General features: G+C 36.7%; 1 protein-coding gene across 1 annotated transcript; it reads left to right on the forward strand.

Annotated features, from left to right (window-relative positions):
- Positions 1–3,283: 3,283 nt before the first annotated feature.
- LOC131145605 (aminoaldehyde dehydrogenase 2, peroxisomal) lies at positions 3,284–39,743 on the forward strand. The gene is made up of 15 exons (XM_058094778.1): positions 3,284–3,748; positions 4,054–4,196; positions 5,893–5,973; positions 6,051–6,199; positions 7,009–7,101; positions 7,179–7,302; positions 7,387–7,452; positions 7,547–7,613; positions 7,805–7,881; positions 27,889–28,002; positions 38,344–38,421; positions 38,507–38,658; positions 38,777–38,837; positions 38,949–39,055; positions 39,313–39,743. The coding sequence occupies exons 1-15, from the start codon at positions 3,640–3,642 to the stop codon at positions 39,401–39,403; spliced, it is 1,512 nt and encodes a 503-aa protein (XP_057950761.1). The 5' UTR covers positions 3,284–3,639; the 3' UTR covers positions 39,404–39,743.
- The last annotated feature ends 32,346 nt before the right edge of the window (positions 39,744–72,089 follow it).

Raw genomic sequence — 72,089 nt, forward strand, 5'->3', positions numbered from 1 at the left:
AGTAGAAAAATTAAGTAAAATAATTATAATACATTTTTTTTATTATAGTAATTTTTTAATGTGTATTATTTATAATTTTATTGATTTAATCATATTTTTATAATATTATTTGATTTAAAAATGAAAGTGAACATTTTTAATTAAGTTTTAAATTTGTATTAGTTTTGTAAATGTTAACCAAACCGTTTACTTTTTTATGTCTTTAAATTTGGAAATTATTTTGTGTTTGGCACACATGTAACAAACACATTGCTATTGTTTGATAGGTCTTTGAATTCATGGCCTCTTCTTAAGATCTCGTAGATATATGAGTAGCAGTGATAAATCCAATACAAACAAGACTATCCACACAAATAATTATTTCTTTAATAGAATCTCTCTTTTAAAGTGTCTCTCAATTGGCACTATTATCTTTTTTTTTTTTTTTTTAAATTGGCATTATTATTGATTGATTGTTTTAGTTATTTTTATCCTTCTAAATTTAGAAAAAAATTTTGATATATTTAGTACGTATTTATGGGATGTATCATCAAGTCGCGAAATCAACCTAGTAAATTGTAGTTGTCTACTTTTTTTCATTTTGTATTTCTACAACCTTTCAAGTTATCGCTGAGTTGAGCATTTTACAAAAGGTAATTCGGACTCCCACACTCTCTCCCTGAATGAAGTAAAAACAGTAGTGCTCACAGACGACGCAATCGCAATAATGGCGATCCCAATCCCCTCTCGTCAGCTCTTCATCGATGGTGAGTGGAAGCTATCTGTCAAGGGAAAACGCTTGCCCATCATCAACCCCGCCAGCGAGGAGACCATTGGTTTCTCTCTCTCTCTCTCTCTCTCTCTCTCTCTCTCTCTCTCTCTCTCTCTCTCTCTCTCTCTCTCTCTCTCTCTCCTCTCTCTCTCTCTCTCTCTCGTTTTTGGCTCTCGTTTTTGTGTCTGCTATAATTACCATTTGAAATAATTTTGATTGTGTTTAGGATTTCATGTGTTTCCACAGACGACACCATAATATATGGGGTAATTTTATGCACTCATGAGCAAGTATATTAGAAAAAAACAGATTATTAAGAAGTGACACCAACAAAAAGTAATTATATAGTTCTTCAATTAAAAATAACTAAAGAAGTAAAAGTTGTGTGCAGAGTCATATTTCATGTCATCAAGCACATGACCTGCACTTAGAAAGTTGCAATCTCAAGATAAAGAGATGATTTTAAAGCTATTATGGGTCCTAGTAATAATCAATGCAATCCAGTCCATGTAGAGTTCATCGGACAAAGAATCAAAACGATCAAACAAAGGGAAAAATTAAGAAGGGGTTAAAATATTTTTGAATCTCTCATCTCACATTGGATCTACCAGCTGCATGATTTGTGGGGAAGCTATCCGCCAGCTGCATGTCCCCACTGTCACCTTTGTTATCATCAGGACAACAATAATGGAGGTATCTAAAATTTTTGGTCTTAATAATATTTTTGCAAAAACGAAGATGTGTGATCTTTGATGTTGAGAACGTTCAAAGATAAAAATAAAATAAGTATTTCTCCAATAAAGATTAGCAATAAAAAATATTTGGAGAAATTAGGATTTATGCTCAAAAGTTGTTTTTGCAATAAACACAATCAAAATAAATGCCCAAACAAAATACTCTCTTAAAAATGTTGTAAAGAAAGAATCAAAGAGAGTTTGTAGAGTACAAACATTTACCCTAAAAATAATTTTGCAATAAAAATATAAGTGGGAGAAGTTTGATTAAGAAAATGATTTGAAAGGTTTTTGAAAATAATCAAAGTTGCTAATCTTGACTTATGAGGGGGTATATATAGAGTTTTAGAAATTTATGACCGTTGGGGATATATTGGAAATTTTAGAAAAGTTTAATTAAATTTTAATCCCAATTACCACGGTAAAAGCACGGCAACCCGAGAGGTTCGGTCGCCCGACGCCTAAGGTCAGTTGCCTGAACACTCACAATGGCCTAGAGGCAACTTTCTAGTTCGGTCGACCGTGGCCAATGGCTGGTCGCCTAAGCCAGGAGATTTCCCAGGCCTTCGTGGTTTCGGTCACTCGATGAGGGGTTCGGTTTGCCGAGATGGTATGTTCGGTCGACCGAGGGTATTTTGAACTGATAGTTTGGTTGGCCGGGGTAGGTAGAAAAAGTCGACTTTAAGGTTCGATCGATTGTGGAAGATTAGTTCAAATCTGGGTCGGTTGCCTGAACCAAGTCAAAGATTTGACTTCCTGCTTGGTCGGTTGACTAAAGCTTTTATAACGTCAAAGGACAGTCGACTGAGGCTTAGTCAAACATTTGACTTTCAGCCTATGGTGTGTTCGATCGACTGAGCTGATTATAACTAGAGGGGTTCGGTCTACTGGGCTTTTAAATTAAGCCCAAAAATCTAATATCGGTCGACCGAAGTCTTTGTAAGTCATAATTTGATCCTAAAGTAATATTAAAATCTTTGTAAGATTTTATCTTTTTATGAAAAGATTTTGTATGAAGTGTAGGTGATCTAAGGTTAGTCTACGCTCATCTGAACATTCAATTCATATCACGCAGATACATGTATTATTACAGACCAAAGATAAAAATTAAATACAATACAATTCAAAACATGTCTTCTTCTTTTTGCTCTTCTCTTCATAGAATGCGGTTGAGTGTGTGATCTTTACGTTCCTTCTGACTTCCATGTCCATTACCTCATGTGTGTGCTGAATCATGAACCTATTCAAAACACTAGGTACATACATGAGACACTTGTATTTGTCAACATGAAAATAGAGATCGAACTCAAAAAGCCAACACAAAATTAAGTGATCATATGAATTTAAATAAAATATACATAAATTTCAAAAAAATAGTAATAAAGCCAATTACAAAAAAATACTTTTACTATTTTTCAATTGTCATGTTCAATAAAATTTTTATTGTAAAATAAAATTTGAAAGTAGAAAAATAAGTAAAATAATTATAATACATTTTTTTCATTATAGTAATTTTTTAATGTGTATTATTTGTAATTTTATTGATTTAATCATATTTTTATAATATTATTTGATTTAAAAATGAAAGTGAACATTTTTAATTAAATTTTAAATTTGTATTAGTTTTGTAAATGTTAACCTAATAGTTTACTTTTTTATGTCTTTAAATTTGAAAATTATTTTGTGTTTGGCACGTATGTAATAAATACATCAATATTGTTTGATAGGTCTTTGAATACAAGGCATCTTCTTAAGATCTTATAAATAAATGAGTAGCAGTGATAAATCCAATACAAACAAGACCATCCACACAAATAATTATTTCTTTAATAGAATCTCTCTTTTAAAGTGTATCTCAATTGGATCTTTTATTTTTCTAAAATTGGCATTATTATTGGTTGATTGTTTTAGTTATTGTTATACTTCTAAATTTAGAAAATAATTTTGATATATTTAGTACGTATTTATCGGACGTATCAGGTTGTCCTGCAATCAACCTAGTAAATTGTAGCTGTCTACTTTTTTTCATTTTGTATTTCTAGAGCCTTGCAAGTTACCGCTGAGTTGAGCATTTTAGAAAAGGTAACTCGGATTCACACTCTCTCCCTGAAAGAAGGAAAAACAGTAGTGCTCACAGACGACGCAGTCGCAGTAATGGCGATCCCAATCCCCTCTCGTCAGCTCTTCATCGACGGCGAGTGGAAGCTACCCGTCAAGGGAAAACGCTTGCCCATCATCAACCCCGCCACCGAGGAGACCATTGGTTTCTCTCTCTCTCTCTCTCTCTCTCTCTCTCGTTTTTGCTCTTGATTTGCCGCTACTATGCTGTGAGAAAATGATGAAAGGAAGAGAATTCTGCAACTTGGAAATGGTTTTGCTTTGATACTTGGAAATTTGAAATTGTACCTCATTAATTAACTCGAGTGTTTAGTGGTTCCCAAGTAGTGATAGTTTTGGGTTGAATTGTTTTTTAGGGATGTAATCAAGCGTCGCATTAAAGGGAACACTGTTTTGGGTTTTGAATTTTCCCTGTGAATCTGATATGTAGAGATCGGACTTGTTTTCTAGGTGATATTCCGGCAGCCACCAGCGAAGATGTTGAACTTGCGGTGGATGCGGCGCGGAGAGCACTCGCCTGGAAAAAAGGGAAAGATTGGGCTACTGCTCCTGGGGCTGTTCGTGCTAAGTACTTACGGGCTATTGCTGCTAAGGTATCTGATTTGGGTTTTTGTTAAACTAGTTCTTTTGCCTAGTAGATTTGTTTTTGTTTCTGCAAGTTAAATCTTGATGCTCATGTTTAAGTGGGTCGTGATGCCCTTTTAAGTTGACCATGGATTTGTGTGTCCTTGTTCAATATTTAATCAATGTGACCTTCTATTTATCTGGGGTTGAAGATGCATTAGGCCTTGAGGAAAAAGGGTTGGAATTCTTACTTTCAGTTGCCAACTACGTCCCTCATATGACTTCATTTCTTCTTTCTAAATGGTTATACTTTATTTTAGTTTATTGCTGAATAAATCTAGTGATCAGATTGCGCCAGAAAATTTATATCAATTCTTTTGTGGTATGACTCCAAAGTTTCTGAATTTATCTAAAGAGCACTATTTTTAAACACAGGCATGTAGTTCATGGCCCTGTCACCTTATGCATCTTCTGTGTAAGGTCTAATTAGTGCAAGATGACCTCCATATTGAAAACCTTAAGGTTTGTTTTGTAAAGGAAGGTGGTGGGATAGTCGTGCAAGCAGAGAAGCAGGGCTAGGAAGGATGGCATAGCACAAGATTGTAGAAGAAATAGAAATAGAAGAAAAAAGAAGTTATGTAGGTAATCTCTAGGTTCCCAGGAAACACTTTTTGTGGCCCAACTTAAATGTGATATGATAGCTCAGTCAAATTCTGAAATTTATATCGCACTAGTTTTTCGCTACAATGACATACAGAGGCTTCCATTCCACTTTGAGTCAGATTAACCTAGTACTAAGCCCTAAAAAACAAACAATGATGCAAATAATGCTATGCTAACAATGCTACATAATGCAGATCATGCTATGCTAGAGTCAAATGTATAACTCATCACTATTTGCACTGGCTTGAGCAAGAATGCCATGTAACTAACTGCAGTAGTTACTCCAGATGTTAGATTCATTTACTAGAAATGTACCATTATTGAGCTAAAGGTTAATTAAGAATTATTTAATCTTACCCCTATATGGATTATGATTGTTCCAATACTAAAAACTCTACCCCTATGTCTGGAGAGGCCTTGATTTGAATTTGTATTGGATTTGGATAAGATTTGATACAAACTTGTATTGAAAATTTTCCAAATCCACCCAAATTCAAATCCAAGTTCCGAAATCCATGCTACCACATGCAGCATACAAAGAATTCCAAATTTCCTGTTCTAGTTTAGTAGCACAAAATATATCATTTTAGCTATGTTTAGTTATGCATACAACAGGCATAAACTTTTCATACTATTTGAATTGCTCTTCTTTATTGTAAAAATACAGCCATTCACTTTGGACTGTTTAGCTAATAATGAACTTATATTTTTGGGTTCAAAATATTTCTGGATTATATGTCTGGGAGATATTACATTAAATAATATATATATATATATATATGTATTTTTTTCTTCTGTCCATTCACAGTGCTACTAGCTGTCATATATTAACCTCTTTTGCTTGTTTATACTTTATAGAGAAATTTGCAGAAAATATTATGCTGATATTTAGTTAGGTTTGGACTGAACTTTGACATAGTTTCTGTTTGGCTGGTGCTTTATTTTTTCACTTGAATGAAATCAATTTATTCAACTTTATATTTGGCCTTCAGAGGTTGACTGGTCCTGTTTTGTTTTAGGCATCCTGAATACTTGCTTTATTTGTCTGTATGCACTATGCAGATAAAAGAGAACAAGTCTGTACTGGCAACACTTGAATCACTTGATTCTGGGAAGCCCATGGATGAAGCGGCTTGGGATATGGTATGCTTCTGGCTCTGTGGAATAAACTAAGTTAACAATTTCTTAGGTTGCCTCATATTTTTGTTTATGTCATCCAGGATGATGTTGCTTCATGCTTTGAATACTATGCTGACCTTGCTGAAGGCTTAGATGCAAAGCAGAAGGCTCCTGTTTCTCTCCCCATGGAAACATTTAAAAGTTATGTTCTAAAGGAGCCCATTGGGGTTGTTGGGTTAATTACTCCATGGTAATTTTTCCCTTTCTTTTAATATTCTATGCATTTACCCTTCTTTTGATGGTCTATGATTATATTTTTAGATTTAATTGACTTGGTGATTGTGCGATGTATATGTCAACTGCAATTCTTATTATATTTGCTTACTACCCTGCTCCCTCCCTCGTCTTTTTATCTACTTTTTTTTTTTTCTCTATTGCTTCTTTTTTATATCAATGAAAAAATATCCTTCTTTTCTAGGGGCCTCAAGTTCTATTCGCCCTTCCCCTTGTCATTTTATTATTTTAGTGCATTTGACTTGACCTAATCCTTTCTTTTTACAGTTGCTGCTTTTGTTTTCACTGGATGTGGCGAAGTAACCTTTGCTCTGGTTAAATTTTACTACCTCAATCTTTGCTCATGTTGAATTAATCTTTTCTTTCAAAATTTTTTTTAAAAAAAGTTGCACCAATCTTTATTTATTTATTTTATTGAGGAATTCAAATCATCTACCACATTCCTTCATATTAAGCATGCATATGGAATGCATTCTTGTTTTTAGAGTGGCGGATAAGCAACTAATCTTGTGCCAGCATCCTTTCATGTTGACCAAGCGTAGATGGGCAAGAGAATGCGGATTTTACATAGTTAATGATTTATCAAAAAATTGGTTAAAAATTTTTTGGTATTTGATCCTGAATAGCCTAAAAGACTGGGTACTGAGGAATTATTATTGCGGGTATATAGATGATGATGTTTACTTGCTGCATTTGGTGGCCATAATAAGTCAGTCATAATGATGATCTTGACTTCTGATTTACTCTGATTTCCTTTATGTTTAGGAACTACCCGCTCTTAATGGCCACGTGGAAAGTGGCACCTGCCCTGGCTGCTGGCTGCACTGCAATACTGAAGCCGTCTGAATTGGCCTCTGTGTATGCCCTTACTTATTTCTGTGAACATTGGTCATATTGTTTTTTGTTGATTCTTATCACCTTACTTTTAATTTCAGGACCTGTTTGGAGCTGGCTGAAGTGTGTAGAGAGGTGGGTCTTCCACCTGGCGTCCTCAATATTTTGACTGGGTTGGGCCCTGAAGCTGGTGCTCCTTTGGCATCTCATCCTTTTGTAGACAAGGTTCAGCTGTGTACTTCTCTTAATTGGATATCTTTACTTTTCTTTCCACCGTGTTATAATAACAAAGCTATTAGTTTTTGATAGGTTGCTTTTACTGGAAGCAATCCTACAGGAAGTAGGGTCATGGCCGCTGCAGCTAAAACCGTTAAGGTTTGTTAAACATTTACAGCATGATTATTTCATTCTTTGGTAAAATCCTTGTTAGTTTGTCATCCTATGTAAAATCAATGCGCTTACTTGGCAGCCTGTTACAATGGAGCTTGGGGGAAAGAGCCCAATTCTTGTATTTGAGGATGTTGACATTGATAAGGGTTAGTACCTTATGAATCAAATTTCGTGTTAAGATGTCCACACCTTTCAAATAATAGAATTCTCATCAACCTCGTGTTACACAAAATGAAATTTTTAGCATTTGAACCCTGATGCATTGGGAAAATTTGCAGGTTTTATTGTGTTTCTTGATATTGATGTTTGTTTACTCCCACATTTGTCATCCATACAGCTGCTGAATGGGTTGCTTTTGGTTGCTTTTGGACAAATGGTCAAATCTGCAGTGCAACGTCTCGTCTCCTTTTGCACGTGAGTGTGAAAGTGTGATGCTAGTTCTCCTTTTATTTACTATATTAATTTCAATCAAGATAACTGGCTCTAGCTATTTGTCCTTTTGCCCTAGGTGTTTATTTGCTTTTGCTATTATTATTAATTTGTAAAAAGGGTATGCATTAAAAGGGCATCATGGGGATGCCAAACTGTAGTACAAGAAATCAATCATCCTATAAGGTGTCACAAAAATAAAAAATTACATTGATCTCATTCGCAACAAGTCCGCTATGCCCAACTAGTAACCACAGCAAACCACTGCTATTTGCTGTATTGAAGCATTGAGATTGAATTTTTGAAAACCCTTCTGTTCTGCTTTTTCTAAGCACACCAGAAAATTGCAAGAGGAAGGAGAGACAAAACCTTCCTCTTTTCCTTTGTTGCCCGAATCCCTCTCTAGGCCTAGACTATCCCTCCCACAAATCTAGCAGTAACTCAACTTTGTCCAAGAAGAGAGAGAGCCACATTCCAAACATTTCTATTCCAGAGGCAGTGGAGAAGGGTATGATCTATTGATTCAGCCTCAACCATGCAAAGGGCGCATCTATTGGCCATGGAGAACCCCCTTCTTTGAAAGTTATTAAGGTTCAAGATCTCACCATGAGTTGCTACCTAGGTAAAGAAAAGCAACCTTATTTGGGGCAGCTGTCTTCCATAATTGAGATAAGGGGAGTGGATGTTGTTGATTGATTCTTGGGTAAAAGGTTTCTTGTAAAAGGATCTGACAATGTAGGCCCCATTTTTGTCCAAGGACCAAACAGGGAGGTCATGAGATTTTGTAAAGATGACTGTGGAAATTAGTGAGTTGGTGAATTTCCCAATCTCCCATATTTCTATAAAAAGAGATATTCTAGAAAAAACCCATCTGATGATTGTAGACACCCTAATTTTAATCAGGCCTTTTCAAGAAGACCTCATACCAAACCCTCTCCCACGCTGCTTGTGGACCCCACACATCTTTGTAGGTCCCACGCTAGTTGTAGACCCCACATATCTTTGTAGGTCCTACACTACTTGTAGACCTCACACATCTTTGTAGGTCTCAAACTACTTGTGGACTTCACACATTTTTGTAGGTCCTACCATGCTTGTGGACCCCACAATCTCTATTGGGCCCCACATGGTTTGTGGGCCCCACATCTTTAGTACGCTAGTTCAGATTCTTACATTTGATGCACATTATTCCATTTTGTATGCTAGTTCGGATTCTTACCTTCCCTTTGGTATACTAGTTCGAATTCCTACATCCGTTGCACGTTACCCTATTTGGTGCACTAGTTCAGATTCCTACATCTAGTGCATGTTATCTCCTTTAGTATGCTAGCTCGGATTCTTATATCCGGTGCATGTTAGCTTGAGTTCCTATAACCCTTACACGGCTCGTGGACCCCACATGGCTTGTGGGCCACATATATCTCCATTGGGCCCCACATGGTTTGTAAACCTCACATCTCCTAGTACGCTAGCTTGGATTCCTACATCCGATGCACGTTACCTCCTTTGGTACGCTAGCTCGAATTCCTTCATCCATTGCACGTTACCCCATTTGGTATGTTAGCTCGGATTCCTACATTTAGTGCACGTTACCTCCTTTAGTATGCTAGTTCGGATTCCTACATCCGATGCACGTTACCCCATTTGGTATGCTAGTTCGGATTCCTACATCTGTGCACGTTACCCCATTTGATACGCTAGTTCGAATTCCTACATCCGGTGCACGTTACCTCCTTTAGTATGCTAGTTCGGATTCCTACATTCGGTGTACGTTACCTCCTTTAGTACGCTAGTTCGAATTCTTATATTCGGTGCATGCTAACTCGAGTTCCTATAACCCTCACAAGGCTCGCGGACCTCACATGGCTTGTGGGCCCCACATATCTCCATTAAGCCCCACATGGTTTATGGGCTGCACATCTCTTGGTATGCTAGCTTGGATTCCTACATCCGATGCACGTTACCCCATTTGGTACGCTAGCTCAGATTTCTACATTCGTTACATATTACCCCATTTGGTACGCTAGTTTGGATTCTTACATCTGTTGTATGTTACCTCCTTTAGTACACTAGCTCGAATTCCTATATTCGGTGCATGCTAGCTCGAATTTCTACATCTGGTGCACGTTACCTCCTTTAGTACGCTAGCTTGGATTCCTACATCTGGTACACGCTAGTTCGGGTTCCTATAACCCTCACGCGGCTTGTGGGCCCCATATCTTTGGTACGCTAGTTTGAATTCCTACATCCGGTACATGTTACCTCTTTTAGTATGCTAGTTCGGATTCCTACATCCGGTGCACGCTAGCTCAGGTTCCTATAACCCTCACGCGGCTTGTGGGCCTCACATTATTTGTTGACCCCACATATCTCTATTGGGCCCTACTTGGCGTGTGGGCCTCACACATATCCATTGGGCTTCGCACGACTTTTTGGACCCCGTATATATTTTTATTATTATTATTTATCTAATTTATCAAATGCAAGCATGCTTTGTTCCCCCCATCATCACTCATCCCATGTCTTGTTCCCATCTTTATCATTCATCCCATGTTATATTCCTTTCATCATTTTTCACCCTAAGTCTTGTTCCCCTCTTTATCATTTATCCCATGTTATATTCCCTTCATCATTCTTCACCCCATGCTTTGTTCCCCCCATCATCACTCATCCCATGTTTTGTTCCCCTCTTTATTATTCATCTCATGTTATATTCCATTCATCATTTTTCACCCCATGCCTTGTTTCCCTTTTTATCATTCATCCTAAGTTATATTTCCTTCATCATTCTTCACCTCACGCTTTGTTCCCCTCTTTATCATTCATTCCATGCTATATTTCCTACATCATTTTTCACCCCATGCTTTGTTCCCCCCATAATTACTCCCTTATGTCTTGTTTCTCATGCTTGCCCTCAAGTTAAGTTTATAATTAGTCTTCTCATTCTAAGCACAAAAGAGGAGTTTTTCTTGGTGGAAGGAGAAGATTTCGAATATTGAAGTATTCTATTGTAAGTTTGTGAAACTTGTCTCTCTCTTTGTGGGTAAGGAGTGAGGTTATGTTTCATTCTCTTAAGAGATCAAGCGGTCGACCAATCCTGTTTCCTACCGGTGTTGGGTCACCCCATCTGACGAAACCACTTTGTAGTGCCTCGAGTTAGAGTTCAAGAACCACCATTGGGAAGATGCTGTAGATTGATCTTTGTAAACTCACCAACAGGAAAAGAAGACCGGAGGAGAGGAAGATGAGAGGTAAAACTAATAGACTTTCTCTTCCTGGATTACATTTTGAAGTGTAATAAACGAGGTATGAAGTTGTGAATCGAGGACTCAAACCTAAAGTTATGTTCAACCTTGAACCTAAACCCCGCTTATCTCTTTGCGAATTATTCGAACCCTTGAGTTGGTATGAAACTGGCTTACTGTTTTATTTAGTATGTGATTTTTTTTTCTTCTCTTTAAATTCCTAATAATTCGAAAAACCCATAAAAAAATCATAAAATGCCAAAATAAAATCACAAAAGTTTTTAGGAAAAATTCCAAAAATATTTTCAAACTTTGACTTCTATGAGTTTTGTCTTAATTTTATTTGTGCTATTTTGAAGTTCAGAAAAAATATTGAAAAATCATGAAAGTCACATAAATGTTTTCACACTTCAAAAAAAAAAAAAAAAAAAAAAAAAAAAAAAAAAAAAAAAAATCATAAAAACATTTTCAAGATCCAGGAAATCATTTTTACCTTAAATGAGCCCAAAACCTCACAAGGTTTCGAAAATGTCATCTTTCCTTACTTAAAAAAATCCTATAAATTTCAAAATATCTGGGAGTTGTTTTTTGTAAAAACCCATTATTTTGATTTTTCGATCCCGATGATTGTAAAGAAGGGCGTTGAGCTTTTCGAAGCACGATATGCCCTGGTTCTGAAGGAATACCTATATGTTATTTTTTTCGGGTATTTGTTTTACAATTTTCAAAATGGAGTGATTTTAAAGGCTTATTAAATTAATTTTGAGATAATTTTTGACTAATTTGGTACCGTTCATAAGAACAGACGCGTAGGGGGTGCGAATACCTTCCCCTCGCGTATCTGTACTCCCGAGCCATTCTCTGGTAACGCATACTGATTCTGCCCTTAATTGGATAGTAATCAAGTGTTCTAACTACACTAAAAGGTTAGTAAAGATTCCATTACACCATTTTTCACGAAAATTTAAGTTCACTTTTCATATGCTTCATTTTGCGTGGGAACGTCGCGACAGCTTGGCGACTCTACTGGGGATGATTGAGAGTCGACCCAGTGATTAATTGTCGATTATCCCAATTTCAAATATAATGAACCTTTTGAATACCCCCTTTTCTTTTTGTGCAAATTGATAAAACTGATGGTGCATAGGTAAGTAATTACGCATATTAATAATCGTAAGTTTTTGACCTACCTTTTATGTTCGAATAAGAGGCAATTGATGCTTGTGAATATTTGCCATGTTGCGCATATGATTGGTTGGTAAGCATGTGATTAGTTGAACAAATTTCTAACATGTAATGTGTTGTATGTATTCGATTGTGAATAACGAATAGATGAATGTGGGGTATAGGGTGTAGGATAAAATGGACGAACTCACACACCTTCACAACTCTATACTCGGGCTTTCCTTTTTAGAATTAGATAGGGGTGTACTAGCGTTTGTCCTTTCATAACTTAAGCTTGATAGGACCCGCGAAGCACTCCGCTTAGTGCGAGCTTTGTTTGGATCTCTACGAGGGAGGATGAAGTTTCAATTTGGGAACCTTTTGTCTATAGGGATTAGAGTTTAACCACACATGCTTATCCAAAATCCCTTACCTAGGATAGAGTCTCGAAGAACCTTGTATATATCCACCCAGGGTTTGAGATAGGAACTCCATTCTTCTCCAAGAGATCTTATAGCTATACATGTTTTCTTTGAATTGCATGGTAGTATTACTAACATATTGCATACATATAGGCATCCCATCCGCTTTATCAAGGTTCCGAGAAAAATTAGGGTCATTCATGGAGGATGCAATAATTTACCAGGAAACCGAGTCTGTGGTACGATTATATTCTGAAGACCAACAGAGACAATGGGGAGACAGCCTGAACAAAGAGTCAGTAGTGAAGCTATTGGCCAAAGTCTGTATATATACCCGGTCAAGCCCACTGGATGAACTAAAGACTATTTGGAAAGGGTGGACACCACAACACCGTTTGGAGTTCTCGCAATTATATGGCCACATCGGTTTTTTGTTGCACGTATCGGTGGACCTTCAGATGGTGAAGGCGTTAGTTGATTTCTAGAATCTCTCGTACACCTGCTTCACAGTCAATGGAATAGACATGGTTCCTGCAATCGAAGAGTACACGTCACTCCTACATTTGATAAAACAACGATCACCTTATCAGATTTATACGCCCGATTCTCGAGCTTCCCTGACAAGAGAATTGCATAATGTTGCTGGAATCAAGATTCAGCGAGCTGCAAGGGAAGACGAGAAAATCACTTGGAAGTGCCTAAAGGCATTGTTGTTAGAAGAAGAAGGTAAGGAGACTCAGATGCATCTGCTAGACCTGACCATATATGGTCTGGTTATATTCTCCAAAGAATTAGGGACCATCGACCGAACCACCATTTCTTTTGTGGCACAAGTGAAAAATGAAGTTAATCCAGTCCCAGGTATTTTGGCAGAAACTTTACGATCCCTCAACAAATGCAGGGATAAAGGTCAAGAACGATTGAAGTGTTGTGTTCCTTTACTCTATGTTTGGTTCGCTAGTCACCTACTAAGCAACCGAGGGGCGTACCGTGATACATTTTCAGCTATCAGAATTCCCTTAGTGGAGTTTGAAGGGGCTCAGCAGATAGTCTAATGGAGCAACCCGTATGGAATGAAAAATTACATAAATTGGGAGGTTCGAGACTAATATGGTAAGCGCCATGGATGAAGTGTTCCGGCATGATATACCGGTGTGGAAACCTCCCATGGGTCCTATTACTAGGTCCATGGGGAGGAGTGACATATGCTTTTCTGATGGTCACGAGGCAAATGGGGGCATCTCAATTTGTACCAACAACCCACAGGTTGACAAAATCAGACTTCGCTTATACATCAACGGATGCCCAGAATCAGATCAGGAAGTTCATAGTGGCCTGGAAACACGTGCACTTGGTAGACCCAAGTGAGGAAGCAATTGCAATTCAGGAGAGCCACGAGGTATGACGGTTCAACCGGGTGAACCCCTAATTCAAAGGAACTTTCGGAGCCCTTGCTACTCATGGCCAGTCATCGAAGGATCCACAATTACATATGAAGCCACACTCAAAGAAGGAAACAGTATCAGAAAGTCAACAGACGGAGCGGGGGAAGGAAGAGCTAGTTTCCTTTTACCGTAAGAAAGTCAAACGGTAGAAAACTTAGCTCGCGCTGTCATAGAGAGAAGTTGTGGCCTTGAGAAAAGAGAGACGGACGCTTCGAGCTGCACTTGATAAAAAATCCAAGACATCGGAAGGTGCAAAGGCTAAAATTGAAAAGAGAACCCTCGACATTCAAGAATTAGACGACTAATGGGATCAACAGGGGAGAACCTTTTGCTAGGCACTGGATAAGGCTGAACCATTCATAGAATAGGCCAAGTACCGGGAGGACAAATATCGAGTGCTAAAGCGGAGAGTGGATAGATCGGCACCTAGAGGGTCAGAGCCAGCCCAAGAAGGCTCACTCCGTGTCAACAAGAGCAAATGGGACAATCAGAATTCTCCGTCCGTGTAGTACATTCGAAAGATCCATGTATTTCATGAAAAGTTGTAATGAAATGATGATTTTTTCCTAAACCTTGGTCGAAACACATAGGCTGTATAATTGTATTTACTAATTCATGCACTAAATACATATTTGCATAAACATTCATGACATATCATACATTTGTCCTGAAAGACGTGAGTCTTATGTTCAGGGGGAAAAGAGGCGTGATCGAGAACATGCAAAATTGAGACGACTACACACGCCAAGCTCGTCGCAGCGGTATTCAGTTGTTGTCTTGCCTATCCCACCAACGGCCGCCATTGCTGGAGGCATCCCAATTCTCGGGATCTGCGCCACTGGGATGAAGGTAGTGGCACTTGGTGGTGGTCATTCTAAGATGGTCGGAGGTGGTTCAGATGACTCCTGACAAATCATTTAAGACAATAACATGCCAATCTAGTCAGGTCTTTTCATTCGGGTTGTAATGTAGGTTGTGGGTATTGGTTAAAGAAGAAAGGGCGCATGAGGCTTGAACAAACACCCCAATTTTAACCAGGCCTTTTCGAGGAGACCTCATGTCAAACCCTCCCCCACGTTGCTTGTGGACCCCACACATCTTTATAGGTCTCATGTTGCTTATGGACCCCACACATCTTTGTAGGTCCCACGATACTTGTGAACCCCAAACGTTCTCGTGGGCCCCACAATGCTTGTGGACCCCACATATCTCCATTGGGCCCCACATCTTTTGGTACGCTAGTTTGGATTCCTACATCCGATGCACGTCACCCCTTTTGGTACGCTAACTCGGATTCCTACATCTGGTGCACGTTACCCCTTTTGGTACGTTAGCTCGGATTCTTACATTCGGTACACGTTACCTCCTTTAGTACGCTAGCTCGAATTCCTATATCTGGTGCACGCTAGTTCAGATTCCTATATTCGGTACATGCTAACTCAGGCTATTTATACTTAAAAATGAAGTTCGAGCTATTTATTTACTAGCTTTCGTCGACGAGCCACATCATCTCGTCGACGAGGTCAAGAAGGCTCCTCGTCGACGAACTCTTCCCTTCGTTGACGAAATTCAGAGTTGCCCAAAAACCCCCTCTCGGTATCTTCTCGTCGACAAAGCTCACTTTCGTCGACGAGACCCTATGTTATCCTCGTCGACGAATCCCTTGTATTCGTCGACGAGTCTTTGATCTGTTGCCTACTTATGTTTCTGTTTCTATTTTCCTCTCTTTTTATAATTAAAATACCATTATTATTCGGGTCATTACATTCTCCGCTCCTTATAAAATTTCGTCATCGAAATTTACTATTCATATAATTCATCGTCCCTTATTAGACAAAATAGTCTACTTATTTTCTTATTTACCCTCACTTATGGTGGAAGAATACCGTGGTTACATTTCAAGTCCTGAGAGATTACATATACCAAAAGAAAATTTCTGCTAAAACTAAAATATCACTTACTAATTAAAGCATTACTTGTACTTGCAAAAGAAACATTACATATTTACTCACATTTCTTAATCACGTGTGGACTTGGAATAATTGCGGGTATTTCTATTTGATCTGTTTCTCGAGCTCCCAAAAAGCTTCTTCTACTGCATGATTTCTCTATAAAACTTTTACCAGAAGAATCTTCTTATTACGTCGTTCCTGTTTCTTTCGGTCCAGAATCTGCACCGGTTCCTCCTCATAAACTAGCGAATCACTGAACTCTAACTCACCATAGCAGATAATATGAGAAGGATCTGAGACGTATTTACTCAACATAGATATGTGGAATACGTTGTGCATCCTGGATAGTGTAGGTGACAAAGCTAGCCTGTAGGCAACCGGTCCCACTTTCTCTAAAATCTGAAACGGACCGATAAACTCAGGGTTAAGTTTACCCTTTCTACCAAACCTCATAACCCCTTTTAACGGAGCTATCTTAAAAAATACACGATCATCCGCATCGAACTCCAAATTCCTGCGGTAATGGTCAGCATAACTCTTCTGTCGGCTTTTAGTTGCACTGATTCTATCCTTGATGAGCCGAACTTTATCGTACGCTTGCTGTACTAGCTTTGGCCCCACAACTCATCGCTCACCCATCTCGTCCCAATACAAAGGAGATCGACATCTCCTACCGTACAGTGCCTCAAACGGTGCAATATCAATGTTGGCATGAAAACTGTTATTATACATGAATTCCACTAGCGACATGAACTGAGTCCAACTACTCCTAAAATCTAATACACATGGTCGGAACATATCTTCTAGTATTTGTATCGTCCTCTCAGTCTGTCCATTTAACTGAGGATTGGATGTTGTGCTAAATGATACCTAAGACCCTAGAGCTTCCTACAAGCTTCTCTAGAACCGTGATGTAAAACGTGGGTCTCGATCTGACACAATAGATACGGGCACTCCATGAGAACGAACTATTTCTTGAACGTAAATCTCCGCTAAACGGTTGAGGGAATAACTGATTTTGATAGGGAGAAAATGGACGGTCTTAGTCAACCGGTCTACTATCACCTAAATGGCATTCTGGCCATGTGATGTCGACGGTAGCCCTGAAACGAAGTCTATGGATATATGATCCCATTTCTACTTTGGGATAAATAACAGTTGCAACTGATCCACTGGTCTCTAGTGCTCAACTTTTACCTGTTGGCACGTCAAACACTGGGTTACATACTCAGCAATTTCTCTCTTCATACCACTCCACCAATAAAATTCTCGCAGATCCCTGTACATTTTCGTACTGTCGGGATGAACCGTATACAATGATCTGTGACCTCCTCTAAAATAGTCTTCCTAATGTCAGTATTGGCAGGAACACATAATCTGGAATGGAACCGCAAAGCTTCGTCGTCTGCACTCTGCACTCTGCACTTTGTCCATCACCTTTATTAATTTTGGGTCTTCATTCTGGACAACTTTTATTCTTTCCTGCAGAGTAGGCTGTACCATTAGGATGACGATACATACTGGAGGATTACTCTCGATCAATTCAATGCCGAGTCTCTCTAGATCCATTATGATCGGATGCTGGATTTCTATAGCCGTCAACGCCGATTCCCCAAACTTTCTGCTCATTGCATCAACTACCACGTTTGCTTTCCCTAGGTGGTAATTGATAGTTAGTTAAAATCCTTAATCAACTCTAATCATCTTCTCTGCCTCATATTCAATTCCATCTAGATGAAGAAATACTTTAAGCTCTTGTGGTCAGAGAAAATCTCACACTGCTCGCCGTATATGTAATGCCTCCAAATCTTCAATGTGAGTACTACTGCAGCCAATTCAAGATCATGGATAGGATAGTTCTTTTCGTATTCTTTCAACTGTCTGGACGCATACGCCACTACCTTGCCCTGCTACATCAATACACAGTCAATTCCCTTCAAGGACGCATCACTGTAGATAATATAACCCTTACCCCCAAACGGGATGATCAGTACTTGAGTTGTGACTAGTCTCTGCTTCAATTCCTGAAAACTCTGCTCACAGCTATCGTCTCATTCAAATCTGGCATTCTTCCTAGCCAGTCGCGTCAGAGGCCCTGATAGAGCTGAGAATCTCTCAACGAAACGACGGTTATAACCGGCTAAACCCAAGAAACTACTAATCTCCTGGACATTTCTCGGTCTAGCCCAATTCACTACCGCATCAATCTTATTAGGATCTACAGAAATTCCGTCTCTTGAGATTACATACCCCCAAAACACAACTTTCTCGAGCCAGAAGTCGCATTTGCTGAACTTTGCATACAACTTCTTCTCCTTGAACATTTGCAAAACCTACCTCAAATGTATCTCGTGCTTCTCGTAGCTCCTCGAATAGACTAGTACGTTATCAATAAAAACAACTACAAACTGATCTAAATATGGATGAAAAATTCTATTCATCAAATCCATAAATATCACAGGATTATTCGTCAAATCAAATGACATAACAAAGAACTCGTAATGCCCATACTTGGTTCTGAAAGCCGTCTTCGATACATTTTCTACTCTCACCTTTACCTGATGGTAGCTTGATCTGAGGTTGATATTAGAATATACCCGTGTACCCTGAAGCTGGTCAAACAAATTATCGATACGGGGTAGAAGATACTTGTTCTTGATGCTCACTTTATTAATCTCCCTACAATCTATGCACATTCTCACAGACCCGTCTTTCTTTTTCACGAACAGTATTGGAGCTCCCTATGGAGATATACTAGTTCGTATGAAACCCTTATTAAGCAAATCCTGCAACTGATCTTTCAGTTCTGCCAACTCTGTTGGCGCCATTCAGTACGGTGCTTTAGAGATCGATGCTGTACTTGGAAGTAGACCAATAGGAAAATCTACCTCTCGATCAGGTGGCAAACCCGATAATTCCTCTAGGAACACATCAGTAAACTCCTTTACTACTGGGGTGCTGGTGAGCTTCTCTTCATTCCCTATTATTTCCTGCATGAAGGTCACAAATTCCTGACAACTACTCAAGAGTAGTCTCCTTGCCTGAATAGTTGAAACCATCTGATGTAGAGATTGCACTCGTGACCCTATAAATCTGAATTCTGGTATTCCTAGCAGTCTAAAAATTACTTCTCTCGCATGACAATATATACTGGAAAAATTAGCTGCTAGTCAATTCATGACGAAAATAATATCAAACTCATGCATGTCTAGTTCTACCAAATCAGCAGATAGAATCCTCCCCTGAACATCAACTGGACGACCATGGAGTACCCTACTACATTTCACTGCTGACCCGGTTGGTGTAGCTACTAATAATTCAACATCTAGTGTCTGTGTTTCAGTCCCACATAATTTAACACATTCCATAAATGAATGCGTGGCCCCTGAGTCAAAAAGTGCAATAACTTTAAATGAAAACATATTAACCGTACCTATCACCACGTCGCCGGCTGTCTCAGTATCATCCGGCATCAAAGCAAAAACCCTGGCTGAGGCCATATTCTGCTGCTAGCCTCCATGTGGCGCCTGATAGCCTCCTTGAGCAAGTGTAGGAGCAGGAGCAGCACCAATCTAAGCTTGACACTCCCTCATCATATGTCCTGACTCCCCACACCGGTAGCAGACACCTTGTCCGACACGACATCCCCCAGGTGTCTCTTCCAGCAAGATGGGCAAGCTGGAGATGGCTGCACACCCTTAAAACCGCGATTCCTGGTCTGCTGCCTCCAATCTCTGTAGTAGCCACCTCTCTTCCACGAATCACAACCGACTCCCTGTTGGGAACCAGAAGGTGTGGATCTCTTCTTCTGCCTCTACTCCTCAGCCTCCAACCGCTCCCCAATCTCTGCTATAGTGGCTCTATCCACTAGCTCAGCAAAATCCTGCAACTTCAGAATCGATACCTGCTTATGTATTTCTCTCCTAAGACCTCTCTCAAACTGCCGTACCTTCTTTACTTCATCTGGTATGATGTACGAGGCGAAGCGAGATAATTCGATGAACCTCGCCGCGTACTGCTATACGGTCTGCTGTCCCTGCTTTAGATTCAGGAACTCCTCAATCTTCGTTTCCCTGGACGAGGTTGGAAAATACCTATCGAAGAATGTCTCCTTAAATCGCTCCTATGTCATCTCCACAGGTACCGTCCTCTGCTACTCTAAAAGTTTCACCATCGACCACCATCTCTCGGCCTCCCCAGTCAGCTTGTAAGTAGCAAATAGCACCATCTGCTCCTCTGAACACTGCAACGCTGCAAATATTTTCTCGATCTCCTGCACCCAGTTTTCAGCCACTACAGGATCTGTTCCTCTTGAGAAAGCCGGATGATTCATCTTAATGAATTTCTTTATCGAGCTGTTGTGACCTGTCGATAGACCACCCTGTTCCCTTAAACTCCTGGAAATTTCTGCCATAACTTGCTGTGCCACACTGTGTAAGACGACATTCGAATCACTACCCGCAACGCCCGAGGGTTCAGCACCCCCATTCCCACTAGCGTGGGCGTTACTGCTACCAGGGTCCATCCTGAAAAAAACAAGTTACTTAACTCAGAACCCCTTCACTATACATATCATCCAACTCCTATAATATATTCTCCTAATTAATTCATCCATTCTGATCTTAATTCAAGACTCAATCTTAACCTAGATACCCAACCCGATGATAGTTTACCACGACTTTCCTGAAATTGTCACCCTAGGAAAATCACACAAACCACCACGGAAGTCTTGCATCTAGACTACAAAACCAGACTTCAAATCCCCTTATCCTATACTCTGGTATTATTACTACTGCACTCTAAAGTCTACAGAACCTATTATCCTAGGCTTTGATACCAAACTATAATATCCTGCTTAGATATTCATATAATAAAAGCAGAATAAATAAAATAGTTAACCTGAACCCTTAGGTAGTGGGGACACCTGTCATACACAGTGGAACCTAAGCAGCAGTAAATGTAAATCACATTCATCAATCAATAATTACATAATACCAGAGTCTACCATATTTCCAAAGATACTGTATTTATATATATACAATCTCCAAAATATCAAAATAAATTTAGGATCTTATAACAAAATCTCCTGATCCTAGATCAGAACTTACCTTTCTAACAGGGAAACTCAACTCACTCAGCGGCGGCCCTGACCCACCGGTCTCTCTGGGTTTCCTGAAATAGTTTAAACTTAGGGTGAGACACCTTTTAGTAAAGGTAGATAAATTAAAATCAACTGTGTGGTAACATGAATATTTAATGTTGTAATATATATACCGTACATTTCACATATCATAAAACATAGATCGTAATATGGTTAAATAAACATATAATTTCATACTTCCAAGTAATCATACTAATCATGTATTGTCTGATATAATCTATAATACTGAAAACTACCTAGGATGTATAGCTAGTTGTTGTCATGTATTACCTCCTATGACGGGTTGTGTAGCCCGAAGGTGGGATCCAAAAATGGCTGTTCGACCACTGCCGAGTCAAAAATGTCTGTAAGCACGATGGGCTTGCCACATCCTGATCCGGACTGTTAGGTGTATGTCTACACTCTACACTGAAAGCCACATCGACTATCCATCTCCCACCCCCTCGTGGGGTGGTTAGCACCAATCTGATAATAGATATATGATCCATAAGTTACGGTATCGTGCTCCTGAAACTGAACTAAACTAACATCCGGGTTCTGATAACATATAGTACATAAACATCTATTGTTTATCGTAAATCAAATAATAACATGTTCTGAATCTTATATTAACATAATAATTACGGCCTCGCGCCGAAAACATGAATAAATGCTGCCTTGTGTCGAATAACATGAATAATTGCGTCTTGCGCCGATCATTAATTACGGCCTTGCGCCGAACATATCATATATTGTGAAATCATAATTTACTGTGGTTATGATGTTATTCCTGAAAATATTTGTGAACATGCTTTATCTTGTAAATCTAACTTAACATGGTATAATATATATAAAATAATATTCATGCCACACGAATTGAATGAAATCGTATATTTCATTTTGAAATAACATTTTCTGTACAATTGTAGTATTTTCCCAAACTTACATATTCTCAATTATACTCATTTATAATCACATGCTTTCTGAAAATTATTTTACTATTAAATAATAATAATTTCAATAGAAAATAACTTTTTTAATTTATCCCCTTACTTGGCAACTGAAAAGTCTCTCTATAATGCTGGTCTTACACCCGTAAAATGATAATTTTTAGAACTAAACTTCAGTATTTATTCGAGTATATCATTTCCTTTAATTGTGGAAAGACCAAATTTCGAATAAAAAGCCTTACCTCAACTCAGGGATGAATTTCAATGGAGTTCCACCGACGATCCGCTTTGGCAGATATGTAAAGAACTTCTCTAGGAGCGTCGTGGTGGCTTCAGATCCTCGAATCGGCGGAAATTCGACCCGAAATCGAAGAGAGAAAGGTGGAGAACCGAAGGGAGGAGAGAGAGAGGGTTCTGCGCCGAAAATTATGCTTAAAAATGAAATTCGGGCTATTTATACACTGGTCTTCGTCGACGAGCCACGTCACCTCGTCGATGAGGTCAAGAAGGCTCCTCGTCGACGAACTCTTCCCTTCGTCGACGAAATTCAGAGTTGCCCAAAAAATCCCTCTCGGTATCTTCTCGTCGACAAAACTCACCCTCGTTGATGAGACCCTATGTTATCCTTGTCGACTAATCCCTTGTATTCGTCGACGAGTCCTAGATCTAAATTCCTCGATAGTCTGCTCCCTTCTTTTGTTTTTGTTTCTATTTCCCTTTCTCTTTATTATTTAAATACCATTATTATTCGGGTCGTTACACCTATAACCCTCACACGGTTGTGGGCCCCACACATCTTCATTGGGCCTCACATGGCCCCACACATCTCTATTGGGCTCTGCACGGCTTCTTGGACCCTCGTATTATTATTATTATTATCATCTAATTTGTCAAATGCAAGCATGCTTTGTTCCCCCCGTCATCACTCACCCCATGCCTTGTTCCCTTCTTTATCATTCTTTCCACGCTATATTCCTTTCATCATTCTTCACCTCATACCTTGTTCCCCTCTTATCATTCATCTCATGTTATATTCTCTTCATCATTTTTCACCCCATGCTATATTCCCTTCATCATCACTCACCCCATGTCTTGTTCCCTTCTTTATCATTCATCTCATACTATATTCTCTTCATCATTTTTTACCTCATGCTTTGTTCCCCCCATCATCACTCACCCCATGCTTTGTTCTCCTCTTTATCATTCATCCAATGTTATATTTCCTCAATTATTTTTTACCCCATGTTTTTTTTCCACATAATTACTCCCTTATGTCTTGTTTCTCTTGCTTGCCCCCAAGCTAAGTTTATAAATAGCATTCTCATTCTAAGCACAGAGGAGGAGTTTTTCTTGGTGGAAGGAGAAGATTTCGAATATTGAAGCATTCTATTGTAAGTTTGTGAAGCTTGTCTCTCTCTTTTTGGGTAAGGAGTGATGTTACATTTCATTCTCCTAGGAGATCAAGCGGGCGATCGATCCCGTTTCCTACCGATGTCGTGTCACCCCATCTGAAGAAAGCACTCTGTAGTTCCTCAAGTCAGAGCTCAAGAACCACCATCGGGAAGACGCTGTAGACTGACCCTTGTAGACTCATCGACAGGAAAAGAAGACCGGAAGAGAGGAAGACGAGAGGTAAAACTAATGGACTTTCTCTTCCTGGGTTACATTCTGAAGTGTAATAAATGGGGTATGAAGTTGTGAATTGGGGACTCAAACCTAAAGTTAGGTTCAACCTTGAACTTAAACCCCGCTTATTTCTCTGCGAATTGTTTGAATCCTTGAGTTGATATGAAACTAGTTGTTTTATTTAGTATGTGATTTTTTTTTTCTTTCCTTTAAACGTCTAATAATTCGAAAACCCCATAAAAAAAAAAAATCATAAAATGCCAAAATAAAATCAAAAAATTTTTTAGGAAAAATTCCAAAAATATTTTAAAACTTTAACTTCTATGAGTTTTGTCTTAATTTTATTTGTGTTATTTTGAAGTTCAGGAAAAATATTGAAAAATCATGAAAGTCACAAAAATATTTTCACACTTAAAAAAAAAAATCATAAAAACATTTTCAAGGTTCAGGAAATCATTTGTACCCCAAATGAGCCCAAAACCTCCTAAGGTTTCAAAAATGTTTTTCCTTAGAAAAATCGTATAAATTTCAAAATACCTGGGAGTTATTTTTTGTAAAAACCTATTTTCTCAATTTTCCGATCTCGATGATTGCAAGAAGGGCGTTGAGCTTTTTGAAGCACGATATGCCTCGGTTTTAAGGGAATATCTATATGTTTTTTTTTTTTTTTTTTTTTTTTAGGGTATTTGTTTTGCAATTTTAAAATGGGAGTGATTTTAAAGGCTTATTAAATTAGTTTTGGGATAATTTTTAACTAATTTGGTCCGTTCGTAAGAACAGGCGCATAGGGGGTGCAAATATCTTCCCTTTGCGTAATCGTACTCTCGAGTCCGTCTCTGGTAACGCAGACCGATTTTACCCTTAATTGGGTAGTAATCAAGTGTTCTAATCACACTAAAATATTAGTAGCGATTCCATTACACTATTTTTCACGAAAATTTAAATTCACTTTTCATTTGCTTCGTTTCGCGTGGAAACGTTGCGACAATGATACTTGAAGGTGCTGACTGATGCAAGCATCTCTATCACAAGTTGTGTTGTAAATGGCTAGAAATGAGACACTAAGAGCTTCCATATAAATCCACACATCATGCCAAAAAAAAATGCCTCTAGATAAGTCCACACATCATGCCAAAAAAAATAAAATTTGTCTCCATCCCCCACCTGAAATCTAATAGAGGAGTCGTCATTCCAACCTTTCCTTATGTATTTCCACATCCTTGAGCCATATGGTCCTCCGCCAGCTTCGGAGGTCCACTTGTGTTCAAGCCCATGTCTCATAGCAACAAATTTTCACTAAAGTCATGGAATCTCCAAAGCCATTTTGCAAGAAGGGATTTATTGAAGATGCGAAGGAACTTTAAACCCAAGCCTCTTGAACTGATTAGCTGTTGGGCCATAGACCCTTGTGAGTGTCCAAAGAAAATTGTCATCCAGGTTTTTGAACAGACATGAGACTTAAATGGAGTTGATGGAATGATCCAGCAACACCACCATATTGAGATTGCACATAACAAGGATGCCTCCAATGTTACCCACAACACCAAGGAAACCCATCCGCGGGTCTCCTGTCCCCAGAGAATCTCTGACAAAATCTATATTTTCCACTTTGGTCTCCTGGAAGCAAACAATGTCACTATTCCAATCTTGGGAAAGGACCTTATTACACTTCTTTTGGATTTGTCATTCAGCTCCCTCACATTCCAAGAGATGCTTTTCGTCAACATTATTTAACCATGCAACCCCGGTCGCTGCTTGCCCCCACCAAGTCTATACAAACTCCTGACTAATCATAATTAATTGAGCATACCAGACGTTTTAGCTCCTTGTTCGTGTCCGATTTCCTGTTGCTGTCCATGGGTTTTTTGGAGTTGAGTGGAAGCTCCACCCGTCTTCTATTTTTTATTTTTTCAATGTCCTCAAACAATTTCAACACCCTATCTTCAAACCCATCAAAGGATATCCCGATAGTTTTGCTAACCAATTTCACCTTCGTAGCACCCAATCAGAGACCTGCTCCTTGAATTGTGTGCCCTCCGTATCAAAACCAAACAACTCCATTGGGGCTTTCCTCTTGTGTCTGCCGCGCTGTATCCTTAGCTGGTACTTTGTAGAGGGTGAAGGAACCGAAAGCATTGTCTTTAGCTGGAGGAGAAGATTAAAGAGCTAGGAGATCAAAGAGAATATCCCCCTCGAACAAAAAGTCCAAACCTTTCTTCAAGTCCTTCCCAAGGTCAACAAAGGATGAGAAAAGCTTGGGCCTGGAAAGCATTAGTCCAGAAAACCAGGATCAGAGGAGCTCCTGCTCTTCCTAACAATATTCACAAAGGATCGAGTGCCTTTGATCTTTAGCCCAGCTTGGGGTGGCCCTTGCAGCTAGTCGGTTCTGGGGTGCATTTGAATGGGTACACCACAACGGTGGTAGAGGTAGTGGGGGCACGAGTGGTGAGCTGGTGGAATTTCCAAAGATGGAGGAGCTAGAGGGGCTGAAGCCTTCAAGATATTCAGGTTTGAGCTGCGGGGAAAGGGACTGGAAGTTGAAACCTTGGGCTTCCAGGAAGAAGGGATCAAGCGTTGCCCAATGGCGGCGACTGGATCGGACACTTTTCTCCAACCTTTGAACCGAATCCCTCTAGGAAGACCAAATGTCTCCAACCACCGCCATAGGTCTTCATAAGGGGATTAGAACCTGCCTTGTCCCTAATCCTCAATTTGTGAAACCAAGAGGAAGAGGTTCCACCTGCAGGCCAGGATTCTTTCAAGCACGATGGAACCAGGTGAACTCCTCAAGGTCCAAGAAAATAGACTTGCGATGGCCCCTGCAATACTCCGTCAGTCTTAACAGTGTCGGAAAGCTCACCTACTAAAACCAGGTTGAAAGATTTCCCCTCAATCCACATGGAACACTTCGCGACTGCCATGGTGGAGGAACAGGGAGCGAGAGAAACATGGGGGAAGGGCAAAGGGCTGCTAACAAGGAAATGGGAAGAGAGGGAAAGTGTGTTAGGGTTATGGCTGGGAAAGGGACAAAGGTCGAGAGAGGAGGAACAGGAGGAGAGAATGGGATTAGGGCTACCATAAGAAGATAGTTCAGTAGGGAGATGGAACGACGTCGAAGTGGGCTTCATGGAGAGGAACACCCAAGACTAGAGCAGAAAACTGAGGACAAAGGAGACAGATAGTGAGAGGAGAGCCAAAATCAAGAGGTGACGACTAAAGGAGAGTCGATAGAAGGGAGGAAACCAGCAAAATGGGTTGGCTAGGGAAGCAGAAACATCGAGAGGAGAAGTCGAGGGCGACAAGGAGGGGAAGCAAGAATGATTTAGTCTGCGAGAATGGCTTCGCCATGGAAGAGTGTGAAGAGGCTGAGACCGAGTGGCGAGAGAAGGGCTATCGCAAATGTGCCAGATGATTAAGAAAATATGAAAGATTTTGTTATTATTATCGGGAAACTTAAGTAGATATGGGTACTTTATTGAGATTCTAACATGGTGAGCATAAGCATATGCTAATGCAGTCAAAAGGACATGGAATTGTGTTTGGCATTTTATTTGTGTTATATAAATTTATCTTACCATTCATATTTACAAAAAAATATATTTGTAGTTGTATCTGGATCAAGCTTATATGAGAACAATAAATTCAAATGTTCCTACTATATCGAAACTTTATTCAGTGAATGAATAAAGGACTAGTCATAAATAATGTATGTAACACTGCATAGAGTGAAATAATTTTTTTTTTTTACTTGCATCATGTTCTGTTATTGGCTTATTGCAATTCTCTTGGTTGTGATGTTTGGATTACTCAAATGACTATTATTTATTTGTAATTAAGAGATATGTGATGCCTATAATTAGATTTGTGGGTGTTTTGCCATGTTTCAGCTTTAGACTAATTTATATTGCTTATCTAACATTCTTTCTGAACAAAATATATAAGACTAAAAAAAGCATGCTGATAGTAATGCATCAATTGTAGCACTTAAATGCTGTCAATTTAAATTATTGCTTACAAAGAGGTTCATATTCCTTGAAAAAAATTTCAGGAAAACATTGCAGCTGAATTTCTTGACAAACTTGTGAAATGGACCAAAAATATCAAGGTTTCAGATCCCTTTGAAGAAGGTTGTAGGCTGGGTCCTATTGTTAGTGCAGGGCAGGTGATTTTCACTATGACCTGTGCAGATATTGCGACTTTATTTTTCCATTTCTTTATGGCTATTGCTTCTTGCTCCTCTTTTCCAATTTCTCTATGGTTATGGTTATGCCTCAAAATACAAGTGAATAAATTTTATTCATTGTGGAATTGGGTTATTAGTTATACGTTCACTATATCTACTTGATCCAATGTGAGGGTTGAGTCCTGCAACTTAAATTCAACACATTTGGAATTTTGAGGCTTATAGGATTTTTTTTTTTAAAAAATAATTTCCATGATTTTTATATTTTGATTGCGTTTTTACCATTGTAGTGTATTAGTTGGTACATGAACATATTTTAGGGTTTGATCTATTAGGAAAGATAGTATCCTAGTTGTCGCGGCGTCCCAGGAGCGCGTGTGCCCCGGGCGGCGAACTAAAAATCATTTTAATATTTTCAGGAAAAATATGGTGTAAGAGTCGCCACTAACCTTTAGTGCGGTTAGAACACATGATTACTACCCCGTTAGGGGTAGAATCGGTCTACATTACCAAAGTTGGGATCGAGAGTTCGGTTACGCGAGGGGAAGGTACAAGCACCCCCTTCGCGCCCGTTCTTACGAACGGTACCTAATTAATTTGAAATTATCCCTAAGTTAATTTAATAATTCTTGAAATTACTCCTTTTTATGAATTTATAAATACATGTAAAAAAATAAATAAGTAAAATAATAAATAAATAAAGCTAATATGTACATATATGTTATCTCAGAGCTTAGGGTACGTGATGCCCGAGGGCTCATACCCCCGCAATAAAATCATAGGGATAAAGAAAATCGAAATTATTTAAAATAAATTACAATAATACTAAAATATAAAAATAAGTAAAAAATAATAAATATACAGTATAATAAGTAATACCATATATATTAAAATACTAAAAATATCCTAATAAGTAATACTAACCACAAACATAGTAATAATACCATAATATATACCATATATATAAAAATACTATAATAATGCTTCCTACCACAATAATAATAATAATAATGATGATGATGATACTAATAATAATAATGTTGGTACGCACATCAAATATTATATATAAATATGACAATACAAATGTAAAAATAATTAAATCCCATAAATAGTATACAATATATGAACATGCAAACAAAATTATGGAAATAATTCAAACTACAAATCTATCATGCAAATGTATACATATACAATATGGAAAAAAATGTGATAATTAGGAAACATAGCAAACATCTAAAATAGAAACACAATAAAATGCGCGGTCAATAATAATATAAATATGCAAATAACTATATGAGGCAATCACTATAATAAATATGCAAACTACCCATGCAATTAAATGATAATATAAATATGCCAATAAACAATTAAGGCAATGAAAATAATACATATGCAAATTAAATGTACAATAAAATACCAATAACATAAATATATCGCACATTAATAATAACACAAATATGTGAAAATATATACAAATATACCAATAGCATAAATACACCATAGTTTCATAATAGCATAAATATACAAAATAGAATAACATAAATGTCGAACACCATAATAATCTGAACCTAGTGAATAAAATAAACATGCAATATAAATATAGAATACCATAATAAAAACATTCCGAATATACCATAACATAAACATACACTGCAATAACAATAACATACAAAATAATAATAATAATAATACAAAAATAACATGAATATACACCAGTGATTTAATACCTGCAAAAATAAATATACAATCCCGCATATATACAAAATATAACCTAATAAACAATTCTACGTATACAGATGTGTATGTGTGTGTTTGTGGTCTGCCTGCAGATATACAGACAGAGGGACTTACAGAGGGGGGTGCAGCTGGGAGATGGCGACGGGAGCGAGCGACGGTGACGGGAGTGAGTGACGATGGTTGCTGCGCGTGGCCTCGGATCTGTGGACGACTGGGTCGTTGCCGGGGAGGCTCGCTGCTGCTACTGGAATGGATGGCCGCTGCGGTGGCTGCTGGTGTGCTCGGGTGGCTGTGGAGGAGTGGCTCGGGCTCGTGTGGCTGGAGGTCTGGAGTGGTGCATCGGTGGGTGCAGAAGGCCGGAGAAGGTGTGCTCTGCTCGAGAATTTCCGGGGGGGGCTGACTGGTGCGGTTGCAGCAGAGGTGAGGCAGAGGAACTGTGGTTGCTATATTGGGCCGCCGGAGATGATGGCTGAGAGCAGGGGAGTTCTGTTGCAGAGATTTACTCGGGCCTCAGTGGTATTGTTTGCAGCAGAGGTTGGTGAGGAGTCGTGGTCGTGAACTGCTGTGCAGCAGAGCAGAGATGCTCGGCTGGTGTCGGCGACGGTGATGAGGAACACTGGCCGGTGGCCGAAGTGTTGTAGCTGCGGGTTCTGCTGCGGAGGACAGCGTCACACGCTGATCTGTCGGGTATGGAGGTTAGTGGCTGGCATGGGAGATAGATGAGAGAATGGATGGTTAGAGGAAGAAGATGAAGAGCAGCGGCTGGGGTTTTTTTTTGTCTTTCTTTTTCGCCTCTTGCTCGGCTGTGCCCCCCTCTTTTTATAAAAATCTCAACCCTAAAAAAAATCCTTCTTTTCTTTTCCTTTTTCATTTTTATTCTCTTCATACTTTAATGGTAACAATATATACAATGATAATGATAATAATAATGAAAATAAAATAAATAATAATAATAATAATAGTAAATATGATAATAGTAAAATGGTAATAAAATAATAATAAATGAAATTTTAAAATAAAATAACAAAGATAATAAAATAATAATAATAGTAATATAATAATAATAACAATAGCAAGATAATAAAGTGATAATAATAATATTTTAAAAATATTTAATAACAATAATAATAAAAATAATAATAGAATCAAAATAATAATAATAATAAAAAAATAATAATAACATAATAAAATAAAGATAATAAAAATACTAATAATAATAGTAATAATAATAATAATAGCAAAATAATAATAATATTAAAAATAATGATAATAATATTGGGCCTGGGTAAAAATGGGGTGTCTACACTAGTGTTATTTAAGCTCACTAATGTTTGTTTGCTTTCCCAAGCATATTAGGTCTTTAAATACCTATATTATGTGTTAGATTGGAAGGCTTTATTAATTGGATTGAATTGATGGGAGTAGTCGCTTCTATCCCATAGGTTCTTTCTGTTCTATTTTACCTTCTTGTTTGGCATTAATCTGGTAGCAGAACAACTTCTTGCCTACTTATCTGTTCTAGAGAATCTGTCAATCCAAGTCATCCCTACCGACAGTGAACTCCAAACCTACAACAATCATTCCTTAAGTCAGATATTACAGTCAAAATTAGTAGCTTCGAATTAGCAAAGTTTTAAAGCTTGGTAGCCCCTGCCCCCTGGTGTGCATTCACGTGCCATTGGATGCTCCAACATTGATGCCACACGCCAATTTCGTGTTGGGAGAAACAACAATACTCAAACTTTTTTTTTGTGTGAATTTGTAGGAAACTATAAATTAGAGCAATATATTTGCAGAAAATAAATATCCAAACACCACAAGCACAAGTCACACGATTTTTAATTGAAAAACCTTCTTGATGTGAGATGGAAAAATCACGGGACCGTAGTTCACTTAAACGATTCCATTATCAACAATTACGGGAATACATGAATCTTCTCTAATCTCAACTAGAGGCATACAATCAGCTGAAGATATAGAATTCCTTGGCATAAACCAACTTCTACAAGAATTAAAGAAAGATCTCACCAAAATAGAGGTTACTATTCACAGGCTGAAAAAAATAACAACGAATGCTCAGAATCCAATCTCCACCGTTCACAATGAAGATTCACATGTCATGAACATCCCTATAAATTTTCAGCTCAATCAGATGACGAGTGCTCATTGATTAGAGCAGTTGATCAAGATTGGGCATATTTCTCTCTCTGTGGCGGAGGGGAAAATCGAGGCTACTGTTCATGGGCTGAAAACTGATATTGAATGCTCAAAATCCTATCTCCACCGTTCACGATGAAACTTCACGTGTCATGAACATCCCTATAAATTTTCAGCTCAACCAGGCTACGAATGCTTGTTGATCGGAGCAGTTGATCAAGACTAGACAGCTCTCTCTCTCTCTCTCTCTCTCTGGCGGCTGCAACTCTCTCTCTTTTTTCTTTCTCATTTTCTGATCGTGCACTACCCTCTGCAGCAGCAAAGGATAGGGTTTAACCCTATTCTCCCAAATGGGCCCGTATTGGGCAAGTTTGGGTCATCCTGACTTTGGAGGGAAACCCAACCCAACAAATCTCCCCCTTCCCGACTAGGTTGGGGGATTCGCCATCTTGGCGATCGAGTGACAAATCTCAAGTTTCTCCCTTGCTAGAGCCTTCGTTAACATATCGAAGCCATTATCATTGGTGTGAATTTTCTCAAGAGTTATCTGTTAAAATACCAAGCATCTCTGTGAATAATGAATAAATTAGGAAGGTGGATAAACATAGGAGAATTTATTTTATTGTATTTTATTCTGCAGGGAGATTATTTCCTTATTTAGATTAGTTGATTGTATTATAAAAGAGTGGGATGTACATATGTGAATTGAAGAATTATTCATATAGAATTCTGTTTACATGGTATCAGAGCTAGGGTTTCTAAACCTTAGCTAACTATGGCAGACGACGCCGTCAACAGCAGAGGGTTGAGTTCCTCTGAAACTCTTGACGGCAACTCTGACATCATCTCAACTGTGAGTTCGCAAGGGCTAGACAACAGGACCTTTTCACTCTTGATGGAGAAATTGAACGGAAAAAATTTCCGTGAATGGGCTCAATCCATTAAACTAGTGATTAAAGGAAAAGGGAGGTTAGGATACCTTACCGGCGAACGGAAGAAGCCCACTACAACCTACATCACAGCTCTGCAAAAATGGAAAGCCGAGAATTCCATGGTGACGGCGTAGCTCATAAATTCGATGAAGCCCTCAATTGGCAAGATATACTTGTTCCTTCCAACGGCAAAGGATGTCTAGGACGCAGTTCGCGAGACATACTCTGATGTTGAAAGTTACTCCCAAATCTATGAGATTAAGACTCGACTGTGGCAGCTGCAGCAACGAAAAAGGGAGGTGACCGAGTACTTCATGGAGATGACCACCCTATGGCAAGAGCTTGACCTCACCGTCGATGAAGGGTGGGAGTGCTCCGGCGACAGCATACGGTACAAGCGACGCCTCGAGAATGAGAGGGTGTTCGAGTTTTTGGAAGGTCTCAATTGCAACCTGGATGATGTACGAGGGAGGATCCTTGGCCGGCATCCCCTACCTTCGACTCGGGAGGTCTTTGCAAAGGTGCGGCGTGAGGAGAGTCGCCGCAAGGTGATGTTGAAGACGCACAACGCACCTGAAATTTCAGCCCTAACTCGAAAAGACATGGGGCTTGAAGTTTTGGCCCTAATGTCAAAACATCCTTTGGGCTCGGGCTCCGGTTATGGTCAAAGGCCACATAAAGGAAAAATTTGGTGCGAACATTGTCGAAAATGAGGACATTCAAAAGACACCTGCTGGAAGATTCATGGAAAACCTGCAGATTGGAAGCCGAGACAATATCAAAAAAATCGTGGGTATTAGGCTACTGTTGATTGTTCAACTGAAAAACCACAAGGTGAAAAAACCAATAATATTTCAAGTAGTGCGTTCAGCCCCGAGCAATTGGATCAACTGTATAAAATGATTTCCTCAATTCAAACATCGGGTTAGTCTTCCACTGGTTCTCTGGCTCACTGAAGTAATTATTTGTCAGCCTTAAATACTATATCTTGTTACAAATCACCATTGATAATTGACTCGGGTGCATCTGATTATATGACTGGTTCTTATCAATTGTTTTCATCCTATTCACCATATGCTGGAAATCCGAGAGTCAAAATTGCAGATGGTTCTCTATCACCAGTCGCCGGTAAAGGAAGTATTCGCATATCTGACTCTGTAACTTTAAAATTTGTCCTCCATGTTCCCAAGTTATCTTGCAATTTGTTATCTATCAGCTAGTTAACGAAAGACTCCAATTGCTCTGCAAAATTTGTTTCATCTCATTGTGTTTTTCAAGACCTATCATTGGGGAAGACGATTGGCACTGCTAAGGCATATGAAGGACTCTACTACTTTGAGGAGGCAAGCTTGAGTAAACAATATAATATTGCAATTTGTGATTCTGTATCTATCTCTAGAGAGAAGAACTCTTGTTATGGCATTCTAGGATGGGTCACCCAAATTTTCAATATTTAAAACGTTTGTTTTCATCTATATGTTCAAATAAAAAGTCGTCTGAGTTTCAATGTGAAGTGTGTGAGCTTGCAATACACCGGCATGCCTCTTTCCCATCATCCATATACAAACCATCCCGCCCGTTTACTATGATTCACGGCGATTTGTGGGGACCCTCAAGATCCCCCAATCACACATACAAAATGGTTTGTTATTTTTATTGATGACTATATTCATCTTTGTTGGGTTTACTTGTTGAAAGTTAAAATAGAAGTCTGCTCCATTTTTTTCAATTTTTATTCCATGGTTCCAACACAATTCCAGACTCAAATTCAAATTTTACGTATTGATAATGGTATGGAATATTTTAATGAAATTCTGGGAACTTATCTTCAAGAAAAAGGGGATTATTCATCAGAGTTCTTGTGTAGACACCCTTCAACAAAATGGGGTTGCCGAATGAAAAAACAAACATATACTTGAAGTAGCTCGGACTTTAATGTTCACTACAAACATGAAAATCTATTTTTGGGGAGATGCCATCTTAACAGCTACCCATCTCATTAATCGAATGCCGAGTCGAGTACTTTCCTTTGCCACTCCTCTCTAGAAATTCCAGGCATTTTTTCCTACCTCTCGCCTTCCCTCTAGTCTTTCGCTAAAAATCTTTGGTTGCACTGCATTTATTCATGTTCATGCATGTCTAACACATTCGACTATATAATACAAAATAGTCTAGGGGAATCCTCCATCCTTAGCTCAAAACACTCACCTTGTCTACGAAGTAACAACTCCCCTCTATCTCGGAGCTATATCACTAGGTCTATCTTGGTTTTCTGAAATATTTAAATAATTGGGCGAGACACCTTTTAGTAAGACGAAATAAATTATCTACAGTGTGTGACAGTATGAATTTCATCATAATATAACTTATATTCATTTCAGTGATAATATCTTCTGAGAAAATATATAATTTCCACAATCATAGTCATATAGATGTAAAACACAAGCTTTCATAAGCTTTTAATTTCATTTCCAAATCCATTTACACGTAACCCATATTTACTAGCGAAGTTCCCGAGAATAGGGGAGAATACACGCCCATACGTGTAACTCCCCTCTGCTCCGAAATCATTTGTATCCTTGCCCAAATAATTTGGGTTCAGCTACAACTGATACTCATCAGGACACTTACCTTACTCAGTGAGCTCTCAGGCAGAGTGTTTTACTTCGTTTTAATTATTTATATTATTAGCTCATGTTATTTCCATTCACATTTCCATTTTCTTTCCATTTCATTTCCATTTCCATTTCCATCTAGCTCATGAGTGTCCTCGGTTACTTCCGCGTATGTGACTCATGGCTACCTTAAGGATATTTTCTATGCTATGCTTCACTCCTTGGTCGAGGTCACTCTCCATTCTCTATGTCATGCTTCCCCCCTTGGTCGAGGTTGTGCAGCCCAAAGGTTGGACTTAACCGCGGCTAACCTATCCGATTAGATCAAAATATCATATCATATATCCCGCGTATGTAGTATGACTGGCCAGCCTATAGCCCTGATCCGAACTCAGGGGGCACAACAACTCTACTTTACAGCTCAGTCGACTGCCATGCCACGCTCCAAGAGTCCGTGTGGTTGCACTATCACCACTAGCAATGGTACCGTGCTCAATATCACACTCATCATTAGGGTTTTCATACCCATCCATTAGGGCTATCATTATCACATACCCGCAATCATTATGCGGTATTGACATTTCATTTATCACATTTCAATATTCATATTTCAATATACACATTTAAGAAATTTCGCATTTCAATTCTCACAATTCAATATTCATATTGCAGAATTTTACATTGCAGTATTTCCCTTCTCATATTCACATATCAGTTTTCACATTTCATCATTCTCATTGCAGCATTATCATTGCAATGTTCACATTTCATATTCACATCTCATTTCATCTCATATATAGATATACATATCTCATTTCACGTAATTCAATATTTCTTAATAACACATTTCTATATTTCATGTTTCATCCTTTCTCAGAAGATATAATTTTCAGTACATATCACTTTCATAATTTTTTTTCCACATTTCAAATCTCATATTTCAGTATAAATTTCACGATCTCATAATTCTCAAGGCAAATCATTTAACCCAGTTTCAAACATATTTTAGTATAACTCATATGTTACACAAATTTCATCTAATACTCATATCATGATAAATTCCAAGTAAAATATTACATTTCAATTTCTCATATTTCTTTATCAATAATCTTTCAGAAAAGACTACTATAGTTTATTCCCCTTACCTGACTTACTAAAAGGTCTTATAACACCCTAAATCATTCACTCTTCGGCTTTCACAGCCAAAAAGCCTGAAATTCACATTTACCCCACATTATTCAATTCAATCTCCACAATATTAACATTTAATATTCCCTAGGCCCTATATATTCCAAATTTACATTAAAACTAACATTTAACATCCTTACCTCCGTTTTGGAGTGGTGTCTCGGAACCCCAAATTGAAAATCTATTCTGCCAAAGTTGTAGATAATCTTCAGGAACCCCGTGGTGGTTCTTGATTGTCAATCCAGGCTCTAACGAAGTCGGAAACGAAGAGAGAAGGGGTTCGTTGGGTTTTGGGAGAGAGAAAGAATGATTTTTGTTTAACAAATGAAATCAGCTCGCGGGATCCCTTTATCAAGTTCACTGCAGAGAAAACCGTCGACGGTTTTCTCTGACTTGCAGAAAATCGTCGCCGGTTTTCCATTTAACCGGTACGTTTTTACCATTTACCTATTACCGCCCCGCGGTAAAACCCCTTAACCGTCGATGATTTTTTATCCACTTCAGAAAACCGTTGTCGGTTTTCTCCTCTCCTAGTCAAAAACCTCTTTTTCCCAATTTCTTTTATTATTTTATTTACCGGATCTCTACATTCTGCCCTCCTTATAAAATTTCGTCCTCGAAATTTGTCATTCATCACATTTTCATTCTTAAAGAAAAACATCACCATATTATTAATTACCCTTATTTATGGCAGAGAAATACCGTGGTTACAAAGGGGGTTCTGGGAGAATTTTTATCCCTTAATTTTCTCCTTTGTCCCTTAATTTCTATCCCTTAAATTTCTTCTCTTCTATTTACCGTTGTCCAGCATGATCCCTACTTTTAGGTCCCATTTGGAATTTGGGAAACATTAGGAAAAGGAAAGGAAAATGCAAAGGAATCCACTATGTTTGGCAATCAAGGAAACTGAGAAAGAAAATGAAAAATTTGTGAAGTCAATGAACAAAAAATCGCTTTTACACATTATTAACAATTGATTTTTCTTAATTTTTAATCATATTAGAACAAATTTTATTTTTAATAGTATTTGATATAGGTTGAAAATAGAGGAAAATGAGTTTCCTTGTTATTTTTCTTTCCTCTCCTTTCTCCAAAACAAAATCTTTTATCCAAACGGACCCTTAATGAGTTATTAATGAATACTTAATTTTGAGAAATGGAATTACTAAGTTGCAAGATCAAATTTCACCATATGTGGGGCTGGTTTACACTAAATTCCAGAGGAGTTTGGCTTTTGGAAGAGCGCATGTTTTTTAATAAAATTATTGCTATAAAATATTATTAAATAAATGCATTATTCTTCATGATATTTTGGATGTTTACAAATTTTTAATCATGTAGAACTTGCTTTTAAAATTATTACTTAAAAATTCCACCTTTTGGCTGCAGGGTTATGATTTCTTGTCTGGTCCATTGATTTTTTCATGTTGTATAAAAAACTATTTGTTGATTTTCTTAACAAAAAGTTACTCCACGAGAAGCAAAGCCTGGATTGGCAAACTACTTTCAGTGTGCTATTGCAAACATGTTGCACAATGCATGATCTATTAAATACATGCAGTAAGTCATAAATTTTGGTTGCCATTAAGTGATATACCTTTAAATTGGAATGTCAGTGGTTATGCAACTATTTGATGTTTGCTTCATCTCTCTATTAGAAAAACAACTGATATTTGCTTCATCTGCTCCAGTATGAGAAGATATTGAAGTTTATCTCCACTGCTAAAAGTGAAGGTGCTAATATTTTGTGTGGTGGGAATCGTCCTCAGGTAAAATGCCCTGCTTGTCCAGAACTCTACTGGCTTTGCTTCTGAATTTGTCATAACAAATGATTATTTCCCAAATGAGTGGCAGCACCTAAAGAAGGGATTCTTTGTTGAACCAACCATTATAGCTGATGTATCTACCTCCATGCAAATTTGGAGAGAGGAAGTTTTTGGACCTGTTTTGTGTGTTAAAACATTTACTACTGAAGATGAAGCCATTGAACTAGCAAATGACTCCGAGTAAGTTGGTGCTTATGTGGGCTGACATTAATCATCTATTCTAGTGGAATTTTTCATTTTATGTTTATTTGTTCTGGTTACTTGGTAGAAATGAGTGTTGACATTGTGTCAATGACAGCTATGGCTTAGCTGCTGCTGTGATTTCAAAAGATCTGGAAAGGTGTGAACGGGTGACAAAGGTAGGCTTTAGAAGTTCTAGGCGAATCACTACCCCAGACAATCTCCAGAACCATTAGCGTGCGGAGATCATCTAAATTATGAAGTATTAACAGCCTTCTGTTGTTCCACAGGCTTTTAATGCAGGAATTGTGTGGATCAACTGCTCACAGCCTTGCTTTTGTCAAGCTCCATGGGGAGGCAACAAACGTAGCGGCTTTGGGCGAGAGCTGGGTGAATGGTACTTGATTTCTCTGGTTTTGAAAATGAGATCACCATATTAAAAGATGTGTTGAACATTTTGCACCCAAGGATTTCACAATTAAAACACGAACTGTGACATATATGTATGCGCTTCTTGGGTCCTCAAATGTTTGAAACTTGGGGCTGGGCTTTGGCCAAGCCTTTTCTGGTTTTTCCTTTTCCCCAACTTCTCTGTGGACCAGGGATTGGATGGCAGACTGAACCTAACTGCTTCTCTTGTGATCCATTTTACAGGGGGCTTGAGAACTACTTGTCTGTGAAGCAAGTCACTCAGTACATCTCTGACGAGCCGTGGGGGTGGTACGCTTCTCCTTCAAAGCTGTGAAAAATCCCTTGGAAGCAGGAACAGAAAAAAATCGCCAATACTCCAAAATAGAAGAGGAAATAAGACTCGATGTTTTATCTAAAGCTTTATGATGATTTGTGGTTTATAAGCATTAGTAGTTGATAATGGTTGCACTAAGCCTCTTGATAGGTCATAGCGTGTTATTACATGTATCAAGTATTGTAACCAGTACAGGGCGTAGAGCTTAATCAGGCCATCAACCTCATGCATCGGTTGTACAATTTTGCATTTGGTTCCCAACCTGATTAAGCATAATCCGGCCAGACCCTTGATGTTGTGCAAAAACCATTTTATCGAATGTACTTCTGTTTTGTAGTCATTGAATGTCTCTCTCCATTGCTGGTGGATTGAGCCCAGATTGATCCCAAATGTCTCACAAACCTGTCTACGACTTGGGCCATCTTCCTGGTTCTTTTTGCCTACGGTGAGTTTGATTCTATAAGTTTGTTTTGGTCGGAAAATAATGTTAAAAATATATGTATAAAATGTATAAAATATGTAATATTACATACTTATGGGTGCACATACACACACACATACAATTCAAAGCAAAACAAAAACTTCTCTGCTCTAATTAGTTGAGAGATTTTAATTCTGCCATATGAATATGATACTGAGTGTCATTTGCAAATGTTCTTTCCCAATGAAAACCTGGTGAAATGAAAACTAGTCATCTTGTATCCGTCTGGTTCCACCTCCTTGAAACTCTATGGTCACTTGAAAGAAGGGGCCAACGTTTATAGAGAAGAAACTTCAATGAACGTAGTATCTAGAATGCTGCAGTGTCTTATAGCCGTTTTGGCTTTATATGTTACAAAAATATATATAAATAAATACTAACTTTAAAAAATTGTATCTATTATTATTAGACTTGACAAAGCAGATCGATTTGAATAATCTATGGTGGTAATTACTCTTATGATTGAATGAGAAAATTACAACTCATATCCAATTCAATTAAGTGGTGGATTTGTGGAGATTCAAATTGGATGGTCCGTCATTCCTATCCCAAGTATAAATTTTTTATCATTTGATGAACAATTTATTCATAACATAATAATTGAAGTTGATCATTTGAGAGTATTTGGGCTTGAGTTTGAGTTTGAGTGGGAGTATGGGCAAACCAAGAGATGCTAGTTGGTAGTGTGTGACTAAGTCTTAACTAATTAGACCTATGTTGGTTGAGTTAATGGCTAATAAGTATGAATAGATAAAATTATCGGTTGATTTTGGCATTTGTTGTTAACAGGTTTATAGATATCTATTGGATAAAACTCAAAATCCACTAATCGACACGTTTAGGGAAGGATAAAATTTTTTTAAAGCAATACGACTCATTTAGTGCCTATTTGGTATTGTTTTTATTTTTTATTTTTTGTTTCTATTTCAATACAGTGAAAAAATAGATTACAAAAAACATTTGTCTAGGTTATCAGCTGTTTGTGATAAAAAAAAATGAAAATAAAATTTTGATATTTAGTTGTTTTGGCAACCTGTTGTAAAAAATTTTCGTATCTAAAAATAGATTTTTAGATTAAATCATTCATTTTGTGCACAATTTTTAATTAAAATAAAAATATATATAAATTTTAAAAAATTTAAAATAATAAGTCATTTACAAAATATTTTTACTATTTTTCAATTGTCACATACAATAATATTGTTATTATAAAGTAAAATTTGAAAATATAACAATTAATTAAAAATGATTATAATAATTTTTATTTTTATTATAGTATTTTTAATTTGTATTATTTTGTAATTTTATTATTTTAATATTATTTTATAATATATTATTTAATTTAAAGACAAACATGAGCATTTTTAATTAAGTTTTGAATTTGTTTTAACTTTACAAATATTAACCAAACAAAATGTTGATTTATGACTTTTAGTTTCTATTTTGATTTTTTTATTTTCATTTCTGGTTTGCGTTTTCACTATTTTTGATAGTGATCCAAATGACCCCTTAATGCGCGGATTGTTTTTGAATCAATTTAAGTGGGTTGGATTCAATTTGAATTAACAATTTTTTATCGATTTTGTCAAGTCTAGATATTATCAATGAGTCTAAGATTGATATCATTCATTTCATGCTAGGAGGTGTATTCTAGTTGTATTTAATTGACATATTGGGATGTTTGAACTTAATTCGATATGAAAATTTATAGTTGAAACTCTACTTGGTCCGTTGTAGCCTTATTGATCTCAAGCTTGACTCCTCAAAACTTGACTCAATTGAACTTAATTTATGGAATAATATTAAGTACATATAATATCACTTTTATAATACCAAAACTAAAATTATAAAATTTCAATTTTACTCTTGAATAGTATTCCAAAATTCAAAGTCCAGCTAATCAAGTAGCTCGAATTTGACTTGAAGCTGAAATGGGTTAAGTTGAGTTCGAGTAGTTTGTGAACTAATTTGACTCACTCACACCTTAATGAATATTGATTAGTATGGACCATGATTTTACAATCCCGTCTAGTAAAGTAAAACTACTGAATTTATTGAACTTATTAAACTACTAATTTGATTCTAAGAGTTCCTTAATTTAATGGAGAGTGGAGAAATCATATGTCTCCATTTTTATTTTTTAATTTTTAATGGTCCACTTGATATAGATAAAATAAAAATAGTCTCATATGGGCATGACGCGGTGGAAAGGCATCAGTAAGTAAAAATGATGATTGGAGGTTCAATTTCAGATAGATATACTCACAGAGCCAACTGTACCTGTGAATAATGAGAGTTTACTCTGTGAGCCAGTGGGAACTGTGGATGATGAGAGTTCGTTCTGTGAGCCAACGGGGACCATGAATGGTGAGAATTCTCTATGAGCCAGTGGGGACCGTGGATGGTAATGAAGATGTGTTCTGGGGGTTGGGTTGGCCGAACATCCAATTGATACACAGAAACTGTGTCCGCATTTCGGACTTTGCCCTGATCAGCAAGACCTGGGGGCGGAGGACACTGATCCGTAAGTTTGGTACCGCACTAGGGGATCCGAATGGCTCATTGGTGGCTGGAGTTCCTATGTAATAAAAATAAAAATAAAAATAAAAATAAAAATAATCGGTAAAAAATAAATGCTCTTCATCATTACACCTATAGATGCAGTCTCAAACATCCAAAACCTATCAATTGTTGTATTCTTAAATTTTTATTATCACATTTCCATGTCTCATGGGAAATCATGATGATTCAAATATTTATAATAAAAAAAAATTTTAAATTATAAAATAAGTGATTTTGAATACCTCTCCCAACTTAATTTAAGTCCAATGTTTTTCTAGATTCTAAAAAAAAATAAAATAAAATTAGATCTACCTTAGAAAATATTTCAATTTTTGAATCTTACTAAGAAATATGTTATATTTTACTGTAATTTCAACCCCAATAAACTTCTAATTAACAATATAATATAATATTACACTGTAATCGTCTTTGTTTCATGCAATAATGTGCCCAATAAACTTTTAATTAACAATATAATTTAATAAAAATCTATTTTATAACTAAAAGTTGAAAGAATCAAATTTTAATGATGCATGCGTAAAATGAAATTTTTATTCATTAATTTTACATTTTTTTTAAAAAAATTTTAATGACGAAATGTTAAAAATAAATTTAATTTTTTTTCAAGCTCTAAACTAAGTCTATATAACAATTTTTAATTATATATAGTAAAATAAAGAGTTTTTTTGGATTATAGTTTTATTTTAATTTAAATTAATGAAATTTTATTTCCAAAATTGACGCGTACAAAAAAACGATGGATGATCCAGCATTTTTGTTCTAGGTGAGGCTCACCATCGACTGACACGTGACGGTTAAAAAATACTATCCCAAGTAGCATTCATTTTAAACTAAAATAAAAATTTATTTTATAACTAAATGTTAAAAAAATCAAATGTTGATGAATGAATGAGTGTGATTTCAACTAACAGAGCACTTTAATGCATCTATACCAACCCTAACAACTCAGTACCATACACCATCCATGTGTTAAAATATTAAATTAGTTTTTGTAGATCTCGGCAGTCGGAAGGTGCTTTTTGCTTCTTTTTTTTTTTTTTTTTCAAAAAAAACAATTTCTTAGAGGCTCATTAGATTTGGGATGCACAATTGGGTGATCCCTAAACAAGAAGAGATTGAAGAAAAGGAGTGTACAAAACAAAACACTTGACATGAAGTCGTTACTTTATTTTATTTTATTTTTTAAAAATATAAGAAAAATAAAAAAAGTTTGCGAAAATTAGAGATTAGGTTAGGGAGTGCATGTATGCATAAGGAATGTGAGTATCTAGCCATCTTAATAATGGTTAGTCAATTAGCATTCTTATTGATACTCGCTTACTAGAACGATTACTACAATTACATGCGTGTGTTATAAAAAAGAAGTAAAAAAAATGATGAAATAAGAAAAAAAAAAAAAATACCCCTTTTAATATGTCAGTATTGTCATTACTATCTAAGAGCACTCCAACATGATTTCGAAAAACCTAGAGTATTGCTTCGAAAAGGGTTTGACCTCAAAACCCTAAATTTAAAAAAGACATGATGATGATGATGATGGATAAAAGTTGGTTTGAAAACATTGGATTTTATCATTGATTTGAAAAATAAAGAAAAAAGGTACAATGACTTGCATTACTGTCCTTGAAGAAGATGTATGAATAAATGACTTTAAAATGTGAAGTTGAGTCGTATTGTCAAATTAAAAAAAAGATTTGTGAAATATATGAGTTTTCATAATCTATGACTTCATTATTGGCCAATTTTAAAATCAAGAAAACTTCTAGTAACATTTTTTGGGTTTTCGAAAATATTTTTTAGGTAGAGATTCCAGAATATTATCCTAGGAACATGCATCTAATTTATTATTTCTTGATTTGTTCGATCTAGTCTCATTCTTTTGGACTATAATCTCTCACAATCATACGATTCTTAGAAATAACAATCCCCTCCATGCCTAGGAATAAGGACATGAGGGGAAGAACACATTACTTGATAAAATATTTCCCTTATCTCATTATAAGCCGAAATTAGATTTTGGGAACCCAAATTACCTAATTGGAAGCATAAGACCACATTTGTAGTTAAAAAAAATTGCAGTATGTTGCATTGTTCCAAAGAAGGTTCTGAAGTGGTGAGGGATAATAATAACATAAGTTCGATGGAGTTACCACTAGCCTGTTACTTTACTAGGTGCGGTTAATTTATTTAATTATTACTTGTTGATTGGTCTCCAAACTAATCCTAAGGCCAAAGAACCAATAGTTTCAGTCTGCATTTATTAGAGTTGGGATCGATAATTCAGTTATGAAAGGGGAAGGTGCTAGCACCCCCAACATACCCGTTCTATGAATGATACATAATTAATTGTGAATATCCTTAAATTGAATCTAATGGTCTTAATTAACTCCTTAAAAAGTAAATAAATATTAATTTTTAAAAAAAATATTAAGTAGGTACGATTTATGAATAACTAATAAGACTTTCAAAGGAGGAGATCCTATTCGATAAACTCCCCCCCAGAACTAATACAAGTAAGGTTTGAAATACTTCTTTACCTTTTGTTTAATCATTGAAACGCATACACACAAAAGATTATATATATGTGTATATATATACAAAAGATTATATATATGTATATATATATATATATATATTTAAACATGAATTTATCAAACTTAAGAAAAAAAAGTCCTTAAAACATTGCCAAGCTTCCAATTTTTTTCAAGAATTTTCTGAAATTGTTTTCAATATGATTCCACAATTGTTTAGGGCTATCAAAGATTTGTATTCAATTTATCTATTTTATGGTATTTTATTTTTCCATTGTTTTATTATCTAAGTAAAAAAATTACTCAAGTAGTTTTTTTTTTTTTTCCTAATTTTTAACATTTTTTTTTTTCTGAATTTTCTAATTTTTACTATTTTTTCTTATTTTAAAAAATTTAAATTGAATTAAAAATGAATTTTAAAATTTTTAAAAATAAATCGCCAATCTAGAGCAAATTAGACTTGTTTAATTAGTCTGAACCGGATCAACGAGCGAACTCGGGTCCATCCGGGTTGACTCGATCCAGGGAAGGGTTGCCACGTGTCATCCGAAGGTACCAACACGTGGTACAATATATATATTGCAATTGGGTGACGTTAGCATGATGTCACCCAACACGTAGCAAGTTGTGAGAGGCCCTAGGGGTTTGATATGGATTACTAACGTGGCAGTAATCTGACTGTCTACAGAAAACACATATTGGATGGTCAGGATCGCCCCACGTTGCCCTCCAAATGCGCAGTTTCGGTTGTACCACCTGTCACCGTCCATATGGTGATTGTGTCCTAGTATCTTTTTGTTTTTTAATCGTATATATAAAAAAAAACTTTTTTCCCTTTTCTCTCTCTCTCTCATCACACCCTCTTTTGATCTCTTTTTCATTCTTTTTTTTTTTATGATTTTTTTTTTATTTTGTCCTTTATTTTTTAGGTAAAAGCATGGATCAGTGTGAAAGACAAGATTTTGACCTCTCCTTTGAACCCTTCCAACCAGATTTCTGCAGATAATTCTATGCTTTGTGTATTTTTCCTTTTTTTTTTTTTCTTCCTTGTTTTTTTCTTGTGTTGTTTTGAGATTATCTTGTTCTTGTGGTTTCCTTGGAGTCCAAATGGAGAAATTGAGGTTTGGACAACACCGATTGGAATTAACCCCATGGGGTTAAGGCTAAGGCTAAGGCTAGGGTTTTGGTTGAGTCTAATTAGGCCAGGTTAAATTGGGCTTTTAACTAAGCTAGGCCTTGGGTTACTTGGGTCTTGGGTAGGTGGGCTTGGCCAATTGGGTTGAGCCTAATAGCATTTCCATTTTAGTTTGGGTCTAGTTTGGGAATGAAATGGGCTTGGGCTTATTTGGGCTAAAGTCAATGGAGTCAAGTCAAAGTTGTCCTAAGTTTTGGATCCAATCCGAATCTAGGGTATCCGTGATCTTCAATTCAAGTCAATTGGGTCAGGTCTTGGGGTTGAATCTAGGAGTATTCCGGTATGAGATTTCAGATCCAAATTTGGATTTAGGCTTTTAGGTCTAGGTCAATACCCGAACCTCCTTGGATAATTCAGAAGGAATTGCCAAGTTTATTTGGTTTAAAATCAAATTATGTTCAAGGATCTATTTCAAACTTAAATCCCAAGTATAGAAACTTGAATTTAATATTCAAAATTGAAGTATAATTAGACTGATTAATATCGACCTTTATTTCATAATTCTACAAACTTGCTTTTCCTTCACCCGAACTCTTTTCAAAGTCTCCACCACCAAGCATTTAAGTCTTCACTGCCAAGTCTTCTCCAATTTCAGCAACTCGAACCATTTAGTCTTCAATTTTTTATCGCTCAATTTTTCCCTCACTCTTTTGTATTCAATTTTTTCTCAAAATATTTTCCCAACAACCAACTCCTCTCCAAATTTCCTTCCCTCAACTCTTTTTTCAATGTGCAATTTCTTCTCCCAATTGCCTTTTGAAACTCACTATTTATAGACTCAAAAGGCAACAACCCAATTAATTTTGATTAGTCAATCAGAATTGGATTGATCAATAAAGTTTAAATTGGATTAATTGATTTTTGCTTCTTTTAATTCCGATTTTTCAATTTTCCACATGTCTAATTGAAATTTCATCTTATGTGTAGGTGCGAACATTAAGATGTTGACCCAACAGATTTCTATTTTTTTCTATTTTTTATTTTTATTTTTTCTATGTATTCAATTTTTTTTTAATTTTTTTTCATGTATTCAATTTTATCTTCTTTTTTTTCCTTGTATTTTTCTTATAATGAATATTTACACAACCATACACAAATTCGAAATTAGACTAGGAAAAAACCTAAGTGGGTACTAAAATGAAATGCAAAAGCCTAAATCTTGTTATATAAACTTCAGACAAAATAGGGGTGTCTATAACTGCCTCTCTTTATAGATTTGTAATTTAAGATGACGGGACGACCTATCTTTTGGCATCCTATAGTAACGAATCTATAAAGACAAAAGACATAAATTTTGGACTGGGGGTTATATAGCCAAACCCTGAAAAATAGAGAATATATGGATTTACAAATGAAATGCTCAAATTTGCCTATTACTTGGTTTCTGTGCTTGTTTAACAGGAAGTGGCTTTACAAACACTTTACCGCAGTGCAACCTTGATGTTAACTTACAAAATCAAATCAACAAGTGAACACCTCTGATATTTTTTTCCCACCCTAGATTCGTTGATAATATGCTTCTCCACCATACCAACCAAATTTTGATCAACCCAAGAGTTCAGTTGGTTTTTCCCAACAACTTTACTATTGGCTGAATTTACAGATACATTCTTCCCTCTATCCCATGATTCCTTTATTCCTTCCAACTATAGCATTATTGGAAGAAACTTAGTTATAAATGTCTTCACTTTTACTCAACATCTAGCTTAACATTTTTTTTTCTTTTGGTCTTTAACAAAGGTTGGCAACATCCTTTCAAGTTTTCAAATCCCAAATCAATTAGGTTTCCATTGTAAATTTGATGCATGTTTCTAGTAATACCTTTTTTGAGTATATTTTCTGAAGATGATCTTGACATTTCTACCCTTAATTGTGATTAATGTATTTTCAGATGTTTTGACCAGTATTCTAACCTCAAGGTGAACTTTAAGACATGAGACAAAAATTGGGTTAAGGATATGAGTTCCTGGAAAAATAAGGAAACTAAGACTTAAAAACCCCTCTCCAAAATAACATTTATGCTCCTCGTGGTGCAAAAGGATGATTGAACTTGTTCCTCTAAACAAGTTGTCTATGTAACTTAATTATTAGGATTAGGTCATATCATAGTTCAAACCCTAATGAGTTTGACAATTCATTTGAGAAACTGACATATACCAATCAAGTCAATATTTTCCTTTTAGATCGTAATGAAGGTTGAAGGCATGGGTTAAAGAAGAAAAGGATTTAATAAGGCTCAAAATCATCAATTCTATTAAGGTAACATTAGTCAAGGATCACCTATGAAGTATGTCTCTGATCATTTTTTTCTTTTTTCCTTTTTGTTCTATTTCCCTTCTTGTATTATATATTTTTCTTTTTTTTCTTTTTGTGAAGGGATCTTGGTTTCCCTTTTTATTTGGGATTCTCTTGGGGCTTTATGTTAATCTTCTTGAAATTGCCCCAGTGTGCAGGAGATCCTCTCATAGTGTATTCAATTACAAGCTCAATAGTAAGGGATTTTTTTTTTTTTGTGTAGCCAAAAGGTGGCTTGCCATCCTTTTGGCAGTAACCATTGCCTCAAATAAATTGGCAGACAACTAGGGGGCCCAAACCTAGGTTAAATTTTTGGTAAATAACTTGAAGAAAAAGTTGGTTTAAAATTAAGACTTAAATGGGTTACCAAGTAGTAAATCAATGCATTTTTTTTTTTTTTAACTCTTTTGGGTATACAGGCCGACTAAAAATGGTCATCCATCATTTGATCAGAACACAGCCATTACACCCATAAGACATTAACCACAATTAAGATTAGAAAGGCAAGAAACCATGCTAATTGATCTCATAAAAATAAAAAGCACACATTTCATCAAGAAAAATAATTTTTTTTTACAACATTTGAGTTGATAGAGTGTGGTAGGTCGTCTATATATATAAGCTAATAATAGAGCTCCTCCTGATAAGGCCTTTTATAGTTTGAAATCCACTTTCCACAAGGATCCTTATGGATTGTCAAAATCTTCTTCCAGACCAGTTTATCTTCTTAAAATTATCGAGGACACGATGTGGGAGTGTGATCCCTTTTAGGCATCAATTAGGAGGGTTTTTTTTTTTCCCTTTTTCCATTTTTCCCTTATTTTCATTTTTCATTTTTTTTCTCTTTTTTTTTTTTGTTTTTGTTTTTGTTTTTGTTTTCTTTTGCCCTGTTGACTAGATCCTCAAATCTAATTATCAGCTCCGGGTCTTCCATACTAATAAAATCATTTCCTATATCCCTGCATGAAACATAAGCAAAATGAGAAAATAAAAATAAAAAAAAGGCAAAAGGTGATAGACAAAGGATGATATAATGAGATGAGAATGAAATGAATTTTATTTCATTTAAATTTAAAATAATTTGAACAAAAAGAATTTATAGGGGCGACGTCCTTTTATTGACAAGAATGAAGAAATTCATAAACATTCCTAGGATTTCATTGATTTCATCACCACGGGGTACTCAAGCACATGATAATTATTCAATCCAGTATTTTCTGAGGCAAGATAAACCTAGTTTTCCGATGTCTCCTCCATGCCAGATTGACCCACCTCTGAAGTTGACAAGTAGTCAATCATCCAACCTAACATAGACTTTTACTAAGTGAGCATCTTTTCCTTCCTATCCTTACTACTTTCCCTTTCCCGTGCCCACCATGGTTAGGCAGTGGACTACCATGCACATTGGGTTCCTCATCAAAAGAAAACGACCCTATATATCTTAAAGCTTGCACTTGCACTTAAAGGGCCAACACTTTTTAATTGAATGACCAGACGCCCTAGCATGATATTTGTAAAGACCCGAAGAATTATTGAATTAAATAATAAAAGGAAGGAGAGGAAAGAAAATTTCATAGGAGGGCTTAGTAGGGTCTCGTTGACGAGCGCAGAGCGTTTGTTGACGAGTAGTCTTCTTGGACACGTCGACAGGGACATGTGTCTCGTCGATGAGAACTTACTGAGAGGGCTGATTTCATGACCTGAAATTCTTTGACGAGGGTTATGTGCTCGTCGACGAACCTCTTTCCTAGACTTGTTGACGAGGTGTCGTGGCTTGTCGACGTGGCCACGTGGTCAGCCACCTATATATAGCCAAAAATTCATTTTCAGCAAGAAAAATTAGTCCCATTTCTCTCTCTCTCTCTCTCTAGAAAACGAATCATCTACCTTCTCTCTAGATTTCTGGTTCAACTTCTCCCCGATTTGACGATCAGAAGCTACCACCGTGATCCTGGGGAGATTCTCTACAACCTAACCGGAGCAGAATGTTGATTTGAGAAGTTTGGGCACCATCCCAATTTCAGGGTAAGTAGATTATTTGATATTTCCAGTATTATCAGGTTTAACTGAGGCCAGATTTTGTGTTATATGAGAATATACTGGTGTTTTGTGAAGTAAAAATTATGGTGTTATGATTTCAAGGTTAGGGTGTTTTGGGACCTTGCAGGCATGGGTTGAGGATTCCAGCAAATATTTTTCCAAGAACTCAGGTAAATTATAGTTTAGAAATCATGAATAGGTAGATTCAGAAAAATGTGAGTATGATGATTTTCTAGGGAATTTGTACATATGTAATTACAGGATTTTGAGATTGGAATGCCAAGGGCATGAAGGTTGAATTGGAGGCAAGCCTTCATGTCAGATAGGTAAGGGAAATATGATATGCTAGGAATTTTAGAATGTTTTATCAGTATATTATATGTTTTTCAGATTAATATCCAGTATGCAAATTATTTGTATATTAGAAGTTATAGTTTTTAGAATACGAAATATTTATTTAGTTGTGTGGCATGAGATAATATCATATTAGTACAAAGATTCTATAGTTTCATATTAATATGATTTACAGTATTCATGCAGAGGTATGCTATATCAGATTATATAGAATTACGAATTACAGTATATATACAGACATATATATTTTACATACATATATTATATAGACAGATATATTTTATAGACAAATATTTTATAACATTTACAGATTACCATGATTTCCAAAATGTTAAAGCCATAACACTATGATATACAGTTTATACAGTTAAGATATTACAGATCAGTTATTACAGTTCATATATTACAGTATTTACAGAATAGTTAATGGTGTTGTAACGACCCAAAAAATAATGATTTTTAAATAATAAAGAGAGAGGGAAATGGAAACAGAAACAGAAGGAGGCAGCAGGCTTCGTCGACGAGCGCGATGACATTGCACTTTGGACGTAATAACTTGGAAGTGTTACACAGGGCCTCGTTGACAAACAGAGGGAGTTCATTGACGAGCTCATAAGTAAGCCTCGTCGACGAGAAGATACCGAGAGGGGTTTTTTGGATAGTCTGAATTTTGTCGACGATGAGATTGGGTTCTTCGATGAAATTACTTAAAGACTCGTCGACAAGGTGATGTGTCTCATCGATGAATCTGGCTTTACAAATAGTGAAAATCTGGATTTTTCAGCACAATTCTGGCGCAAAAGATACTCTCTCTCTCTCTCTCTCTCTCTCTCTCTCTTTAAAAATGTCTTTCCCTCCTTCTCTCTTCGATTCTAGCCCCATTTCTCGCCGAATTGAAGATCTGAGGCCACCACGACGCTCCTGACGAAGTTCTCTACAAGTATGTCGAAGCTGATCATAGGAGAAGTTGGCTGGGAATTCATCCCAAATCCAAGGTAAGACATTTTATTTAGATTATGCCTTCCTCGTAGTTATAAGAAATGTTGTAGGTAAGAAAATATTAATGTTTTATTCTGGGGGATGTTGTTTTTAGGGTGTTGAGTGGAGAACCCTACGGGTGTAGGGCTAGAGTTCAGTGAGAGGCTTTTCAAATTTAAGGTAAGGGAAATATGCTATGCTAGGAGTTTTAAGAATGTTAACAGAAATTTCATAGATACATATATATACCAATTTATTGTACAGTTTTTACAGAATAAGAGTTTTAATGTTTGTGTGGCCTGAGTAGATATTTACCTAATATAAAATTTATACAGTGTTTTAGCATTTCATGTTATATAGTATATATATATATATACAGATATTCATAGATATTTAATAAACAAATTTATATAGATTTTATTCAGTTCAGTATATTATAGTATTTACAGAATGCCATGTTTTCCTAAATGTCATAACGCACAGTCTATACAGACAGATTATACAGACAGTTTATAAAGACGGATTATATAGTTATAACATCAAGATGCTACAATTACTCAGATATTACAGTATTTACAGTACAGAATTATAGCGTTATGGTTAATTTGGAAACATGATGAGAACAGCAAAGATATATATATGTAGACACCCTATTTTTGTCCTAACCAAATGGAACGAGGGGTCCTTTCTCATTGTATTATTATTATTATTATTATTACCTTATTATTATTATTATTATCACTATTATATTATTATTATTATTATTATTATTCTTATTACTATGATTTCTATTGTTGTTATTTACACTATTATTATTATTATTATTATTTTTATTTTTCACTATTATTATTATTGTTAACTATTTTTCTATATTGATATAAGTAATTTATTATTATTACTATTATTTTATTATTATTATTTATTTTCCTATATTGTTATAAGTAACTTATTATTATCACTATTATTTATTTTTATTATTATTTCTATTTGTTATTTTTACCACTATATTTACCACTATTATTATTATTATTATTATTATTTTTATTAACATTATTATTATTTGGCTATTATTATTAATTTTTATTACTCTTGCTATTATTATTAGTATCATTATTTCTATATTCACTTTATTATTATTATTATTATTATTATTATTATTATTATTATTATTATTATTATATCATTATTACCCTATTAGTATTATACTTATATATATTATTACCATAAAGGTATATAAAAAAAAAAAGAAACATAAAAATAAAAAAATAAAAAAGAGAAGAGGGTGAGAGGCTGGGGGCGGAAACCCTAGCCCTTTCATCCTTCGGTTTTGCCTATATAGGCACAGGTTACACACGGGGAAGGGGGGGTGCAGAGCACAGCCAAAAGAAAAAAAAAAACTCTGTTTTGTTTCTTTGGTTCACACGCACAGCAGCAGCGGCAACTCCAGGCGCTGCTCTTCAACTTCTTCCTCTTCTTCTTCTTCTCGGAGACACCCACAGCCATCCACCCTCATCGACGCAGCCTGCCACAGCCATCCTCTGCTCCATACAAGCCTCTGCAGCAGTCCTGCTCCCAGCACCGGCAACGACCCAGCCATCCACACAGCCATCCGAGCACACTAGAAGCCACCGCAGCGGCCATCCATTCTAGTAGCAGTAGCGAGCCTCTGTAGCAGTCCTACTCCCAGCATCGGCAACGACCCAGCCATCCACACAGCCACCCGAGCACACCACCGCAGCGGCCATCCATTCTAGTAGCAGCAGTGAGCCTCCCCTGCAACGTCCCAAGGTCGTCCTGTAGCAGCAAATCTTCCCCGCTCAACGGTACCAGTCATCTTCTCCGGTGCTCGCTATTATTCTCCGGTGTTCTTTCGGCATCCGTTTGTCTTCCCAGTCACCCTCTACAACTCTCGGCCACCTTCAGGTCCTCCACAACTACTGCCAGACCACAGATCCGAGGCCACGCGCAGCAACCATCGTCACTCACTCCCGTCACCGTCACCGTCGGCGTCTCCCGGCTGCAGCCCCCTCTGTAAGTCCCTGCACTCAAACACGATGCACACACACACACGCTGAAACACACAGTGAGTTTCCTTCCTTCAAACACACATACACACACACACACGGAACCATGAACAGGGAACGCACACACCTCACACACAGTTTATTACATACAGGCACATCTACCCATGTGTATTGGTTTTTTTTATTTTACTGTGATATTAACTAGTCATTTTTACTGCAGAATTTTTTTGTTTGTTTTAAATTCTAGATTTTTTTTTGTATTTGTGTATTTATTTAATAATTGATAATTAAAAAAAAAATCTTTTGTTGTTGTATTATGTGTGTGTGTATATGTATATATATATTGAATTGGTATTGTATTATTTAGGGTCAAGTATTGATAAGATAATATTTTGAGTCTTTTTAGTATGTTTTATTATATATATGTTCAGTATGCTTGATTTATTGTTATTATTTAAGTTAAACTTTTTTATTGGTGTTGAATTAGTCACATTATTTCTTGCTTATATTTATCTGGGGTTTGAGATTATTAATTGTCGGAGTAGTGTCAAAGTTTTTTTAAGATAATGTTTACATATACTCTAGGGTTGTTATTGTAAGGTTTTAGGATTGTAATGTTTGCTTTAATGTTTAATATATATGCTTTGTTTGTCTTGTTGTTATACATTAATTAATATTCATGGTGTAGGGTTTACAATGCTGTAAGATTTGTTTAAATATTGATATTCATGTTTACATTTTTGTTGTGTTTATGGTTGAACGATCATTATTATTATTGTAGAATTTTTGTTGTTTTAACATTCAAAGTTTGAATTTTGTTATTGATGTTAATGTTCATATTGTAGGGTTAGATTTTTGTGGTATCTATTGTATATATGTTAAATGATTAATGTTAGTGTGGTAGAATTTTTATTGATATTATATATTTATTATATTAATTAGCATTTTTATAATATTGTAAATTTATTATTGTGATAATGTGGTATTACATATTTAATAGCTTGGTGTTTTATTGACATTATATGTAAATTAATAATTTTAGTTATATGTATATCACATATTAGCAACTTAGGGTTTTTACATATGTAATAAAAGTAATACTTTGAGTAATGATACCTATTTAGTAAAGTAGGGTTTTAGGAAATTACATATTTAGTAATAATGCAATGTATTTAGTAACTTAGGACTGTAGGTAATTATATTTAGTGATTTGAGTATTTTTAGGTAATAATTCAGTGATATAAAATCTTAAGTAATAATATGTATTTATGATCTTAATGCACATGGTATGTGGGATTATATTACTTATTTTAGTACTCGTAATATTTTGGTAGATATGTGTTATTATTAATATTATTAGGGATAGTGTAATATCTTCACTTATTATCTTATTAATATATGTTAAAACCTCCCATATTAGTACTTTCCTACTAAAAATTCTATATGATTTTCGAAGTCTAGGGAGTGTATTTTTGTAAATTATTTTCGATTTTTATCCCTATGATTTTAATGCGGGGGTATGAGCCTTCGGGCTTCACGTACCTTAAGCTCTGAGAGAATATATGTATATATTTATTTATTTATTTTTCATAGGTATTTATAAATTCGCAAAAAAAGAGTAATTTAAAGACTTATTAGATTAACTTAGGGATAATTTTAAATTAATTAGGTACCGTTTGTAAGAACGGGAGCGTAGGGGGTGCTCGTACCTTCCCCTCGTGTAACCGAACTCTCGAGCCTAACTCTGGTAATGTAGACCTATTTTACCCCTAACGGGGTAGTCATCACGTGTTCTAACCACACTAAAGGTTAGTGGCGACTCCGATATTCCCATATTTTCCTTGAAAATAAAAATTAATTTTTATTTCGCAGCTCGGGGCACACGCGCTCCCGGGACGTCGCGACAGCTTGGCGACTCTGCGGGGGACTTAGAGGGTCGAGCCATTAATTAATTGGAAACTATCCCAAGTTTAAATTTAATAAATCCTTTAATTACTCCTTATTTTGTGAATATTGTAATTCGTAAATAATCTTGATTAATTGTAGATATTTTACTTCCATAATTTGTAAATAATCTTAATTAATTAAAAATATTTTGTTTCCTAATTTTTTGAATATTAATTGTAGATATTTTTTTTTCCAAATATTAATTGTAGATATTTTGGAATAAGCATATTAATTATAGATATTTTGTATACTAATCGTAAATATTTTGTTTCCTTATTTTTTGGTTTCCAAATTTTTTTGAATAAACATATTAATTGCATATATTGTGTTTCCTTATCTTTTGAATATATATATTAATGGTATATATCTTGTTTCCATATTGTTTATAGCATGTGAATAAATGTGGGGATAGCGGGATTAGGTTAAATTTAAATTCACACACTCTCACGCTCTATACCCGAGCTTTACCTGCTAAGATTAGATAGGGGTGTAATAGCGTTTGTCCCTTCGTAGCTTAAGCTTGATGGGACCCACGAACCACCCCCTCAGTGCGACTTTTGTTCGGACCCCTATGGGGGAGGATGAAATTTCAAACTGGGGACCTTTTTGTCAATAGGGATTAGAGCCTACCCACACGTATTTGTATATAGTTTTCCTTAACTAGGATAGACCCATGAAAAACCTTATATATATATATATATATATCTACCCTGGGTTGGGACATCCTTCTTCCCATACCGTATGTTGTATATATGTTGTGATATACCTTGTATTATACCGTGCATTTTGCATCCATTTTAGATTCACATACTACTTAGCCAGTATTCTAGAAAAGCCCAATAATGAGACCATGACCCATCCTTTCAAAAAATAAAAATAAAGCACTTGAGCCAAGTATTTTAAAATATGGGTCGGCCCAACCCTTTTCAAATAACCCGGGCCCGATTTTTTTAAGAAATAACAAGCATAGGCCCGACCTCTTCCTAAGCAAAGATTCAGCCCAGGCCTGATTTTCAAAAAGGGTAAAACCTAGATTTCAAAAGTGGGCTTCGGCCCTATTACCCAAAAATCTGGGCCAATATTTTCTAAGCAATCCAAGCCCAAGTCCTTTTAAAACTAGGGCCTGATCCCATCATGAAATATATTGAAGCCCATATTTTAATATACTTGAGGCCCAAGTGCACACTAAAGTCCACAAGCCCATGTTGAACAAATCCAATGGGTTGACTAACCTGGGTCAACCCCAACCTCAGAATCATAATCTGACCCTTCATAGAATCTAAGGTACATGGACTGTCATCAAAGAAAGGAATGGTTAAGGGAAGAGTTGAATTGAAATTGTGGCCCATCAATGGTCGTCTTAATCTTGAAAATCTTTCATTAGCAGGATTTTTTTCGGAATTCTGGAAAAGTAGTTATTTAGGCATCCATGCATAATTTCATGCATAACCACGCACAATAGGTTGCATATATGTTCATATCCTATTTGTATGTATTTTTGCACTAAGTACACCCATACATAAATACACATTGCATCTCATGGTCATGCATTAAATACTTATGCGTTCACACATTTCATAATCATGCATCCCATGCTCAATTTCATAATCATGTAGGCATAGTCATCTCTAATGAGTCGGTAATCATATCCCCATTCTTCTGTCAAACTAGTATACCAAGGTGGTGAAATCAAGATCCAGTATTTCAAAAGCGGGCGAAACAGAACGGTCCCTTTACATCCTTTTTAAGTTCCTGGAAAAGGGTTAGACACATGTGGAAGGATCTAGAAGGTCAGATAAACTCTCCTGCACCAAATCATGAAGATGTCCATCAAGATGTGGAAAAGATTAAGGATCGGATGGAGAAGGTAGCCCCCTCGTGGAGCAAAACTACACAACATCCAAAGCAGGTAGTTGAAAACAAGCCTTCATTCAAATCAAGATTGATGGAGTCGTTGTCTGGTCTAGGTTTAAGCCTGCACACATTTATTCTAGCAACTCAGGACTTGAGACCCCAATGGGTGAGCGATGTCCAAGTTCCGCCCTTTTTCTATCCTGATATTCAAGAAGAGAGAATAGCTGAAGAAAGGGGCAAAAAGCAGATACCTCGTCAAGAAATGAATCATAAGAATGAAGTCTGGGAAGAACAGCTGCAAGCTATGCAAAAAGAAAACATGTCTGGTTCGTCGGATGCTTTCAATTCCTGTCTAATACCGAATTTGATCTTACCCCCAAAGCTCAAAGTCCCAAATTTTACGATGTTTAGTGGGTCCGAATGTCCACTAGCTCACTTGGGGATGTACTTACAGAAGATGGTTGCGCATTGTGGTGATGATGATATGCTTATCCAGTATTTCCAAGATAGCTTGACTGGGGAAGCCCTAAGATGGTATAACCGAGTAAAGATCCGCACGTGGGAGGATTTAACTCGCGCCTTTATATCTCAGTACAACAATGATATAGCTTCAGACAAGCAAACTTTACGAAATGTAAAGAAGAAGGCAACTAGGTACTCTCATGATCAAGAAGAAATGACAACACAGAGTTATCCTCGAATGGAAAAAGGAAAAACAATTTGTTCATGTGACGACTTTGTCAAAGGGGCAAGTTTTTGATTATCCAGTTTGTTTCATGTGATGATGTCATTTTAATTTCCGGCAGTCTGTCGACACTATTGTCTCGGATAATTTCCCTTTCATCAATAAATTGAGTTATGCATTTTCTCATATCACTTGTGTCCTGAGTTCAGTTGACCAAAAATTTGTTTGTTGAGGTTTCGTGTAGAGATAAGGAAAATAACAATACCAATATTCATAAGCCAGAAAGTGATGTTAATTTTGAAAACCAAACACAGGAGGTGGAATCAGAAGAAGATAAAACATTTTTCCTCACCCTATGAAGACAGATGTTGTGAAGAAATAAAGAATCTCGAAGGAATTCAGTAAAATATATGTGTTGTGCCAAGAATTTCAAGTCAATTCACTATTCATGTTTTGATCAAATGATAGATGGCCATCTTTGGCCGACCAGTTATCCTTAAAAAGAACCAAATATTGATTTACCAATTGTTAACCAAGTTGAACTTGTATGTTAAACTAGTCTTTTCTTAAAAGCCAATTCACCAAAAAGTTAACCTGGGTTGGGTCTCCTAGCGTTTGGCAAGTCATATGAGACAACAATGGGCTATCGAAATGATGGCAGGCCATTTTTCTACTACCCAAAAGAAATTTAAAGAAGAAATCTCTTGCAAGCCCTTTTGAGCCTGAAAAATCCATTTATTGATTAACCCGTCAAAGGATCACACCCCACACTGGGGCAATTTTAAAGGATTAGTCCCAAATGAAGTCCAAAAAAAAATGACAAAATCCCTTCATGAAAGAGAAAAACAAAAGGGAGCAGTAAAAGCAAATGGAAAGAGAAAGAAGAAAAGAGAAAGAAAATAAGGGACATACTACGCATGTGATCCTTGACCAAATTACCCTTGATGAAAATGATGATTTTGAGCCTTATTTAACCTTTTTCTTCTTTAACCTATAACCCCCCAGCCTACATTATGGTCCAAATGAAGTCCTGACTAGATTGGTATACATTGTTGTCTCTAATGATTTGTCAGACTCAATGACGAGTCTGAACTACGTAATGACCTGATCCTGAAAAGGTACGTAGGCAGCTTGTTTAAATAACAAGTTCGGTTAACATTTTGCAAAACGTCTTAACTCGAACTGGGGGCATAAAACATTATTTGGGGTGGTATTTTTGAGCCGTAGTTTCCCTTTTATTCTGAAAACCTGTATCCCTCAACCTACGTTTCGTCCCGAGTCTTAAAGACCATCTTGAGATCAAAACATGAGTTGAACTTGACTAAACTAAAGGCAATGTTTAAATATGAGAAATTTCTAATGGTTTCACAGCAGGATGAAACAAAAGAAGAGAGATGGCCATCGATAAAGCTGGGACATTCGAAGAAAAGATCAGCCATTCAGTTTGGTAAATTAACATCAATATCATATGGCTTTTGAATACTGATATGAATTTTTCTTGTAATAGCATTGGAACATGGTAAAACATCTATTTTTGGGTGGTTAACCTTTTGGTTTCACAAGTTGATGTCATAATTGCATAATCATTCCTCATTTCAAAAAAAAAAAAAAAAGTGGGGGGGGGGGGTGGGGAGGGGGAGATTGATAGTCAAAGAGTTTCGGAACCACTAGTGTGCTTCTTATAGAGGAGGTCCCCATTGAGGAAATACGATGCATATAGAATCAATAAATTTAACTGGGGCAAATGTCATGTCAGGCTTTAAAGATTTGCTTATTTAAGAAAAAATCTGACAACCAGGCCAAGATCAGTGGCAGATAAACTCATCTGGGGTAGGTTTCGATTTAAGTTTTAGTGGGACTTATTCAAACACCTTCTTATCAGATTGGATGAATAGGAAAACAGGGCCAAGAGCTGTTATAAATTCATTCAACTGGATAGATTCTGTGATGGAGTTTCATTTGAGCCAAGTTGACCACCTCCATTAAGAAAATTGGGCCAAGATCAGTTATGAATCCATTTAGCTGGGGCAAGTTTCGAGGGAACCAGGTCAGAGGTAACGTAGTCAAGATTAGAGATTGATTGGTTGATTATAGGCACATTGGAAAAAGAAAGTTCATGTATCGTCATGCATTTCATGCATTACACAGAAAGGTGCATACATATTATATCATGCAACATGCTTGCATATCCCCATGTTCTGGTGTCATATCAAACACCTTGCATGCATGCATCCCCACATAGCATCATTCATTCACACCTGTCCTGTCATCCTTATATAAACAATCCATGTTTGATCTAAAAAAAGAAAAGGAAGAAGAAGAAAAGGGGTCGGGGCAACTAGCCCAGGTACCAATCGATCCATCTACCCTAAGACTGGGGCAACTGGCCCAGGTCTTATTCAAGTCTTTTGCTTCCAAACTGGGGCAGTCGACCCTAGTCCAAATTTTAGCATTCATTTTGAAGCTGGGGCATCTACCTTCAAGAACCAAATTAGGTCACATGACTCTTGGGATCCTATACCCGAGTATTCATCATCAATTCAAAAATTCATCTAGCTCTCAAGATCATATACTCGAGCATTTATCATCAATTCAAAATTTCATCTGACTCTCGGAATCCTACAGCTGAGAAGTCCTCGAGATCCTATACTCAAGCAATCAACAGACTCTCAGAATCCTACAAGTCCTCGAGATCCTACACTCGAACAATAATCAAACTCTCAGAATCCTACATCTAGGTAGCCCTTGAGATCCTACACCCGATGTACATCATCCTCATACTATAGCTCGGGTTCCTACACCCGATGTGAGTCTCTTTCCATGAACTATAGCTCGAGTTCCTACACCCGGTGCGAGTCATCCTCCGTGAACTATAGCTCGGGTTCCTACACCCGATGCGAGTCTCTTTCCATGAACTATAGCTCGGGTTCCTACACCCGGTACGAGTCATCCTCCGTGAACTATAGCTCGGGTTCCTACACCCGATGCGAGTCTCTTTCCTGAACTATAGCTCGAGTTCCTACACCCGGTGCGAGTCACCTCTCATGAACTATAGCTCGGGTTCGTACACCCGGTGCGAGTCACTCCTCATAAACTATAGCTCGGGTTCCTACACCCGGTGCGAGTCACCTCCCATGAACTATAGCTCGGGTTCCTACACTCGGTGCGAGTCACCTCTCATGAACTATAGCTCGGGTTCCTACACTCGGTGCGAGTCACCTCTCATGAACTATAGCTCGGGTTCCTACACCCGGTGCGAGTCACCTCTCATGAACTATAGCTCGGGTTCCTACACCTGATGCGAGTCACCTCCCATGAACTATAGCTTGGGTTCCTACACTCGGTGCGAGTCACCTCTCATGAACTATAGCTCGGGTTCCTACACCTGATGCGAGTCACCTCCCATGAACTATAGCTTGGGTTCCTACACTCGGTGCGAGTCACCTCTCATGAACTATAGCTCGGGTTCCTACACCTGGTGCGATTCACCTCCCACGAACTATAGCTCAGGTTCCTACAACCGGTACGAGTCATCCTCTGTGAACTATAGCTCGGGTTCCCACACCTGATGCGAGTCTCTTTCCATGAACTATAGCTCGGGTTCCTACACCCGGTGCGAGTCATCCTCCGTGAACTACAGCTCGGGTTCCTACACCCAATGCGAGTCTCTGTCCATGAACTGTAGCTCGGGTTCCTACACCCGGTGTGAGTCATCCTCCGTGAACTATAGCTTGGGTTCCTACACCCGATGCGAGTCTCTTTCCATGAACTATAGCTCGGATTCCTACACCTGATGCAAGTCTCTTTCCATGAACTACAGCTCGGGATCCTATACCTGAGTGATCATTCTCCAATATAGTAACCATTTTTCAAAGACTTAGGATTCTACACCTAAACACTCAGAATCTTACACTTGAGTAATCATCCCTAGTTGGCAGAAATAAAAAATTCTTGATTAACCTGAAAAGCCATTGGGAGTTGAATGGATTGGCTAAAATAGGTGTCGTTATTCTTTGCAGGCTTGTTGCTACAAAAAAACGTAAGAGAGTTCCTACCGTTACATTGAAGCAACAAAGTCTACAAAGAGAGGTAGCTGTAGACACCCTATTTTTGTCCTAACCAAATGGAACGAGGAGTCCTTTCTCATTATATTATTATTATTATTATTACCTTATTTTTATTATTATTATTATCACTATTATATTATTATTATTATTATTACTATGATTTCTATTGTTGTTATTTACACTATTATTATTATTATTATTATTATTATTATTATTATTATTATTATTGTTAACTATTTTTCTATATTGATATAAGTAATTTATTATTATTACTATTATTTTATTATTATTATTTATTTTCCTATATTGTTATAAGTAACTTATTATTATCACTATTATTTATTTTTATTTTTATTTCTATTTGTTATTTTTGCCACTATATTTACCACTATTATTATTATTATTATTATTATTATTATTATTATTATTAACATTATTATTATTTGGCTATTATTATTAATTTTTATTACTCTTGCTATTATTATTAGTATCATTATTTCTATATTCACTTTATTATTATTATTATTATTTTTGCCTTATTATTATTATTATTATTATTATATCATTATTACCCTATTAGTATTATACTTATATATATTATTACCATAAAGGTATATAAAAAAAAGGAAACATAAAAATAAAAAAATAAAAAAGAGAAGAGGGTGAGAGGCTGGGGGCGGAAACCCTAGCCCTTTCATCCTTCGGTTTTGCCTATATAGGCACAGGTTACACACGGGGAAGGGGGGGTGCAGAGCATAGCCAAAAGAAAAAAAAAAAAACTCTGTTTTGCTTCTCTGGTTCACACGCACAGCAGCAGCGGCAACTCCAGCCGCTGCTCTTCAACTTCTTCTTCTTCTTCTTCTCGAAGACACCCACAGCCATCCACCCTCATCGACGCAGCCTGCCACAGCCATCCTCTGCTCCAGACGAGCCTCTGCAGCAGTCCTGCTCCCAGCACCGGCAACAACCCAGCCATCCACACAGCCACTCGAGTACACCAGAAGCCACCGCAGCGGCCATCCATTCCAGTAGCAGTAGCGAGCCTCTGCAGCAGTCCTGCTCCCAGCACCGGCAACGACCCAGCCATCCACACAGCCACCTGAGCACACCACCGCAGCGACCATCCATTCCAGTAGCAGCAGTGAGCCTCCCCTGTAACGTCCCAAGGTCGTCCTGCAGCAGCAAATCTTCCCCGCTCAACGGTACCAGTCATCTTCTCCGGTGCTCGCTACTATTCTCCGGTGTTCTTTCAGCATCCGTTTGTCTTCCCAGTCACCCTCTACAACTCTTGGCCACCTTCAGGTCCTCCACAACTGCTGCCAGACCACAGATCTGAGGCCACGCGCAGCAACCATCGTCACTCACTCCCGTCACCGTCACCGTCGGCGACTCCCGGCTGCAGCCCCCTCTGTAAGTCCCTGCACTCAAACACGATGCACACACACACACGCTGAAACACACAGTGAGTTTCCTGCCTTCAAACACACATACACACACACACACGGAACCATGAACAGGGAACGCACACACCTCACACACAGTTTATTACATACAGGCACATCTACCCATGTGTATTGGTTTTTTTTATTTTACTGTGATATTAACTAGTCATTTTTACTGCAGAATTTTTTTGTTTGTTTTAAATTCTAGATTTTTTTTTTTTGTATTTGTGTATTTATTTAATAATTGATAATTAAAAAAAAAAATCTTTTGTTGTTGTATTATGTGTGTGTGTATATGTATATATATATTGAATTGGTATTGTATTATTTAGGGTCAAGTATTGATAAGATAATATTTTGAGTCTTTTTAGTATGTTTTATTATTTATATGTTCAGTATGCTTGATTTATTGTTATTATTTAAGTTAAACTTTTTTATTGGTGTTGAATTAGTCACATTATTTCTTGCTTATATTTATCTGGGGTTTGAGATTATTAATTGTCGGAGTAGTGTCAAAGTTTTTTTTATGATAATGTTTACATATACTCTAGGTTGTTATTGTAAGGTTTTAGGATTGTAATGTTTGCTTTAATGTTTAATATATATGCTTTGTTTGTCTTGTTGTTATACATTAATTAATATTCATGGTGTAGGGTTTACAACACTGTAAGATTTGTTTAAATGTTGATATTCATGTTTACATTTTTGTTGTGTTTATGGTTGAACGATCATTATTATTATTGTAGAATTTTTGTCGTTTTAACATTCAAAGTTTGAATTTTGTTATTGATGTTAATGTTCATATTGTAGGGTTAGATTTTTGTGGTATCTATTGTATATATGTTAAATGATTAATGTTAGTGTGGTAGAATTTTTATTGATATTATATATTTATTATATTAATTAGCATTTTTATAATATTGTAAATTTATTATTGTGATAATGTGGTATTACATATTTAATAGCTTGGTGTTTTATTGACATTATATGTAAATTAATAATTTTAGTTATATGTATATCACATATTAGCAACTTAGGGTTTTTACATATGTAATAAAAGTAATACTTTGAGTAATGATACCTATTTAGTAAAGTAGGGTTTTAGGCAATTACATATTTAGTAATAATGCAATGTATTTAGTAACTTAGGACTGTAGGTAATTATATTTAGGGATTTGAGTATTTTAGGTAATAATTTAGTGATATAATATCTTAAGTAATAATATGTATTTATGATCTTAATGCACATGGTATGTGGGATTATATTACTTATTTTAGTACTCGTAATATTTTGGTAGATATGTGTTATTATTAATATTATTAGGGATAGTGTAATATCTTCACTTATTATCTTATTAATATATGTTAAAACCTCCCATATTAGTACTTTCCTACTAAAAATTCTATATGATTTTCGAAGTCTAGGGAGTGTATTTTTGTAAATTATTTTCGATTTTTATCCCTATGATTTTAATGCGGGGGTATGAATCTTCGGGCTTCACGTACCTTAAGCTCTGAGGGAATATATGTATATATTTATTTATTTATTTTTCATAGGTATTTATAAATTCGCAAAAAAAGAGTAATTTAAAGACTTATTAGATTAACTTAGGGATAATTTCAAATTAATTAGGTACCGTTTGTAAGAACGGGCGCGTAGGGGGTGCTCGTACCTTCCCCTCGCGTAACCAAACTCCCGAGCCTAACTTTGGTAATGTAGACCTATTTTACCCCTAACGGGGTAGTCATCACGTGTCCTAACCACATTAAAGGTTAGTGGCGACTCCAATATTCCCATTTTTCCTGAAAAAATATTAATTGATTAGTTATTTCGCTGCCTGGGGCACACGCGCTCCCGGGACGTCCCAACAATATATATATATATATATAAATGAACTTATATAGTATCAGATCCCTGTGAAAATATTACAGACAGATATAGTTTATAGAGCATGGTACCATTGCTATATACAGATAGAGTGCAACCACATATCTCGGATAGTGTGTGGGTACTGCCTAATCGTGCTCGGAGAGGATGCAGCTCCCTAGTATACTGGGTAGAGGGGGTCGGTTAGATGAGGTAGTAGCCAGTCCCAAGCTTAGGAGTGGATGCAGTTTGGCCGGGCTGAGGTAGTGTAGAGTATGATGACTTACCTGGAGGGCCGACCAGGTTAAGTCCCGCCTACGGGCTGCACAACCCTATCATGAGGGGTCAAATCATGACATATTGAGTCTCAGGGAAAGAACACAGTTATGTATATGTATACATTTTTACATCTGTTGTTGTATATAGTACGATATTAGTAATATGAATGTTTCAGATGATACATACATTTTAAGCTACTATACATGTGATATATGTGTTTTTACAGATTTACCAGATCATGTAATTTCACATACTATTATTATAGTTTTATGACTCGATCACCACACACTAGTAATAGCATATTTCCACTTACTAAGCGTCATCTCACCCCCATTACTTTATCATTTTTCAGGTGAGCCAGTTAGGCGAGCAAATCAGGCTCGCAGATAGGGAGTTTACTTGATTTCCCTAGTTGTAGGGTGAGTTTTTGACAGAGTTTTGTATTTTTGGGGTAGATGATGCTGGAGGGATTTATTTTGTATGACTATGGTCTGCATGTATTAGATTCTGGTATTGTATAGTATATATATATGTATGGTTATATGATTTGTGTTCCGCTACTTAGGTATGGATATATATATGGAGAAATTTTGAGGTTGTTACCGATGTTATGGTTATTTTGGAATCATGATGAAACAGTAAGATGTATATATAGAAAATAGTATTATACAATATCAGACCCTAATGAATTAGTTCAAATATCAGCAGAGCACGGCGCCGTTGCTATTACAAATCAGAGTGCAACCACAAATCTCAGATAGAGTATAGAAGATTTTCATCAACTGTGCCTAGAGAGATTGTAGGCTCCCCAGAGACTAGGTTGAGGTGGCCGGTTTGATGAAGTAGATACCAGTATCATGCCTCAGAGTGATTGCAGATGGTCAGCCTGAGGAATGGTAGAGTTATAGTTGACTTATCCTGGAAGGCCAATGAGAGTTAAGTCCCACCTACGGGCCGCACAACCCTATCATGAGGGGTTAAATCATGACGTACAGTTTCCAAGGTAAATATCATAGTTGTGTATATGTATACATTTTTACAGGAATATCAACAGATATAGTATGATACTAGGAGTATGAAAAAGTAGAGAACTCATATATTAGAATTATATTTTAAACTATAAATGCCAGTTGTATTGTATATTGTTTTACCAGCTTTTATAGTATCAGATATTATCATTATAGTATTTATGAAACTCAGTAGCCACACACTAGTTGTAGCATATTTCCTCTTACTAAGCGTTGCATCATCCTAGTGATTTAATATTTTTCAGGTGATCCAGCTAGACAAGTAGATCAGACTCACCAATAGAGGGGTTGTTGCACTGCTCTGGTTGAGGGGTAAGTGTTTTCAGGGAGATGTGTTTTTGGGTAGTTTTTCGGTTCCTGGATGGATGTTACTAGGAGATGTGTTTTTGTGTATGTATATTTTGAGGAATTATAGAATTCTGGTATTGTAAATATGGATGTATAGTTTTATGTTTTTCGCTGCGTAGCTGTGCAAAATGAATAGGGTTTTGGAAGAGTTTGCAGGAAGCCTTGGGATCTCAACATACTTTCAGTATCGCATTTCACTCGCAGACTGATGGGCAGTCGGAGCAAATGATTCAGATATTAAAGGATATGCTACGAGCTTGTGTGCTAGATTTCAGAGGTAGTTGGATCTAGTTTTTTCCACTAGTAGAATTCACCTATAATAACAACTATCAAGTTAGTATTGAGATGGCATCATAAGAAGATTTGTATGGTTGCAGGTGCCGATCTCCACTATATTGGGACAAGGTCAGTGAATAGCAGGTTTTGGGGCCAGAACTCATACAACAAACTTCCAAGAAGATCAAACTCATTAGGGATAGGATTAGGACAACTTAGAGTCGGCATAAGAGTTATGTCGATACTCACTGACGGGGGCTAGAGTTTGAGGTTGGGGATAGGATATTTTTGAGAATTGCTCCGATGAAGGGAGTTATAAGGTTTGAAAAGAAGGGTAAGTTGAGCCCTAGGTACATTGGACCATTCGAGATTTTGGAGAAGGTTAGTCCAGTTACCTACAGAGTAGTGTTTCCCCTAGTTTTGTCTAAGATTCATGATATTTTTCACATGTCGGTGTTGAGAAAGTACGTCCTAGATCCTTCACATGTGATAAGCTATGAATTATTGGAAGTTGGAGATACATTATCTTATGAGGAAGTACCGGTTCAGATTTTAGATCGGAAAATACAGGAACTGCGTACTAAGAAAATACCATTAGTGAAAGTACCGTGGCAGAATCATATAGTTGAGGAGGCTTTTTGGGAACTGGAGGAGGAAATACACCGGAAGTATCCACAGTTATTCAATGAGGTCAAACGTTAAACAGGTAAGTAAACTGTCAGGTAAGAGTTCAATTGTGAATATAATGTGTTTTGTACAGGTGGTTTAGGTAAGTATTAGTGGAGATAAGGCTTTACATTCCGAGTTTTGTGTTTCGAGTGCTTTGGGAAAATTTTGATTGACTACTTATACTTTCCCAAGGACTGTTATTGTAACCACGGTATTCCTCTACCATATGTGAGGGTAGTTAATAAACTTGGGACGGAGCCGCTATGTGGGTGGATACCGACTCTTCTATAGAAGTAGATCGTTATTTAAGGAAAACTCTATAGGGTGTGACTAGTACTAGTTAGCAAATTTTGAGAATGAAATTTTTATAAAGAGGGTAGATTGTAGGGACCCGAACCCGGAAAAAAAATATAAATAAAAGAAGAGAGAAATAAAGGAAATGAAAGGAAAAAGAGGAGATGGTTTGGGACAAGACTAAACCATCGACGGTTTGAGTGGCATGGGGAAAACCGTAGACCATTTTTCTATAGGGAAACTACCGAGAGCATTTACAAGTATTTTTCGTTTGGCAAATGGCCAAACCGTCAACTGTTTCCTACAGAGGTAGAGTCTATAAGTTAAGCTTCTTATATTATTTTTCATTTCACACTTATTTCTCTCTCTCTCTCTCTCTCTCTCTCTCTCTCTCTCTCTCTCTCTCTCTCTCTCTCTCCCATCTCTCTCTCTCTCTCTCTCTCTCTCTCTCTCTCTCTCTCTCTCTCTCTCTCTCTCCTAAGCCTCCCGGATCGCTCTTATGTTCTTCGATCCTCTCTTCCTCCTCCCGGCACATAGGTCATCAATCTTCAGCAGATTTTGGTGGCTAGGGTTTTGTATTCTGAAGATTTTAGGTAGTTTCTTTAGGAATAGGTAAGGGAATTAGGTTATGTCAATTATTTTTGATATATGAACCGATTAAATTTAAGTAAGTGTTTACAGAAACAGTATATATGATTTTCGGAATGAATTAGGCATATGGAAACTATTATATATTTTTGGGGAAATTCAATGTGAATGGGTTGAACATCTCCTATTTTTAGTAAAGTATATAGTTTGAGTTAAATTAAACCCTGGAGATGCTTATACCTCTATTTTCAGTAAATTGTATGTGTCCTAGATAGTTTATTATATTTATGATTTATCAGATAATAATTGTGTGGCATGAGAATGGTTTAAAATGGCATAAATGAACAAAATGTTTAAACATATATGATATAGTATGATATGATGACTATAAGCCGAGATGTGATATGATGACTGTAAGCCGAGTTATGATATGTCGGTTTTATACCGAGACAGAATATGTCAAATATTTTACAGAATTATGAACAACTTATGTTTTATACAGTTTTATGAAAGTGAATTTATGATTACAATTTTTATTATGTAAATTGTCATATATGATTTTAAAACCCTGAGGAAGCAGATGATATGTTATGAGCATGGTACCGTAGCTATGTTTTGGCAGGGAGTGCAATCACATTGGGATGATAGTGTGATGATGGATAGTAGATTTGTGGCTTGGGTACAATCCTGCTCCCGATGCAGTTTCGGGGGACCCCTCCCAATGCAGTTTCAGGTGACCTTCCCAATGCAACTTCGGGTATAGGGTAGGCACAATCATACTTACTACCTTTTCTGACTTAGCTATGATCGACCGGCTATATGCTAAGTCCAGAATTCGAGCCGCACAACTCGTCATGGGGGGAAGCATGTTGATGAGAAAGCATGACGATGCTAGTTTAACTGTATAGGGTGTTTCTTCTATGCATATATGGGCAAAATTTACTATAAATGGGCTATATTGAGCTAAAAGTATTATAGTCTGAAATTATATATTTTCAGTTATACAGGTCAGTGCAGTTTAAAAATATCAATTCAGACACAGTGAAATTATGATAGTAATATGTTTACATGAAAACTCATACTAGCCACACACTAATAGTAACCTAATCCATCTTACTGAGAAGTGTCTCACCCCATTATCCATCTCATTTTTTAGGTCCTATAGGGAACCATACCTAACTTACTACGGGGTTGGGATTAGACTTTTGGGAGTGGTAGACAGAGCTGGTGAGACACCAACTATTATGTTTTGATATTTTTGGGTTGTATTATATTGACAGGTAGCTTTATATGTGTATTTGGGGACAGTTAGAACTCTGGTAATATAATTGAGGTGTTTTCTTCCACTGTATGGTTTTGTTATTAGCAATGATAGGTGCACTCGGGATTCCCTATTTAGGATGGGTTGTAGTATTTATGGTATTAGAGTATTTTTATTTCAAATAACACTCCGGGTCTCACTCTCGGGTTCGGGGTGTTACAATTAGCATCTATAAAATGTTTCGTCTTTTCGTTTAAACACAGCATTTAGTAGCATTAAGTGTTTCACGTCCATTTGGGGGGGGGGTATAATTCTACTGAGTTTCCCTCCCTACTCACTTTTGATGGCACCATACATCAATCATCATGCATAAACACTCCTGAGCAAAATGGTGTGGCTGAAAGAAAACATAGGCACATCATTGAGAGAGTTCGATCCATTATCCTTTCTAGTTATGTTCCCAAAGTTTTTTGGCGAGAAGCAATACTTATTGCTACATATTTGATTAAGAGAATTCCTATTGCTTTTACTTTGGGAGTCTCTTCTTATAAGAAATTGTATGGAAAAGCTTCATAGTATTTTCATTTAAGAGTATTTGGTTGCATATGCTTTGTTCTTCATCCTCATACTGAGTGTTTTAAGTTGTCTACATGATCCTCTATATGCGTGTTTCTTGGATATGGTGATGGAAAAAAATGATATCATTGTTACGATCGGGAAACACAAAAGCTTTATGTTTCTCATCACGTCGTCTTTCTTGAGCACATTCCTTTCTTCTATATTCCAACAAGTTATAACATTTTAAATGAGTCCGACCTTGAAAATATTAATTCATTTACTTGTGATATTGATTCAAAGTCTTCTACTTGTGCTTCATTTTCTTCTGCAGGTACAAATCCCTCATCCTCCTTGGCAAACTCCTCTTCATCTTCCGATCATGTGGACCCTGCATCTTCTCATTATCCAATGCGACTTCATAATCCCCCTACTTATCTTGATTCATATGTTCTTACATCTCATTCTTGTTATTCTTCTAGTTTTGGTACTTTTTTAGTTTCTCTTCATTCCCATTGTGAGCCTACTTCCTATAAGGAGGCAGCTTTGAATCCTCTTTGGTAACATGCTATGAATGAAGAACTTGATGCTCTATATAAGACTAGGAAGTGGGAGTTAGTGCCTCTTCTTCCTGGTAAAATGGTAGTGGGATGTCACTGGGTCTACAAGATCAAAACTAAGTCTAATAGTTCTATTGAAAGATATAAAGCTCGTTTGTTTGCAAAAGGGTTTACTCAAAATGTTGGTTTTGATTGTGAGGAGACATTTGCACCAGTTGGTAAGATGACATATGTACATACTTTAATTTCGGTAGCTTTTATTAACTAGTGGAACCTCTCACAATTAGATGTAAAGAATGTCTTTCTCAACGGGGATCTCAAAGAGGAAGTTTATATGTCTCCACCCTCTGGTGTTCCTCATCATCCAGGGGAGGTACATAGACTGAGAAAAGCTTTGTATGGTCTTAACAAGCTCCCAGGGCATGGTTTGAAAAGTTACCTGAAGTGCTTTGTTCCTTTGGTTTCCACTCAAGTGATTAACATTC

Source organism: Malania oleifera, chromosome 13, assembly GCF_029873635.1.
Source record: "Malania oleifera isolate guangnan ecotype guangnan chromosome 13, ASM2987363v1, whole genome shotgun sequence".
Taxonomy (NCBI): Eukaryota; Viridiplantae; Streptophyta; class Magnoliopsida; order Santalales; family Ximeniaceae; genus Malania; species Malania oleifera.

Excerpts from the sequence above, each read along its gene's own strand:
- LOC131145605 (XM_058094778.1), top strand. The coding sequence starts at position 3,640 with ATGGCGATCCCAATCCCCTCTCGTCAGCTCTTCATCGACGGCGAGTGG. Across the intron at positions 7,102-7,178 it reads CCGTCTGAATTGGCCTCTGT|GACCTGTTTGGAGCTGGCTG; the intron begins GTATGCCCTTAC and ends TTTTAATTTCAG. Across the intron at positions 28,003-38,343 it reads CTATTGTTAGTGCAGGGCAG|TATGAGAAGATATTGAAGTT; the intron begins GTGATTTTCACT and ends CATCTGCTCCAG.